General features: G+C 35.8%; 2 protein-coding genes and 1 pseudogene across 2 annotated transcripts; all 3 read right to left on the bottom strand.

Annotated features, from left to right (window-relative positions):
• Positions 1 to 27,077: 27,077 nt before the first annotated feature.
• Positions 27,078 to 39,473, bottom strand: LOC149249825 (non-specific lipid-transfer protein 4-like). The gene is made up of 2 exons (XM_089456329.1): positions 39,100 to 39,473; positions 27,078 to 27,215 (listed from the first exon to the last, which is right to left on the bottom strand). The coding sequence occupies exons 1-2, from the start codon at positions 39,471 to 39,473 to the stop codon at positions 27,206 to 27,208; spliced, it is 384 nt and encodes a 127-aa protein (XP_089312455.1). The 3' UTR covers positions 27,078 to 27,205.
• LOC149249826 (non-specific lipid-transfer protein 4 pseudogene) lies at positions 36,615 to 37,016 on the bottom strand (annotated as a pseudogene).
• Positions 39,474 to 50,113: 10,640 nt separating the features above from the next.
• On the bottom strand, positions 50,114 to 60,967 carry LOC149249824 (mitochondrial outer membrane protein porin of 36 kDa-like). The gene is made up of 3 exons (XM_089453489.1): positions 60,848 to 60,967; positions 50,570 to 50,756; positions 50,114 to 50,418 (listed from the first exon to the last, which is right to left on the bottom strand). The coding sequence occupies exons 1-3, from the start codon at positions 60,965 to 60,967 to the stop codon at positions 50,114 to 50,116; spliced, it is 612 nt and encodes a 203-aa protein (XP_089309615.1).
• Positions 60,968 to 72,089: the final 11,122 nt, after the last annotated feature.

Genomic DNA, 72,089 nt, shown 5'->3' with positions numbered 1-72,089 from the left:
ATTGGCTAGATATGAACCTCATAAGAATGACAGCACAAGTAAAAGGTTCACAAGTTTGGAACAAGGCCCTAGTCCAAAAACATAGTTTCTAGGAGATCAGAAGTGGAAATTTGGCCTGGTTCTGGGAGGACAATTGGCAACAGGAGGGTAATCTCAATAGTGAGGATTTAGCTAGTATACAAACAGATACCATCAACAAAGGATTAAGGAGGGTAAGTGAATTTTCGGATCAATCAAGGAACAATGGAAAATGGAGAATATGGAAACTTCCCATTTACAATGAGATGAGTAGGATGAATACTCAAGCTATAGCCCTCAAAGGTCTTTTGGAAAAAAGGCAAATCTTAATCTAAACCTCGGATGATCAACTAAGATGGGGAAAGAACAAGACAGGTCTCTTCACCCTTAAAGAGGTCAAAAGAATAGCCAAAGGGCTTAACTTTCCAAGCACTGACAAGACTTGGAAAGAACTCTAGGATAACCCTCATTGGATGAAGGTCAAACTGTTCAAGTGGTTGGTTCATCAGGGCAAGATCCTGACATGGGATAATCTAAGAAAAAGAGGCTTTGTTAACCCCTCAAGATGTCACCTGTGTGGAAAATAGGAAGAAACCACAAATCATCTCCTCAACAGATGCTCCTTCACTGCCACACTATGGAACTGGGTTGGAGATGTCTTCGAGCAGATAGATAGGCACGAAGATGACATCATAGCTACGCTGAAAAACTAGAAGAATTTTTTTCAAATAATGATACAATAAACTCAACCTAGGTGTTGACTCCAGGGTTCTTAATCTGGAATGTATGGAAGGAGCGCAAAAATAGGATTTTCCAAGACAAAATGGGCCCGGTGAGTAGCATGCTAAAGCTAATCCTTAAGCAACTCAAGGATACTGTCCACATCCTGGGGGGTGTTTCGACAGGAAAACCCATAGGACACAGAGAATCCAGAATCCTCGAAAAGCTGGAGCTTCAAGTTCATATCCCTTAGTGTCCTCTACATCTCAACAAGAATACCTCAGAAGGTAAGGCTTTCTGGCAACGCCCTTCTCTAGCTTTTTTAAAATTTAACATAGATGGAGCCTCAAAAGGAAATCCTGGAGAAGAAGGTTATGGAGGGGTCATGAGAGATGAGGAGGGAAACATACAGGTCATTTTATACAGTTATCTAGGGAGGGAAACCAACAATATGGTTGAGCTCATGGCGATGGAGCTATGCTTGGAAATATTGTGGAGGCACAACATACATAATGTCAACATTGAGGTTGAATCAGAATTAGTAATTAATTCGATCAAGCGGATAAGCGTAGGAGCAACACCGAAAATAATCTTAGGTCACTGGTGGCTTCTGAAAGTCTACCAAAGAATTCAATCACATCTAAGAACTCTTAGGTTTGTGCATGTTCGCAGGGAAGCCAACAAAGTGGCAAATTGGCTTGCCAATGAGGGGGTTAGAAGCAAGCTTACCGACATGTGTTGCTGGTGGGAGGAGGTAATGGGTGACAGAATGAGAGATGAATGCTCAGTGTGGGCCCTCAGCAATAGACAAAATTATCAGAATAGACAACGAGACAATATTTCACTCCATGTCAATGAAGCATAAGTATTTCTTAAAGGATGAGCACTGTAAGTTCTCACAAGAATCCTAGACAGAGACGGTCATTGGGCCAGGGGATTTCTACTCAAAAGGAAAAAGCTATGAGGAAATGGGCTATCATGAAGAAGGATGATGGATGCCTTCACAAATCCTAGGACTTTCCATGCACGAGGTGACCCTTCTGGGTAGGTCGTCCACACGCAATACATTGGAGGACAGTGGTTTAGGAAATCGGAATCAAAAACTGCTAGAGAGAAACCACTTGCATCGGGCGCCCTTTGCCTCAGAAACGGTTTTCCTGGATGGTAAGTGATGCCACTTAGCAAGCGACGCGTGGCGAGGGAAGAACAGAGAATATGGCCATCATCGTGTGGTATTCCTTAGGCTTATAGGAGGTGCAATATTGATTGTGGCTATCGAATCAAGAGGGGGGAATCAACAGCCAAGGTTTGTCGTGCAAGTTTGTGGGTCCGGAAGGTCAAAATTACTATGTTTTACCACCTTCATTGGGCGCCCTCAAACCAAAAGATGGTATTCATGGAAAGCCAACAATGCCACTCAATGAGCAACACGTGGCGGGGGATGGGAAAGGTAAAACACCCTCATCGCGTGGTATTTATCGTGCTTTTAAGCCGCGTGATATGGATACTATCCATCGAATCAGAAGGAGAAGATCGAAGGGCAGCAATGGTTGAACAGTTTAGGGGTTTTCAGTGGGCTACTGCTCCATGCGATTTGGTTTTAGATCGCTGGATAAGAAGGAGACAGATCATCGGTGACTACCTTGTAAGGGGACTTCGAGGTCCACATGCATTCTTAAGGTTCTATGGTTGTCTTGGCCTTGGTTTTAGTTTGCCTTTGGGTGGGTTTTTTTCAGGCACATTGCATATTTTTCCCTCTCCCTTTGTGGGGTTTTGCACCTCTACACACTTGTTGTAACCTTTGCGATTTATTTTCTTATCTAAGTCAATAGAAGGACCGTCTCTTGCTTAAGCAAAAAAAAAAAAAGAGACTCCCCACACTCCTTCTTGACATGCATATATGTTGATGACAAATTCCTTCTCTTGGTTTGCAATTTTAACATCGGAGTTGTGGTTAATAAATGATTTAGTAACTCAAAATTACATTGACAATCAGCGGTCCACTTAAAGTGTTTTCAATTTTTCTGCAAAGAAGTTATAGGATAAGTTATTCTAGAGAATCCCTCAATTAAATTATGGTGATATCGTACTAGACCCATGAAAGATCGGATGTCAGCAACATTAGTAGGGACAGGCCATTCCATAATGGATTTAATTTTCGCTCGATCAATAGCTATGCCTTCTGTAGAAATTGTATGTCCTAAATATTGTATCTGATCCTTATAATAGTTACACTTACTATATTTGGCATAAAATTGGTGTTCTCATAATGTTTGAAAAGATGTTTTCAAATTCTTCTTATGTTCCTCCAAATTCCTTGAGTATATAAGGATGTCATCAACAAAAATCAGGACAAATTTATCAAGATAGGGGCGAAACACACTATTCATAAGAATCATAAATGTTGTTGGGGTGTTAATAAGGCCGAACAGAATAACCACATACTCATAACAAGCGTAACAAGTTGTGAAGGTTTTTTTAGGAATACCATCCTCCCTTACCCTTATTAGATGATACCTAGATCAAAAATCTATGTTAGAAGACATTGTAGCCCCTTTGACTTGGTCGAACAAATCATCGATTATTGTAAAAGGATATTTGTTCTCAATAGTCATCTTACTAATTTGTTTGTAGTCAATGCATAGTCTCATAGTACCATTTTATTTCCTAACAAACAAGACTGGGGCTCCCCAAGGGGTAACACTTGGGAAAATATAGTCTTTGTCAATTAATTCTTGTAGATACATCTTTATCTCAATTAATTCATAAATACTCATTCGATAAGATTTTTTTTACGTAGATAAATTCCCCATAATTAATTCTATGGTAAAATCTATACCTCGTTTGGGTGGTAGACATGGAATTGCGTCCAACAACAAATAAAAATAGTCTCGAATAACTAGCAGACTTCCTAAGGAGATTGAATTATATTTTGAATTAGTAAAACCCAATTGAACTATACAGATTTGAAATCCCTTCCTAAGGTGGGAAGTGGTAATTGGTCACAATTTAATAGGTCTTTTTATCCCTTGAATTTCTATCGTGACACCCTCCTTTGTAAGATAACTAATAGTTTTATCCTTTTAGTTCACTAATCACCAATTTATTTCCAACTAGTCCATCCCGATTAGAACATTGAAAGATCCTAAATATAACACATTTAGATTCACATTAATTAAATAACCTACTATCTCAATAGGGCAGTCATCTATTTTGATTGTCACCCTTATTTTTGCACGAGTGGCGAGCTATACCAACCAAGGATTTTTATATTTACAAGTTTGTAGGAGACACATTTCCATGATTTTAGGACTGATATAACTTGAACTGGCTCCTAGGTCTATCCAAATTGACACAACATGGTTATGCATCTTACCTTCAAATTAGATCATAGTAGGTTAGTATTCGTCTTGATGATCATCCAATGCAACATTAATCTTAGGTATACTTCTCGTCACCTAACCAATAATAGAAGCCTCTTGTATATTGGCAGTCTACTCTACTCTGGTGTGATGAGAGAAATTTTGTAATAATGAGGCTCCCTACAGCCCCAAAACTATAGTGGAGGTATCTATGATTCGCTGACCTCATGTTTATTAGACACTTCCATTACTTGATATTGATTTTGTACTTTGAATTTCTATTGATTCTTTCTAGGAGGTTTGTTGTGATAGTTATTGTGTAAATTTATGGCATTTCCACTTTTGTATATTTAATGTTCTAGAAGTTTTTATGTCCTTTTTACTAGCCCAACTCTTGTTGTCTTCCTCCTTCTGTTTCATCTATTGATAACAGATTTGTGACTTCCTTATGGCCTCGTCCATAGTTTTAGTATTTTCAAAATCCAAATAATCTTTCATAAGTGTTGGTAGACTACTCATGAAACATTGTACCTTGGCCTTCTCCTATCGTATATAAGGTCATACCTCAACAAGGATGTGAATTTGGTCAAAAACGCATCCATATAAAGTTGTCCCAATCGGAGGTCATGAAAATCCTTCGCCTTATCATCATAAAATCACTCAGTCAAGTACTTTTCTTTAAATTTCTTCTGAAAGTCCCCCAATCCACCCCTTGCTCATCAATTGGATGAACAACCTCAAATTATTCTCACCACAATGTGGGCTTCCCCTGAAGCTGATAAATTTATAACCTCACCTTCTAGTTATCATCATATTCATAGATCTAGAAGTATTTGTGCATGTTAATCAACCATTCTTTAACAACTTCTTCGTCAAAATTAGGGGGTTTAATCTTCTCGAACTCCCCTTTCAATTCAATTTTCAATTTATTTATTTTCCTAGGGGTGGAGACATTGTCTGACTCCTTTGCATTTTCACCTATGTTCCCTTATGGTCTTGTAGTTTGACTCCCCACTAGAATACTTTCACCTCTCTACCTTTCTTCCTCATCTTTGTATTCATTTCCAGGGTTGGGTATGGAATTGATATGGCTATGGCAGTCATAAATACATTTCAATATTCTCTCTTGGTATTGCATTAGTTTCTCATTGTCTGCTTGTAGACTAGCCATCTTAGTCCTTAACTGCTTAACAGTTTCCATAGCATGGCAGTGGGGTTTTGTTGTCCTCCCTCTAGTTGAACCCACATCTGTGGATGAGCTCCTGGAATGGGTTCGAGACTAGATTCTATAATGGACTTAACAGTTGTGTACCTCCAGCTCCCCTCCTCATTGTGCTTTCTCAATGATCAAAACACACACACACACAAATATATATGTGTGTGTGTGTGTGTGTGTGTGTGTTTGTTAACCAATTGACCAAATAGGCCACAATGTTGCAACGTGGGCACTCTAATACCACTTGTATCACCCATCCAACAAAAAAATAGTAATTAAACAATTAATTGTAAATTACATTCGCTAATATCATGCATTAAAAATATATATATATTTTTAGAATCTCGAGGAGAAATACTAGTTTATTGGATTACACAACACAATACTTGTTAAATTAATCAGTGTGGTCTCTATACCAAGTGTAAATGTATTATTGCATTAAATAATTTCCTCCTTAGTCTGTAATATTCATTTTTTAGCATTGGACTATAAAAATTATATACTAACGCTATGATCAAACTATTATTAGGGTCCCAACATTCATTTAACTTATTATATAAATTTAGAGGTTAGGATTTGTATCCCCCACTCTGGAGAACCATCTAGAGATTGACAATATCACCATCCATCAGAATTGTGATTAATTCTAACAGGATGAGGCTATCCTAATCTTCATCATCCAAGCATTAGGGTTTCAATTGAACAACGTATATTTTGACAAGACATTTTATGGTAACCAATCCTACCTCTAGTCCCCTAGTAGCATTATTACTTTGTCCTTCCATTGAAGCCACTCTGTCAATACACGCCATGGTTTCTGCTCAAGAACTGTCTCATTTTTACTCATAAGATAGGTTTCCAAGACTAATCCATGTTCTTTTCATAAATATCTTATTTTCAAGAGTCTCACTCAGATTTTGTTGTTGTTTCCAGTGGTGCCCAATTAACATCGCTAATTTATCAGTTTTTCTCAAAGGATCTTTATTGGCAGGTACCCTCTACGTTGCCTCATAGGTAATTTTGGCCTTCCTCATTATTTTTCTTTTCTTTCTCTACTCAGTCCACCCGTTGAGGAAAACCATTGCAATTTCCTTTGTGTTTAACTCATTTGTTTTGGTTTTAGGGTTCCTCCTACATAGTGTCATTCCTTCGATGTACCCCTCAGGTATTTGATCCAATGAATTTCAAGTTTTCCTCATTTATTTCTATTTACCCTTGTTTCCTGATATTAATTTATTTGAATCTTTATGAAACTTTTTTTTCAATTTAGGAGACTGTATGAAAATTCTAACACCTCTGTCATTTTACCCTACATGTGAGAGATTTAGTCTCGGCATCTTGTTCTGATTACAATGATTTGTTTTCTAGCTACATAGCAACCAATTTTTTAATTTCTTCATGTTGTATGTTTTTGGGTTCTTAGTTCTCAAGCGTTAAGGATATGAGCGAGGGTCTTGACCTTAATACATTGTTTTTTTTTCTCTCATGATATAGGATTCAGGTCCTCAATAACTGTTGGAAGTATTGGGTCTTTTATTCCCTTGAAGGGTTATGTAATTCTCTTAAGGGCTTGTGTAGACGAGTTTTACATTATTTCTTTCCATTATTGTGTCATTGAAGCAAAGAGACATTTCTCTTGATTGTTTGTAAGTTTTGGGAATTCCCCATTTGGGGTTTCAGTATATAATTTGGAAACTATTATTGACAATGTTGTTGTTGTTTAACAATTCAGTTTATTCCTTAATTGTCAATTTATGGAATTTATTTGTTTTTTCGAGCAATGGTAGTTTCATTTGGTTCTTTTTGTTGGAAAGAATGATAATACTAAGATGGGTGTGAATCAGTATTAAGACTAATTTTAACTTTAGGCATGTTTATATTTCTTCATTTAAACTTGGCATCCATTATATAATCATCAACAACATATCAAGTGGGAACAATATGAAATCAACATACAACCACATGCCATGAGCAGCATACACATGAGACAAAAGGTTTTATGTGGAAACCCCTTTGGGAAAAAACCACCAAATCTTGTTGCTATTGTTGATGTAAAATATAACACCTACTCTATTACATTAATTTGTTTATGAGTCACACGATGGCCCAACTCCCTTTGATTTGTTTCTAGCACCCACTAGCAGGAAGCACCAACTCCCTCTGTTTGCAGACACCTATCTAGCTTACCAAAAGCACCATGTGAAGCACCAACTTCATGTTGTTTCAATCACCAACTTGCAAGAGGCAACAAACCCCAAGGCTTCTCAAGCACCCACTAGAAATGCAAACACAAACTTCCTATATGTAGGCTCCAACCCAAACTCAATAAGGAATTAGATTTTCTTTGTTTATGGTAGCCAGTATACCTATTTTCATCTCTATTCTCTGTCCTCTGCTCACTCTGAACACTCTGCAGCATCCTACGGATCTAATCAACAACTTCACTAACACACTTCCAACACAACACTTGTTGTTCTATTGTCATAGTATAGAAGCCCAATGTTCTCAACAAAGCCTATCGAAGCATTGTTTCCTCTTCTCTTCAACATCATGCACTTAATCTCAAGGCCTCTTTTGTTCACAGGCTTTTCTTGGCCTCTCACACAACACAATCTCTCTCTCTCGTAGCCTCTCACAAAAGCACAACCTCTCTCTCTTGGGGTCTCTTTATTCTACTTAACCACTCTCAGGCTTTCTTTGTAGACTAAGCTCATCAACTATTCCTGAGGAGTGCACTCACACTCACATATCTCTCCATATATCTCATTGGCCACTATGTTTCATACCCCCATGTGACTACTTCCTATCACTATCGTCTTCATTATCCTTTGTATTACAATACTTGAGCTCCTAAATGTCATAACTTTCATTATAATGACCTTACAAAATCATGAGATTTTGGTTTTACCTTTATCCCCGTTTTCTCAGCTCCTTCTTGTTTTACACCATGGAACCAAGAGTTCTGACCAACAGCTTGGCGTTAAGGTTCTAAGGCCTTCATATCTTATCGCGAGCCTCTATTTATTTTTTGAATTCTCTTGCCAGCGGTTCTTTTTGGTTTCTACATCCAGATTCCAACATACATCAGAGCCCCTTTCATCAGAACTTTTTCATAAAGTATTTGCATAGGCGTTATGAAACTCCGAGCTCCAAAATTCTTCATAGCACTTAGGTGTTAACCCTGCTTTGCACCCTTGGTCCTTTAGGTTTCCCATGACCAAGTGGCACTGTATCAGAGCTCCATGTATTGGGACTTCCTTCATAATTCAATTTAGGAGTACTTCTAAAATTCCAACCTTTGAAATTCTTACTTTACAAAATGGCTAATTAGATATTAAAAGAATGACTACATTTTGCATATAAATGACCAATTTTCAGTCGGTGACCAAAAGTAGCTAATTTATAGTATCTTATAGTGCGACCAACGTTTATTCGTTTTTAGCTTAGTCATTAATTGGTTGCCTCAACTTTATCGTCTAGTAGTATATTTAGTCATTAATTTGGTCATTAATTTTATCATTAATTGCCAAAATTAATGACCAAATACACAAAAAAATAATCTACTATATGATCACCCAAGAAAACAAATTAATGGCCAAAAAAATATGACCAAAATGTTAGTCGCATTATAAGATACTATAAATTAGCTACTAATAGTCATATATATGCAAATTTTAGTAGTCATTTGAAACCAATTTAATGACCTAATAAATATTGCTAAATTTTGGTCGTGTTATAAGATACTGTAAATTAGCTACTAATAGTTATATGTATGTGAATTTTAGTCATCGTTTGAAAACAATTAATGACCAAAGAAATATGCCTAAATTTTGGTCATGTTATAACATACTGAAAATTAGCTACTACTAGTTGTATATATGCAAATTTTAGTCATCATTTGTAATCACAAATATATCATTACAATAGTTAATTATATTTTTTTGGTAACTTTATATTCTTTATATAAATTACTAATTTAGTTGTTTATATTCATTTCATTTACTTTCATTAATAATCATTATAAACAACCAATTTAGTCATTATATATTCAATATTAATCAATATAAGGTACTAATTCAGTGGTTTTATATTCATTTTATGTGCTCATTATTAATCAACATAAATGAATTAGTATGATTTTGTGGCTATATTAAAAAAATATCATCTAATATTCATGCCATACATAATATGAAAAAACACAACAGAAATGTTCATGCTAAAGTTTAATTTTTTTTTAATTAAAATGGCCACAACCAATTAAAAAATCTCAAATAGTAAAAGAGGTGAAAAGAAAGTGACTAAGCATGATCTTAAGTTTTCAAAATCTAAAACTTTACAATTTGAAAGCATCACAATGATGCACCTAGCTTGTCACTCAATTTCCTACTTAACCCAACAAAGGGATGGGATATATAGAACTTAAAAATGTCAAACATTTGTGTACCAAATCTAATAGTAAAACATAACTCTCTTGACATTTTCTTTCAGATTCCGTAAGGGCCGAAAACTTGTTCCTGTAGGTACATGAGTGCTCTGAGAACCTAAACTAGTTGTAGTCATGTGACTACTAGGAACACCACTAGATAAGGAACCACTGTTTGATGTTTCTGGATCCATATAAAACTGAGCCTGAAATGTAGCCAGATAGGCATAATATGCTTGGGGTACCTATACATAATATAAAATAAAAATATATGTCAAGGGCAGTCCCCAAACAGATGAACCAGTTATATTTTTTATGATTTAGCATTCGAGACCTACCTATAGAAATTAAGCATGTAAATCTCACATATCTACTGCAAAAAAATCGATACAATTCAGTAGGAACCCAATAAAATATACAAGGCATTAATTTTTTTCTAAACTTGTTCTAATTTAAGAAAAAAAACCAACTCCCAATTTTCAACTAGATGAGTACAAACATGATTTTTCGAAACTACAAAACAATAATCACTCAAGAACTAACATTATTTCAAACATTAATTAAGATTTACCTTAAAACCAACTACAACGACATATCTATTTATATTTTCCATCTATAACTTCCAACTCTTAACCTACTCCTTAAAGATGAATTTTGCAACCTATAACTATAAAATTTTCAATATAAAACTCAAAAACCAATAAGAAAAGTAAAAGTCTAAACTAATAAGAAACAGATAAAAAAAAATAATAATATTTTGAAAATAGGTTATCTAATCTACACAATGCATTAGGGGTAAAGAGGATGAGGTAGAGATCTATGTGTAACATAGTTTGTTGGCTAAGGACTACAATCTATCGGCTACAAATTTGTTTTCATCCCAAAGAACATAATAATGAGGAGATTTACTAGTTCCCTATAAACATCATAAACATAGATCAGTTAATATTTCAGTCAACATGTTCATTTCTGCTAAGTTGGACAACATAATAACATCTTACACTTGAAAGATATCAACCTATTATCCAACCAAATGGAAAATGTAATATCAATGGTACCTGAGTACCAACATCATTGTAAATGTAAAAGTCAAATTTTGTTGGATGGAAAATAAAAGGAAACTTACAATAGAATTATGATAAATAGAGGACTATCATACATAGTATGTGACAACTAGTAGTTGTGTATTCAATAACAATTATCTTCTTATCTGGAAATATGTTTCTACTCTTGTATGTAGCATTTCGATCTGGATGGTTGTTCGCAAAGAGTTTAGTATGGTGACGTTTTTGAACCACTACAAAAGTAACTGGAGGGCGATAATTTGGTGGAAGAGATGCACATACCTAAAATTACCACCACAAATATTCAACTCACTGCATGGATATCATCATTCCAAGATGGATAAGATGGTGATGAAAAGAGATCTGGTACAAGCCCAAAATCCCCTTTCTTAATTAAAACTCAGCCCTTGGACCTGTGGTTATGGCCACAAAGTCCTATCGGAAGCTCCTTCTAAGGCTATAAGCCTCTTATAAACCATTGACTTACTAGGAATCAAAGCCACCTTTTATCGGCGCTCTATAATCAACCATCAGACAGACTTTATATATATATATACCTTAAGTTCCGTAGTCATATATAACATAACAAATGGGAAATACCTTAAAGCCCCCTTTCCGAACCACAACCACATTAACACAAGGAACCCATATAATTCCCGCTCAAATCAAATGCTGGACTTCAAAAATTATGCACTACCTTTATAGTTTCGGCGGGTCCGGATTTCGGCAACCACAACAGTCCGTTAACTCCTGACCTCCGACGAGGTGCAGACCCAACGCAACCTTCAGCTAATATAGATAATATTTCGGCTCCGGATTTCGGAGCTCGCCGCTTAACCGTGCCGAGGTTCCTTTCGGACCCGAAAGGATTATATGCTATACCATATATGTTTCGGCGGGTCCGATATCGGCGCTATAACAATAGTCCCCTCCTTTCTTCCAATCCGACGGACCCGACGGCCCTTTTCGAATCCTTCTATAATGATTTCGGGTCCAGATCTTTTGGCAATTTCGCTGGTCGCTACCTCCGCTGCTCCGAGGTGCTATAAGGGTTCTGCGGACCTGACGGGCTTTACACTTGGCTTTATGATCTTTTCGGCTCCGAGTTGTCGAAGCTTACAGTTTGGCAGTCTTAAGCCTTTCCTCTGATGCGATGCTGGCTTCAGACCCGATATGGTTTTATAGCTTGCACTTTATAATAGATCGGTTCCGGAATCTCGGAGCTTACGCTTCCACCGCTAATAAGCCTTCCGATGCGATATTATATTGGTTCGGACTCGATAAGGGTTAGAACCTATATAGATAATAGTTCACGTCCACCTCTGTCCTGCTTAAGGAAAATATAACAACTTCTCCGTGTAAACAGAGTTATACACAAAACATTACAAAAGGACTTAGAGAGTCCACGGAAACAACAGTTAAATGGAAACAAACTCCCTCTGTTTTAACATAGTTAGAAACACTGCATATATTAATATAAAAGCGTGAATTTACATTGAGAGACTTCGGTCTCGTATACATGCACACAAATACACAGGCACGCAGGCCTAACAGTCAATGTTGCACTCTCTCACAGGCCCGATTATCAATTCTGGTGCCTCTCCTATCATAAGCCAAATTCTCCACTCTAGTGGCTCTCCTCTCACAAGCCAAATTCTCTCCTTTGGTGGCTTTCTCCCTCTAGTGGCTCCTCTTTGCCCGTAGGCTTACATTCATATATATATATAATAAACATTGGTATTAAAAGCCTAAAGCTTTTACATGCATGCATATATGGAAAAAACCTCTTGAGGCTTTATTCTATCTTTTCTCTGTTTTAAAACAGAAAAGCCTCCTTATCCACATCTATTTCTTTTATGCCTAAAAGCTCTCCCTTACTTCTAAAATCATGGAACTACTCATGCTCTTATTTATTTATTTGAGAGCATCTAATTTAAATCACATTTAGAAGTCTAAATATTAAACTAACTTGAAACTTAGGAAAATAATTCTAAGAATGCATGACCCCCTATGTCTACTATTTACAATAGTTTCCCTTGGGTTGAATGCTCCTGCATCAGACTCCCAAGGTAGAAAAATTTCATGATCTCCTGATCATGTGTCTTGTGGTCTTGGTCTTCCTGGATCCCATATCTTGTTCTGCAACTGTCCAAATGCTTTATTCCTTTGTTGCCGCTGCATTTCTGCTGTCCTTTGCTCCATTTTCTTCTCTCTGTCAATCAGGTTCAACTTCTGATTGATCTTGCTTGCTGCTATTTCTATTTTCCTCCATTTGGATTGCTGCATCATCAGCTGCCTCATCAGTTCAATTTCTTTGTCTAACAGACTTTCTCCAGCATCTTCCATAATACCTGTTGTTACCGCTGCTTTCACAGATGTTGCTATCGTTGCTTTCACAAATGTTGCTGCCATTGATGTTGTTGTCACTGCCGCTACAGATGTTGCTTTAGCTGCCACCATAGATGTTGCTACCTCCCAAACTTCCTGTCCCTCTGCAACATTCTTTTGCTCATCATATTTCAGCCACTTCTTCTTAAGCACTTCATCAACCATTGTTGCTTCATCCTGTACTCCTGTAGCAGCTTTAAAATTTTGTACACCAGTCTTCTCTTGGTAATTTAAGCAAGCCAACTCTTTATTGTCACTCATGGAAATAATCCTCTGGTTATGGGACATAACTGTCTCATCTTCTAACCGCAACAATTCTCCTTCTCTTGAGACAATTCCAAGTAATGGACTGTTTTCTACATCACCTGCATTCACAAAACACTTGTTAAAATTAAAAACATAAGGCTGATGTGCCTTATCTCCTTTTGGCAATAATTCAATTTGATGCTCTGTTTTCTCCTTCTCCTTTGTCAGCATATCAGCATGCTGATTCCAATCCTTCTTGAGATTACCAGTTAGTCTCTCCTCAACATCTTCTTCTTCGAGAATACCTCTGTGTCCTGGAACCTCTTTTATTTCACTCATCTTTGTTTTTATACTTTGAATACTTATCCTCTGTGCTTCTAGTCTCTGCTCCAGAACCTGTAACTCATGCCACAAACCTGTCATCTCCTTTGAGAAACTTTCTATGCAATCTTCAATACTTTCACCAGCCAAGCTTTCTGTTGTCACCATCTCATCATCTGTTATCAGAATATAATTCTGGTTCTCAACTCCTGCAATAAATTCAGTTATCTGTCCATCACTTAATAAAATCAATGGATCATTATCATCACTGCTATCTTCTGAGTACTTATCTCCTGAAAGACTTCTTTTCACACTTGCGACAACTTCACAAGATTGCGCATCTTCCTCAGTCCCTGCAACCACATCACAATTATTATCTACAAAAATACAAGAGTTCGCATTATCCCGCTGGTCTGGATCTGCCCAATAGTTCAAGAAATCATCAATGATCTTCTCTTCTGTTTCACCAATGGAAACCTCCACTTTCAACTCTTCTTGGACAAACTCTAAAGCTTGTTCATCTCCCTGTTCTATACCTGCAAACATGCGCAACTCATTAATTTTTAAATCACGAGACTTTTCAGTCTTGACTGCTTCCTTCATTACTTCCTTCTGAACAGATCTGCGTGTGGAATCTTCAAATTCTATCTCTGGCACAAGAACTCTAAGTTCCTCCTTCAACAAGGCAATCTCAATTTTCCTCAACCTCCTCTGCAATTGTCGCCAAATCACTCTCTTTCCTTTCAGTGGAAAGATCCATTTTCTATTTTGATTTTTCTACTCTTGCAGCCATTCTTCCAATACTTGCAATTGTACCTTCATTACTGTAATCTCTCTTTCTCGAACTTCTGCAATCATCCCATTTCTGTGCCATTCCTCCAGACCTCTTCTCTGATTCTCCATGATCACCTTCTCGATCTGTATATATGGCCTATCTACCTCATGCTCTTCCAGAAAAGAATTTTTATTCTGTTGCTCTCCTTCCTTTTTCATGGCAATATCAGCCAATTGTCTTTCACCTGCAACTATCTACAAATTGTCAGATTTAAAACCATATGACCCTTTGGTCTTACTTGAAGTTTCAGTCTTCAAGTCTTCATCTTCAATATCTCCCAGAAATTCTCCTTGTTCTGGTTCACAAATGTATTCTTCCATTTCAACTTCCTTTGGACTTATCTTTTTGCCATTTACCTTGGCATCCTCTTTCTTATGTCTTCTACTGTGGCTTTTTCCTGAACCTCTGCTATGACTATCAGTAGTCGTCTTCTCCGCCATGAGTTTCTCACCCATGAGTTGCATCAAGCCTCTACAACAACAAAATCTCTTGCTGCCACTTACCTCACCAATCCTTCCCTCCAGATTTGGTCTTTTGGTAATCACTGTTCCTCTGCTGGAACCTTTCGAGCATTCTCCACTACTCTTTCAGGCTTCTCTCATCTGCAACTTTGTTCAACCTTTGTTAATTCTCCTTTGCAACAAGCCTCTGCAACAGCTTTCCTTTTGGCTGCAATCTTACCTCACTAAGCTCTCCTTACTTAGTCTTTTGGTAAACGCGCTAGGCTATTGCAATCCTCTCACTTTCTTCTGGAACCTTCTGACCTTCGTCTGCTGCTACCTACTCAAAATATAAGACCAGACATACTTTATCAAGAACTGTACCTCCTTCCACAGAATCTTTTTCTCGCTCTGATACCAACTGATGAAAAGAGATCTGGTACAAGCCCAAAATCTCCTTTCTTAATTAAAAGTCAGCCCTTGGACCCGTGGTTATGGCCACAAAGTCCTATCGGAAGCTCCTTCTAAGGCTATAAGCCTCTTATAAACCACGGACTTACTAGGAATCAAAGCCACCTTTTATCGGCGCTCTATAATCAACCATCGAACAAAATTTATATATATACCTTAAGTTCCGCGGTCATATATAACATAACAAATGGGAAATACCTTAAAGCTCCCTTTCCGAACCACAACCACATTAACACACGGAACCCATATAATTCCCGCTCAAATCAAATGCCGGACTTCAAAAATTATGCACTGCCTTTATAATTTCGGCGGGTCCGGATTTTGGCAACCACAACAGTCCGTTAACTCCTGACCTCCGACGAGGTGCGGACCCGACGCAACCTTCAGCTAATATAGATAATATTTCGGCTCCGGATTTCGGAGCTCGCCGCTTAACCGTGTCGAGGTTCCTTTCGGACCCGAAAGGATTATATGCTATACCATATATGTTTCGGCGGGTCCGGATATCGGTGCTATAACAATAGTCCCCTCCTTTCTTCCGATCCGACGGACCCGATGGCCCTTTCCGAATCCTTCTATAATGATTTCGGGTCCGGATCTTTTGGCGATTTCGCTGGTCGCTACCTCCGCTGCTCCGAGGTGCTATAAGGGTTCTGCGGACCCGACGGGCTTTACACTTGGCTTTATAATCTTTTCGGCTCCGGGCTGTCGGAGCTTACACTTTGGCAGTCTCAAGCCTTTCCTCCGATGCGATGCTGGCTTCGGACCCGATATGGTTTTATAGCTTGCACTTTATAATAGATCGGTTCTGGAATCTCGGAGCTTACGCTTCCACCGCTAATAAGCCTTCTGATGCGATATTAGATTGGTTCGGACCCGATAAGGGTTAGAACCGATATAGATAACAGTTCACGTCCACCTCTGTCCCGCTTAAGGAAAATATAACAACTTCTCTGTGTAAACAGAGTTATACACAGAACATTATAAAAGGACTTAGAGAGTCCACGGAAACAACAGTTAAATGGAAACAAACTCCCTCTGTTTTAACATAGTCAGAAACACTGCATATATTAATATAAAAGCGTGAATTTACATTGAGAGACTTCGGTCTCATATACATCCACACAAATACATAGGCACGCAGGCCTAACAATCAATGCTGCACTCTCTCACAGACCCGATTATCAATTCTGGTGCCTCTCCTATCATAAGCCAAATTCTCCACTCTAGTGGCTCTCCTCTCGCAAGCCAAATTCTCTCCTTTCGTGGCTCTCTCCCTCTAGTGGCTCCTCTTTGCCCATAGGCTTACATTCATATATATATATAATAAACATTGGTATCAAAAGCCTAAAGATTTTACATGCATGCATATATGGAAAAAACCTCTTGAGGCTTTATTCTATCTTTTCTTTGTTTTAAAACAGAAAAGCCTCCTTATCCACATCTATTTCTTTTATGCCTAAAAGCTCTCCCTTACTTCTAAAATCATGGAACTACTCATGCTCTTATTTACTTGTTTGAGAGCATCTAATTTAAATCACATTTAGAAGTCTAAATATTAAACTAACTTGAAACTTAGGAAAATAATTCTAAGAATGCATGACCCCCTATGTCTACTATTTACAATATTTTCCCTTGGGTTGAATGCTCCTGCATCAGATGGATAGAAGGATAATCCCACAATTTGAAAAAATTGGATTTTGAACCACGAATTTTGAATGTAACATTTCAAGGGTTCTCCTATAGTTATGGATAAATAATGAATTTGTACAAAATAAGGCATAACAGGGATTTTAAGATGATATTCCTCAAACGAGAAACAATGAAATTTGATAATTTGCAAAAAGTAAAATTAAAACCATAATTCTTATTATGCATATCCCCAACCTTATGAAGGCACTTATTTCTCTATAGGCACTGAAGCAAGTGAATACTCTTATTGATCATACAGTGAAAAAGTATGGTGCTTCCATTAATTACATATGGATTTTGGGGCCTATTTTCCTACCATTTTTTCACAAATTATAGTGCATGGTTCTTTGTTCATTATTTTGGATTGTGCATGACTATGTAATCATCTAGACCTTGTGTAAACAAATATGTCATTGTAATAGGAAATTTTGGTGGTTTGGAAAGACACTACTAGTTCTGACAATAACAACTTAACGACTAACAATTAACTCTGCTCATGGAAGTTGATAAATTTATAATCTCCCAACTTTTCCTCTTTTGTCTCATACCTTTATCTCTACAACCTTTATCCTTTTTAATTTCATCTCTACATAAGCAAACCAAATTCCAAGCCATTATACCTTGTTTCGGTATGAGTTATAGAATAGTTTTGTCATAGGTTCCACAATTATGCCCTCACCAATAGGGAGCATTATATAGTTCTTATATTTCCCAAACATAAATTATTTAATCCTCTTGCAAGAATTCAAGAAAATAATAACGGATACATATCTGAAATGCCATCAAGAATTACATGTATTTTAGAAGGGTGGACTCATAAAAGTATCCATACTTGATGGAAAAAAATGCATGACCGGAAAAACTTGGTGGAAGGGAAATTGATACCTCAACCTAGTTAGTTTTGTCTATAAAAAACATCTTCTAAATATCCACATAAATCAAATTTCAACTTCCAAAGAAATTCAAATATTCAAAAAAGATGTCATACCTTGGTTATTTGGAAACTTTTTATTCAACTCTATTGTCATCCTAGTCACGAGAAACTGCTCAATAGATCCTAGAAACCATTCTATACTTCCCATCTGTAAAAATCCATTCCCATTCAGACCACCTCCATTACAGGTATTGAATTGTGCATCCAGTGGCATTGGTGGGCTAGAGGAGAACACTTTAATACTAAGCACTACAGAATCTTTATTAAAACTCATGTCACTCATAGATGAGACATCCAATGAGGATAATTGGATGAACATAGACACTTCCATGACCCTTTCAACCTGACTGATGTAAACAATTGGGTGTGTTTTCAATTGGTTTCTTCCAATGTAGGTCATAAAAATAATTGGATCATAGAAACATGTATATACAAAGAAGAAGAACGTAAGCTATCTTTAAAATCTTACTTTCCAAATTTGTCAAGGGAAAAATGTGTGATCTTGTGTATATGTTGAGTAGAGAACCCAATATAGACAACATAATGTTGATTTCTTGTTTGAATTTGTGGTTATTGAATATCTGGTGAGTATGAGTGCACTCTTTCAATAAGATTCTCAACACATTAGTTTCTATACCATTAAAATTTGTGAAAAATAAACTGAATAGAACAGCGAAACAATTATGAAAAACTAGTTCCATGCCAAGTCTTGGTTGCATGCATAAAATTTTTTACAAAATTAATTTGTTCAATTATGGAAAAATGGAACATAATTAAGTATGGTTAAGTACTTATTAAGCTCAAGTCTTGGTGCCTCTACTTTGTAAATAAATAGAGATATGAGGTTACCTAGTTCTCTTTCCATCACTATGAGGTGGTTTTGTTTTTCAAGAAAATGGTTGAATAACAAGATATACTCTTTTACTTTGAACCATATATAGTAATTCCTGGAAATTTCATGATTTTACCTCTCAAGACTTTGCCACACTATAAAATTCAGTAACGATTTTGATGTCAATTTTAATAACAAAAATAGAGCATTTATATTTTTTAGTAGACTAGCAATTTTATCGATCATTCCTTAAATGCTTTGATCTACCTTTATACTCATATTATTCATCCACATTAAATACCTTTTCACCAAGTTAATAAATAACAAACATATCAGTTCCTCATCTTAAATCATGTTGGTTAAATTCTGCACATTCATTACCTATTCTCCTAACCTTCCAATTTGTGTTTGTGTTTGTGCCAATAGTGCACTTTTTGAAGGTTAGGTTCTTGTGATGCCCAACCTCGTATGAGGTTACGGGAAAATGAATTTCATATATGAATAATGAAAAGGAAGTAGAGCTAGAATAGTAAATTACTATTAGCTAGACCAAAATAAATAGGAGAGAGTTCAAGTTGTAGATAATTAATTGCACATGATAATAGTTTCTTTATACAAAACTTGCAAAGAATATTATGTATGAGTGCAAGTGTGTAAGCCTAAAAATTACAAAAGTTATTTTCTATAATAAAATGAGATGCTTGACAATTATTAGACATACTGCTTGATTATGATCGGAAACTCCAATATAATCTAGGCATAGGGGGATTACACTTCCCAAATGGAAATTAGATGTATCAGTTCCTCAGTCCATAATATCCATCTAGAAAAATACAATAAGATCGCAACACTTTCACAAGTCCATACAAAATCATTACAATACTATAATATCTTCAACTATTTTTTTTAGCAATTTTACCTTTATAAACAGGCCTATAGTTTGGTGTTGTGCCATGAATATTTATGTTAAAAAATTAGAATATCCCAATTTACTAAAAATATAATAATGGATATTTTTTCCATGAAAAATCTAAAACATCCATCAAAGCATAGATGTCAAAATGGAAACAAATAAACTCAGATCCCATTTTACATCTCAAACACCCTACAAATGTAGTTACCATCATGATCAACAATTATTTCCATACGAAGGGAATCATAATTTGACAAATTTGCATTTGCAAGTGAAACTACTAGAATTATGCATGTTTAATGCTTGATGTATGAAAAAAACATTTCTCTAATCTGGGCTTCAATATCATAAGGTTGATCACACACTGGAACTTTTGTCATACCATTAAATTCCACAACAGTTTTACTAAGAAGATTTGGAGAAGGATGTGTCATGCGACTCCACGAATCTAAAGGAGGTGTCATGCAACTCCACGGATCTGATGGAAATCTAGTTATAAAAATCAAGCTTCAATTTTTCCCAAGCTTTAATTTTTTGTCATATTACTTCAGCCCGACAATGATCATCCACTAGTAGAAAATGATCAATTAGTGACTAGGTGACTAAAAACGTTACTCACCACAATGTTTCCAAGTGAAATACTACAAAAAATGAGCAACCTTAAGTGACCGAACTAAAAGCTACTAACATAAATCACTAATTTAGTCAAAGGTTAAAATATGTGACTAGCTAATAAGTAATACGACTAAAAATGACTAACATGAATGACTAATTTAGTTGAAGAACAAAAATACAACTAATTAACAAGTACTACAATAATATGAATCAACTTTTTATATTATTCATCTTAATTGTGTCAAGCAATCTAAACTTACAAGTGATAACGGATTGAAAGGTTGTTAAAGATTGGGTAAAAGGCTATCCTTCCTTAAACACTTCTTCATCCTCACATGGTGTATAGGTGAGCCAACTTTGCACTATGTATCTATAATAATTTGTAATTTTAGAAATATATTTTTTAATAAAAAAAAAATTATGTATTTTTTAAAAATCTATTCATTAAATATAATTGGATCTAGTTCTAATTTGAAATTAATATAAAGGGAAAATTTAATTTTTAAGGCTATAATATCAAATAAAAACTACTTTAATTTCATATTAACTAACCTGCATCCATCTTAACCCCAGATCTTTCAAGTGTTGAGAGGGGTCCAATCTCTCAAGGTGCAAACTTTTTTTTCTAGTGCAAAACTTGAGGAAATGTTGTCACCTTGAGATATTGGAACCCTCTCGGCACTTGATAGTTATAGGGTTAATATGGATCTAGGTTGGTTATATACAAGGAAAATTTTAAGGATGGAAAATTTTCTTGAAGTTTAAAACATTGGCGAATCTCACTAATCCCTAATATGCAAATTATAAATGTTTATTGATATATTTGTAAAATTATTCAAATTTATAATTATTTTATATATAGTCTCTATATAATGTTGGCGATTTTTAAGGTAAAATAATTTTATATTCTAAAATTTGGGCGAATCGTCTTTTATAAAATTGGAAATTGGCGAATCTTTTTTGTGGAAAAATCATGGAAAATTAGCCCACTGGGCGAACATTAGCCCCTAAAATTTTCCATGGTTATATAATACTATATAATATCTATATTTTTATTTGTGTCTCTTTGTTATTCCCTCTCTCTATCTCACCCCACAAACATACAGACACACTCTGTCCCTCTCTTCGCCTTCTTTGTCTATCTCTCTCCTCCCCTTCTCTCCCTCTCTATCTATATCCTTCTCTCTATTCCCTCCCACTCTCCTCTCTTCCTCACTCTCTTTCCATGACTCCCTTTTCACCCCCTCTCTCTCTCCACCTTTCTCCCTCTATGTTTTTCTTGTTCCCTCCCTCTCGTATCCCCTCCAATTCCATCTCTCTCTCCCCATCTCTATCTTCCTTCCTCTCTATCCCTTATCTCCTACCTCCCTCTATCTGTCCCCCCAAATCACTCTCCCTCTCTCTCTCTCTTCCGTCCAACTCTATCACTATCTCCCCCCTCCCTGTCCTTCTCCATCTCTATGTATCCATCTCTCTCCCTTCCCCTTCTCTCCCTATCTCTATCCTCTCCTCTTCTTTCTCTTCCCTCCTCTCCTCTCTCCCTCACTCTCTCACCATCTCTCCCTTCTCACTCCTCTCTCTCTCCACCTCTATCTCTCTATGTTTTTGTTCTTTCCTCCTTATCTCTCCCACTCCAACTCCATCTCTCTCTCTCTCTCTCTCTCTCTCTCTCTCTCTCTCTCTCTCTCTCTCTCTCAATCTTCCTTCCTTCCTTCCTCTCCCTCCCCCCCCCCGGACATCACTGTCTCTCCCTCCCCCCCATTCACTCTCTCTTTCTCTCTCTCTATCCTCCAACATTTTCACCGTCTCGCTCCCTCTCTCCACCCCCTCTCCAACTCTCTCTTAAATTTGATCACATTGTATTGTGCTTAAGAAATTATCTAAATTAGAAAAACTTAATTGGTTGTAAAATATTAAACCTATATTTTGGATCAATCATGTAAAAAAAAATAAAATAATGAAAAACTTAAAAAAAATCATGCACTATATTTAATCTATTATAATTAGTCAATTTTCTTGCTCTCATCCCTTGGATCCTTAGCTATGATGGATCGATGCGAGTTCTATATATATATATATATATATATATATATATATATATATATATATATATATATATATATATATATATATATATATATATATATATATATATATATATATATATATATAAAAAGAACTGGAAGAGATCCATCTTAGCTTAATTTTATTAAAACCTTATTTTAATTTATATGGGAATATTTTTAGTAGTCATGAGGATAGAGGGTTTAGATATATCTCAAATTGTAACATTTTCCCTTTTAGATTCAATTAAAAAATAGTTGTAAAATTAAATTAAAATAAATATATATATATATATATATATATAAAGAACTGGCATAGATCCATCTTAGCTTAATTTTATTAAAACCTTATTTTATTTTATATGGGAATATTTTTAGTAGTCGTGAGGATAGAGGGTTTAGATATATCTCAAATTGTAACATTTTCCCTTTTAGGTTCAATTAAAAAATGGTTGTAAAATTAAATTAAAATAAAATATTTTTACTATGAAATAAGTTATGGTTTTTTGGCATGTGGTATTGATAAGCCATGATATTGGCCTATGGTATTGTAACAAAGAATATTTACAAGTTAATATCCATGGTAAAGTGAGGGTGAATATCCATGGTTAACAATCTTGTCATATTATTATAAAATTGTTATAAACTAGCATTTGCACCACATGTTGCAAAGGAAACGTCGTAAGGCAATGATATAAGAAACAATAGCATAGAAGAAAGAAGTCCAAATTTTATGCAATTTTGTTTCTTTACTGGTGTTTATTTTTTATCATCAACAAATGCCTAGATCAGCTATCCAGATTACCAAGAACCTTCACATTTGAGGGCGTTGCCACAATGCCACAAAGCTCATTCCGATGGTCACTGGGAAGGGAATTGTTGTGAGAGATGCAAATTGTTTCCATTGTTTCTCGAATGGACTCTGTTCTTGCACTGATTATTGTAACGCTAATTGCAAATTGTCTCATACAAAATAGTTTGATTGCAAGCATAAGCAATTACTTGCCTTTTGTGACAAGCATATGTTTGATAGAGAAAAATGGACAAATGAAAAAGTAGAGGGGATTAGTAAAATATTTGATGTGTATCAGTTTTTGTTCGATGTAATCTAGGGTGCATACATAGAAAAAACATGCCTAGATAGTTAGTGGCATTTTCATAAGATAGATTAAATTTCTACCTGATACATTTCTTCATATCGGCCATAATTTTACAAAAAATGTCGAATAGGGGTTATATTGAGTATAGTATTGCTAGCAATTTGCATAATGTAGTGTTGTTGGGTGGTATGCCAATGGTGACACATCATGTGATCATATTTCATTGATATAGATGGTATTTCAAGCATGGTTATTTAAGGTTACATGTAGAAGATTTGAAGAGAAGCTATGCATGGCAGATTCTGCCTGCCCTAACATAATTCACCCAAAAGATACAAAATTAATCTGACAAACTGATTTATCTTGGATAATGTGACTGTTATATGAGAAGGCGTGCATTGGGCTTAAGATTGTAAAATATCTCATAACCTTTTCGAATATACTACAAAACAAGGCCAAGGAACACTAACGTAGGGAATAATAAACATGCATAGAAGCTAGTACATTCATAACATAGTAAGAATAGGATTCCCTACAGGGTCCTCTAGGTCAAAACCATTTCTAATTACATGGCCATGCACCTCGTTTCCCTATTGTGGAGCTTCTGGGCTAGCAAACGCACCAAGTACACTGGCAAAGGTAACATGATCTGCCTCTATAGTTGTCCATTGCATCCGGCCATAAAGCCTTAATGCCTCCTGACAATACCCATTTTTAATATATCCAACAATCATAATATTCCATGACACCACATCCCGTTCATGCATTTTGTCAAACACTGTCCATGCATCTGCTACATATCAATATTGACTTGTTCGACTTACTCAGAACTAGTAGTTGAAGCTCATCATATAGTGCAATAACTCCAGCCCCTACTACTCCTAACATGCCCTCCTGGTGCACAATCTGTTGAAAAGCATGGACGATGTTGCTATAACTTGTTTCTAGAAAAACAGCTTGACAGAAAATTTTATGTAATCCATCATAGTTGCTAGAAGTAACATCACAAGCTCAGAACATGAGCAAGAATGTAGATTTTATGTCATGTTTCTTACTTGTAAACATCTAAATCAAACTCCATTGCTCTTCCCCTGTGATTTTATGATATTGCATCTAATATTGAGCTGCAAAATCCTAGGAGGCCAAAATCATTAGAAATTGTATAGTAGGTGGTAGCTTGATAATATTGATTTTCACATGTCTCACCATGAGCCAGAGACGAAACTGGTATACTTGAGGAATAAACATCAGTGTCTGATCAATCCAATTTCTATGAAAACTCAAGTCGTTTTTCCAACAACATGAACAATCTAATTAGAATTAAACATGGTACATGGAATTAAATCATCAAACTAAAATTCATATCTATAATTATGGCTACATTTGTGCAATTAACCTTTCATGTATACCTGCAAACGAAATGCTATAAATTTATTGCGAGCATTTGTAGGGGATTTTACCTCATAGATCAATAATATATGAAACCAAATGTGAATCTTCAATTCACATGATATGGCGTTGCAAAACAAAAGTGCACAACTTATTACGAATTCTAAGAATGATGTTAAAATTTAAACAAGGCAGGGTGCAACCATTTGGTTTCCATCTCTGTTACAAGTATTCCATGTCAGAGAAACTATCCATTGAATATATGACATGCCTTATCTCTCTATAGAGGCTCTTTTGGGCTATGATCCATTTTCCTTTGAAAATATTACATTTTCCTGCATCTTTCTTTGGATCGATCTGAATTGTCTCTAAAACCTTGCATTCATTCTTTTTAATATCTTGAATTTAAGAGATTTTCTCTATGCTACTTCTTGTGTTTACACTGTCGTTTTCAAAGAAATAGTGACTAGTATGGGACCATTTTTATTGTACAGGAAAGAACAACATGAAATTGGGTTTAGGAGCTTCAAGGCCATCAAACATTGAACTGAATGACTGTCAGGGATCAGACGTACCCGCAACTCTTTAAATCAAGGAAGACTATCAAATTGAGAGAGAAGACATTAGAACAAAAGGGAAGGAAGACAAATTATTTTTCATATTGACAATCATCACAAATAGATAGTACATACTACATACTAAAAATAGTTTTCTTGAACAACTAAAATTCAAAATCTTGCCACTATAAGAATAATGGCAAGACTGAAATATTTTCCTATTGTGATTTTCACAAACTAAAATGTAGAACTTTGGTCATTTGATGCATGCACATCATTCATTTTTGCACCTGTCTTCTGAAGCAAATTGGATATGCTTCGTCTCAACATCTTATAAGCCACTGTGTTTCCCTGCTGCAGAGCTTCTGGGCCAGCACACACACCAAGTACACTGGCAAAGCTAACATGATCCGCCTCTATAGCTATCCATTACATCTGGCCATAAAGCCTTAATACCTCCTCACAATACCCATTTTTTGTATATCCAACAATCATAGTATTCTATCACACCACATCCCGTTCAGGCATTTTTTCAAACACTGTCCATGCATCTGCTACATATCAATATTGACTTGTTCGAGTTACTCAGAACTAGTAGCTGACGCTGATCATATAGTGCAAGAACTCAAGCCCCTGCTACTCCTAACATAAACAGTGTTGCATTTTTTAAAAAAGAATTTGCATCTACTTGCAATGAGTCTGGAAAGAACTAGAATGATATTTGGACTTATATAATTGTCTAATATAATGTGCAATGACTATTAAAACATGATTCCATGATCTGTTTTTCTATATTCTCTAAAGCTTGGAAGAGCTCACCCTTCCTTGGCCATGTGGGGGCATTTGGTTAGATAAAAACTTGATAATAATACTACTCACTCTCATATTGGACTATATGAATTTTATAAGACCTTAAATGGACAAGAACAATCCAAAGCCATGAGGCCTCTTTTGAGTGGGCAAAGCCATTAGCAAGTGCTTCTTATACAGGGGTTCTTGCAAAAATAATCATGGGCCGCTAATGAATTATTTTCTTTGCTTTAAATTTGCATTACCCTAAAATTTGGGTTCTATTAAGCTATTGAGTGACTCCAACCTCGTCATCAATGTCTTAAACTATAATTGCTCAGTTAACCCAAATTCCATTCACCCATATCTTCTAAGAACTGAGCCAGAGTGCGGAAAAACTCTTGAAAACAGATCTCTATATCCCTGAAAATAGGATTTATCTACAAGGACTTTCCAGATGGGTAGGCTTTCGCCCATTTCTGTTTCGAATGTGAAAGGAATAAATAAATGAAACATATAGCATCAAAATATAAATAAATGATACAAAGTAAAGAAAATGATACAAAGTAGAATTAAAAAGAAGAAGAAAAAAAACACATTATGAACCATTATTTCCATATCAACGCAATGGTATAAGTCCGTATACATTTTATTTAAATCTCATCATATTTGATGACATTATTCCTGTCATGATCACAACAAAAGTGATCACCATACATAGAGAAGATAATAACACTACACTAATTAACTCCACATTCTACGTAGTACTAGATATGCATATTTGCATCCGGCAGTGCAACAATAACCGAGAAGCCTTTCAACTGATCCTGCAACTAGTGAAAACAAAAGCAAAACAAAATTAGAATCATAATGGAAAAATCATTGTTAGAGAGATAAATGGTACATGGAAGTTAAAATCATAACAAGGGAGGGAAGGGAAGGTACGTGTTGCAGTTGGTCTACAGAGAAATTTTGAAGGGAAGATTAACACCACAGGAGCTTAGGAGACCAGAGATAGCAGTTGATTTAACATTTGGGAATTGGAAATATGCACTCTTCAGGCAACTGCACACTTCCCTCCTTGCAGGGGTGTTGGTGGCCAGACCTTCCAACTTCTTCACTCCTCCACAGCAACCAAGGGCTGGTTTCCCCTGACCAGACGTCAGATATCCAACACACTGACTCAAATACGAAGTGACTATTCCACAACGTATGCCGGTAGATTCTGCCTGCACCACCATCATCTCCATAGATACCAGAAAAATGGCAACTACTCTAACCAACACGACAGTCTTGTTCTTGCTGCTGATACCCGCCATGATAATACTTTCACCTCTCTTCTCTTGCGACTGATGGACTCTCACACTATCTCAGCATATGCTTCACCTTGGGACAGTCTAATCATCTGTGCGTAAGTCTCTCAAACATGATATGGATGAGTATAAATACACAAATTGGTTGGGCGGGGCATTTAATTGTCGAACCAGAACCTCTGTTAATGACAATCTATGTATTGAATTTTTTCCATGACTCAAAATAATGGCCGGCAAGAAATGAATTTGGGTTTAAATGTTAATGGTGTAGGTAAGCTATTTTGTTCAAATGTCGATACTCAATCATGTACCTTATAAAGTCGAGTCCCTCTACAACATTAAAGTCGGATTCACATGAAAAATTGAAGTGGGAATTAAATGGGGAGATCCATTTCCACATAGTAGAGAAAACTATTCATTAATCAACGTTACAAAGAATTTGATCATGGTAATTAGGTTCATCGGATGAAAAACACATTTAGGAAAAGTAAGATGCAATGGGCATTTTGCAAGAAAAATTGTTCTGATAAAGGTTTGGTGGGTTCTAACCACGGCCAATAGGTCCCCGCAATATAAATGCTAGGTTGTTGAGACATATTGGAGGTTGAGACATTCTTTTTGAGACAAAGTACATCAAGACTATAAATGCAATTCTGTATTCGCAGACAAAAATATCTATACTCATAATTAAAATTAGGACACGAGCACATTACAAGAGAAGTTTACCAGATCATGGAGAGCTGCTTAGGGCCTGAAAAACCCTACAAGTGAGTATATAAATGATTTAGATATATATAGAGAGAGATACTACTGTGATCATGAATGATATGTACTGTAGCTGCATGTGCATGAAGATCAGTTGGGTGCTGAAGATCAGGTCATGTATAATTTGTTACCACATTTGCATCTCCAGGCCTCAGGGTAGTATTTAACTGTTACAGGAGTTCCTGGGGGTACAGGCACATGAACAGGCTTGCATGGTGTGCATTTTCCACATTTAGAGGTGCAACGAGGTGGGGAGGAGCCTGGCCCACTCAGATACCTCCTTCCTCCAATTCTGTAATCCAAGGCTCCATTTTCATGGCGTTGTTGCTGCAAATCTAATGTTGTTTCCTGTAACCCATGAAAAATGAAAAATTATGTTATTGGATCAAATCATAAATAAATAGTAATGTAGTGGTAGATAGAAGAGTTGAAGAGAATACGAAGTTAGGTTATACCTTAATATCTTTTGAAAAGTTCACCAGTCCTTTTTGTTTCAGATTGCAAGGGTTACAGGAGTTCCTAGAGGTACATGCACGTGAACGGCTTGCATGGTGTGCATTTTCCACATTTAGAGGTGCAATGAGGTGGGGAGGATCCTGGCCTAGTCAGATACCTCCTTCCTCCAATTTTGTAATCCCATTATCCTAAAATTTGGGTTTTATTCAGCTATTCAGTGACTCCAACCTCATCATCAATGTCTTAAACTGGAATTGCTCAGTTAACCAAAATTCCATTCACCCGTCTCTTCTAAGAACTGAGCCAGAGTGTGGACAAACTCTTGAAAATAGATCTCTATATCCCTAAAAATAAGATTTATCTACAAGGACTTTCCAGATGGGTAGGCTTTCGCCATTTCTATTTCAAATGTGAAAGGAATAAATAAATGAAACATATAGCATCAAAATATAAATAAATGACACAAAGTAAAGAAAATGATAAAGTAGAATTAAAAGGAAGAAGAAAAAAAACATATTATGAACCATTATTTCCATATGAACACAACTTTATAAGTCCATATACATTTTATTTAAATCTCATCATATTTGATGACATTATTCATGTCATGATCACAACAAAAGTAATCACCATACATAGAGAAGATAATAACACTACACTAATTAACTCCACATTCTACGTAGTACTAGATATGCATATGTGCATCTGGTAGTGCAACAATAATCGAGAAGCCTTTCAACTGATCCTGTAGCCAGTTAAAGCAATGTTGGAAATAATACTGAGAGGGGGGGTGAATTAGTATTATCAAGTCAATAAAACTTTTTCATTTCCATACTCTGATTCATATATGCTGCTTCAGTTAAGAATACCCACGTATATTCAGTGAACTTATGATTTAGTTAATTGATCTTCAATGAGTGCATTAGAACAGTATCATCCATATTAACAGCAAACAGGTGCAGTAAAATAGAATAGATCATCACACATAAGCCACACACATGAACACCATGATATAAGGTGGAAACCCAATGTGGGAGAAAACCACCTGCTGCAAGTCATCTCAATCTTCTTCTTAATAAGAAAATCCTTTTACAATATTTCTGTATTGGTGCAGTCTTATACCAGTACGCATACTTCTACCTGCAGAGAGCTACAACCCTCTCTCGTTCTCCAGTCTCTCCTGGAAGGGAGCTACAACCCCCATAGTTCATGTACTAGCCGATCCATTTACTAGTACGCAGGCTGCTACCTACTACAGTGCTCCAAAGTTTTCAATTGCTACTGGAAGGGAGCTACCACCCCCTTTGCTCTTGTACTAGCTAAGATACTAGTACGTAGGCACCGGCCTATAACCTTCTCTCCTCTAGGTACCACGTTTCATACATTTTCAGACTGGATACTCCTGAAGCACAACACATAATCTGAAGGCCACGTTTCATCAAATTTTCATACTGGACCAATAAATATCATTGAAGCACAAAACAATCAATACTAGCATCATCAATTTCTGAATCACTGAAACACTGAAACCCTGTCAACAACACAGTCACCAGAACACAGAGCAGACAACAGAACTTTGCAATAACAATCAGACCCAACTACAACTTTAAGTATCAAACTTCAAAGTGTATACGCTACTACGATGAATCAAACCCGCGTACATATGCGCTTTTTCCAAGTCCAACCCGCGTACAGATCTAAAAATATTTCTTATAACTTTGCAGCTCTACAAGACATCAGTCATACTCATAACATTTATGCATTAGTATGCAGATCTAGAATAAGCATAATCAACCATAGAAAGATAGTTCATTTCTAACCATTTGATCCCGATCTACCGCTAGATCTTGTTCTCCTTCAACCGATGAGATTCCTCCATAGCTCAGTTCAAGCAATGCATCATCAACCCATAACCTCCATACTGGATCTCATCCCTCATCAGATATTCAAGCCTTTTCTTGATACACATGCCTAATGATATTCTTCTCCTTTTATAGTCTTAGGCCTTGCTCAATACCATGGTCCAAAACCATAACAAACCAATACCATGGACCCAATACTTGGGATCAACACATCTGACGAGATACTATGGTCGAAAACCATAGGTTCAAATACCGAGGACTAACTACCACGGACCAAAAGTAAGTTCTCCAACATATACACGCTTTTCCTTGCATGAAAGTGCGTGTATACGCATATGTTCCTTTGAAACGTCTAACCCGCGTGTATACATGGCTTGGTCACGATGAACCTACGTATATATATTTTCTCTTCATTCTTGTAGTCTAATCATCAAATCCTTGCTGCTGACCTGTTGCACTATGATCTATCATCTGTGTGATTTGCCATCAAGGACAACACTTGTCTCATAATGCCAACAATCACCCCCTTTTTACTTGATGGCAAAGCTAACTTGTCACACTTAGAACTATCATCTGATTCCTTTGAGCTTGTCCTGCATCTCATGCATTCAATCACTTCTGATATCTCTTCTGAATATTCATCTAGTTATAACTGAGTGATATGTTCTTCTATGAGTGGGTTGCTATCAAGTACAACACATGCATCATAATTCCAACAATCTCCCCCTTTGGACTTGATGGCAACAACATCAAATCACTCTCCCCCTTTGACATCAAGGGCAAAGGGTGGACCAAGATATTCACTTTCTGTGACAAACATCCTGCTGACCATACTCCCCCTGAGTACCTGCTAAAATCCCCGAATGGTCTCCCCCTTTATATATGCCAAGGAGTACCAATCTTACCATGCTCCCTCTGAGTACATGCTAAAGCTCTGCTCTTGCTGAGTTGTGCTGTTCATGCTCCCCCTGACTGTAAGCAAGGTCTGCAAAAAGATGTTCTACAAGAAAGAACATGACTCTATACATCATAAGTGACCTTCCTAGCACCAAAGACTCATACATCCATCTCCCAACCAAGTGGGGATATATCAAAATTTTACACATGATAAAGTAAGAACATTACATCATCCATCCCAGGCATAGTGGGGAAACCAATGTAGGCCGTTACATGACCTTGATAATAAAAGAAATACATGACATAGAGACCAAATATCAAGCGCAAGACTTATGAAAATCACCAATAACTAATATCAGCAGCATCTGTCAATCATCAACAATCATGTTCTCCTTCTGCAACCAATCAACTTGTGCCACATGGTCTCTTTTAGACCCAAATCAGACAAACTTCAACCAGAGCCTGTCCCTACTGATATCCATCAAACCTCCATATACGCAACTCTCTCTACACAAACCGTGTATGTACGCGGATCCTCCTTAGGCAACTCGCGTACACCCATTTTTCAGATCAGCAACCTATAAACGTCCTGTAAAGTATAAGTCATCAACCTATAACAAGGTATGTATGCATCAATTCATCCCTTTAAACAGAATTCTGCATATGTCATACAGAGTCATTCACATTATATCATGTGTGAAACCACCATAGCCATTTTATCAACATCAAGATCTACATGATCTAGGTATCATTACTTGGGAACATCTACATCAATCAACATATGTAAGTATCATATAGATAATAACTCATCATCATATCTCAAAACAAAGAAACTTTGAGTAGTCATCCATGTATCATCACTACGTATCTTGAGCTCAAACTCATTTGTCAAAACTTCTTTATATCATCAACTATGAGCACCAAGAACTATAGGAACCTTGCATCATGATCTTTATGCATATGACGACAGCAGCATATGAGAGACTCATCATCAAGTAATGAAATTATGTATTCAAGCTTTTTACTTCTCCTTATCCTGATGGATCATCAAAGAATCAACCATAAATCTGATCTGAACATCTACTATGTAACCCCAAGAATCATATGAGATGGACAACTCATAACTACGTCATAGCAAGATATATATATATAAGCATCATCACCAAGGACTATTAACCATAATGCCAACAATGCATTATTAAAATCATATGCTCCCCCTCAACCTGTGCCATCTGTTTACTGTTAGATCTGATCATGCATAAATTAGCAATAAGCATCAAGACATCATCATCATCAAGTTAGGATCAAAACACCTCTAAACATCTTACAATAATCAAAACTATTTCGACACATACTCATCAAACTGTAACTATTAATCCAATAGAGCAAATAATGGATTGAATCATATCAGATCCTTTTTCTGAGCCTGTCCCCACTGCTTTTCCTCAGACTGACATATACGTGACTTTGCAGTGTCTAACTCGCGTATATACGCGACTTCCCTTTAAGAAACTTGCGTATGAGATTCAGGACACTGAAGTTTTACACTTTCAGCTCCCCCTGAGTCTGATATGTCTATGTTGTGCTGTGTCTCAGTACATTATGCTGTGCCACATCTTTCTGACTGTACTTCCTTCTTCTTCCATATCTTCAAGTGTGATGATGTTTTCTCCTTTTGTTGTGATGTCCATCCTTTGATCCTACATTCCTTTGCTATATGTCCAAGCTTGTTACATGCATAACATCTTACCTGTTTCATATTCCTCCTGTAGCAATCAGCAGCTTTGTGACCAAGCGTATTGCAAGCAAAGCAATATCCATTAAAGTACCTTGAATGTGATGATCTTTCTGTATGATGGTATTGAACCCTTCTTCTTCTACATCTGGCTGCAACATGTCCAAGATTATGACATACATAACATTCAACATTATTCATAGGAGGAGTAAAAGATTTTCTTTGAAGAATCTCTTTCCTTGGTTGATGATGAGATTGACCTTTCATCTCCTTATTGAGCATTTCAATAGAGTCCCTTGTCTCACCTTGTGAACTAGATTCACCTTCAATAGATTCATGAAAACCAAGACCAATCTTGATAGCAGGAGACCTTTGACTACTAAGAATATCATCCAAGGCTTTAGTACTATCTTGAAATCGCAATAGCTTATCATTTTCTTCTAATTTACCTTTTAAGATATTTACCTCAATCTGAAGTTTTTCTTCCTTTTCCAGACATTTCTTCTTCAAGATTTCTTCAGACTTTCTTCCTTCTTCCATTTGTTGCCTTAGTTTGAGAATCTCCTTTTCTTGTTCTTCATTTAGATCCTGCTGCATTTGATGAATTCTGAAGGCACATTCCAGCTGAGATTTTAAGCTGATAACTTCGTTTACCTGTTTTTCAATAGCTTGGAGTAGATCTTTATTCTACTTCTTTGATTCTTCAAGATCTTCCTTTAGCGAGCGGATCGTGGCTTCAAGACTTTCATAGTAACTGGATCTATCTCTGAGTTTCTTGATGGTTGTGTTTCTTTCATTGACTTCCTCTCTTAGTGATGTTACTTCATCCAACAACTTTTGATATTTGTCCTTGAATAACTTCCTTACCTCGTTTCCTTCCTCTAGTTGAGCCTTTAGTTTGGTAGCTTCTTCTTTGAAGTCACATTCCCTTTTGTTCAATAGATCTTGTTGATCTCTGATTTTATCTGAAAGCCTTTTAAATTTTGCCTCTATTTGATATCTTTCTTGTTCACCCATAAGAGCAAATTCAGTTGTTTCGCTATCACTTTCATCTTTTCCAAATGGATAGATAGCTGGAACATCAGAGGATAGCAAATTCATACCTGATAGTTTATCTTCATTCTGAAATGATTCTGAATCTGAAGAGCTTCTTACACCTAATCCCCAATCGATTCTCGCACTGTCATAGTTCTTCTGAGATGTCTTCCTTTGCTTATGTGCTTTCTTCTTAAGCTTCTTTCCCATTGTTCCACGGGTCTCCTTCAAGCGATCAAGCTTCTACCAAAGGACCTGCTCTGATACCAATTGTTGGAAATAACACTGAGAGGGGGGGTGAATCAGTATTATAAAGTCAATAAAACTTTTTCATTTCCATACTCTGATTCATATATGCTGCTTCAGTTAAGAATACCCACGTATATTCAGTGAACTTATGATTTAGTTAATTGATCTTCAATGAGTGCATTAGAACATTATCAACCATATTAACAGTAAACAGGTGCAGTAAAATAGAATAGATCATCACACATAAGCCACACACATGAACACCATGATATAAGGTGGAAACCCAATGTGGGAGAAAACCACCTGCTGCAAGTCATCTCAATCTTCTTCTTAATAAGAAAATCCTTTTACAATATTTCTATACTGGTGCAGTCTTATACCAGTATGCAGGCTTCTACCTGCAGAGAGCTACAACCCTCTCTCGTTCTCCAGTCTCTCCTGGAAGGGAGCTACAACCCCCATAGTTCATGTACTAGCCGATCCATTTACTAGTATGCAAGTTGCTACCTGCTACAATGCTCCAAAGTTTTCAACTGCTACTAGAAGGGAGCTACCACCCCCTTTGCTCTTGTACTAGCTAAGATACTAGTACGTAGGCACCGGCCTACAATCTTCTCTCCTCCGGGTACCACGTTTCATACATTTTCAGACTAGATACTCCTGAAGCACAACACATAATCTGAAGGCCACGTTTCATCAAATTTTCATACTGGACCCATAAATATCATTGAAGCACAAAACAATCAATACTAGCATCATCAATTTTTGAATCACTGAAACACTGAAACCCTGTCAACAACACAGTCACCAGAACATAGAGCAGACAATAGAACTCTGCAATAACAATCAGACCCAACTGCAACTTTAAATATCAAACTTCAAAGTGTATACGCTACTACGATGAATCAAACCCGCGTACATACGCGCTTTTTCCAAGTCCAAACCGCGTACAGATCTAAAAATATTTATTATAACTTTGCAGTTGTACCAGACATCAATCATACTCATAACATTTATGCATCAGTATGCAGATCTAGAATAAGCATAATAAACCATAGAAAGATAGTTCATTTCTAACCATTTGATCCCGATCTACCCCTAGATCTTGTTCTCCTTAAACCGATGAGATTCCTCCATAGCTCAGTTCAAGCAATGCATCATCAACCCATAACCTGTATACTGGATCTCATCCTTCATCAGATATTCAAGTCTTTACTTGATACACATGCCTAATGATCTTCTTCTCCTTTTATAGTCGTAGGCCTTGCTCAATACCATGGTCCAAAACCATAAAAAACCAATACCATGGACCCAATACTTGGGATCAACACATCTGACGAGATACTATGGTCCAAAACCATAGGTTCAAATACCGAGGACTAACTACCACGGACCAAAAGTAAGTTCTCCAACATATACGTTCTTTTCCTTGCATGAAAGTGCGTGTATACGCATACGCGCCTTTGAAACGTCTAACCCACGTGTATATGCGGCTTGGTCACGATGAACCTGCGTATATATATTTTCTCTTCATTCTTGTAGTCTAATCATCAAATCCTTGTTGCTGACCTGCTGCACTATGATCTGTCATCTGTGTGATTTGCCATCAAGGACAACACTTGTCTCATAATGCCAACAATCTCCCCCTTTGGACTTGATGGCAAAGCTAACTTGTCACACTTAGAACTATCATCTGATTCCTTTGAGCTTGTCCTGCATCTCATGCATTCAATCACATCTGATATCTCTTCTGAAGATTCATCTAGTTATAACTGAGTGAGATGTTCTTCTATGAGTGGGTTGCAATCAAGTACAACACATGCATCATAATGCCAACAAACAAAAGCAAAACAAAATTAGAATCAGAATGGAAAAATCACAGTCGAAGAGATAAACGGTACATGGAAATTAAAATCATAACAAAGGAGGAAAGGGAAGGTACATGTTGCAGTTGGTCTGCAGAGACATTTTGAAGGGAAGATTAACACCGCAGGAGCCCGGGAGACCAGAGACAGCAGTTGATTTAACATTTGGGAATTGGGAATACGCACTCTTTAGGCAACTGTACATTGCCCTCCTTGCAAGGGTGGTGGTGGCCAGACCTGCCAACTTCTTCACTCCTCTGTAGCAACTAGGGGTTGGTTTCCCCTGGCCGGACGTCAGATATCCAACACACTGACTTAGATCCGAAGTGACTATTCCACAACTTATGCCGGCAGATTTGGCCTGCATCACCATCATCTCCATAGATACCAAAAAAATGGCAGTTGCTCCGACCAACACGACAACCTTGTTCTTGCTGCTGATACCCCCCATGATAAAACTTTCACTTCTTTTCTCTTGCAACTGATGAACTCTCACACTATCTCAGCTTCTACTTCACCTTGGGATAGTCTAATAATCTGTGCGTAAGTCTCTCAAACATGATATGGATGAGTATAAATACAGAAATTAGTTGGGTTGGGCATTTAATTGCCGAACCAGAACCTCTGTCAATGACAATCTATGTATTGAAGTTTTTCCATGACTTGAAATAATGGTCAGCAGGAAATGGATTTGGGTTTAAATGCTAATGGTGTAGGTATGCTATTTTGTTCAAATGTTGATACTCAATCATGTACCTTATAAGGTCAGGTCCCTTTGCAAAATTAAAGTCGAGTTCACATGAAAAATTGAAGTGGGAATTAAATGGGGAGATCCATTGCCATAGAACAGAGAAAACTATTCATTAATCAATGTTACAAAGCATTTGATCATGGTAATTAGGTTCTGTGGATGAAAAACACATTTGGGAATAGTAAGATGCAATGGATATTTTGCAAGAAAAATTGTTTTGATAAAGGTTTGGTGGGTTTTGACCAGGGCCATTAGGTTCCCGCAGTATAAATGCTAGGTTATTGAGACATTCTTTTTGAGATAAAGTACATCAAGACTATAAATGCAATTCTGTATTCGTAGACAAAAATATCTATACTCATAATTAAAATTAAGACACGAGCACATTACAAGAGAAGCTGTTAGTACCATATCATGGAGAGATGCTTAGGGCCTAAAAAACCCTACAAGTGAGTATATAAATGATTTAGATATATATAGAGAGAGATATTGTTGTGATCATCAATGATATGTACTACAGCTGCATGTGCATGAAGATCAGTTGGGTGTTGAAGATCAGGGCACCTATAATTTGTTACCACATTTGCATCTCCAGGCCTCAGGGTAGTATTCAACTGTTACAGGAGTTCCTGGGGGTACAGGTACATGAACAGGCTTGCATGGTGTGCATTTTCCACATTTAGAGGTGCAACGAGGTGGGGAGGAGCCTGGCCCACTGAGATACCTTCTTCCTCCAATTCTGTAATCCAAGGCTCCATTTTCATGGCATTGCTACCGCAAATCTAATGTTGTTTCCTGTAACCCTTGAAAAATGAAAAATTATGTTATTGGATCAAATCATATATAAACAGTAATGTAGTGGTAGATAGAAGAGTTGAAGAGAATACGAAGTTAGGTTATACATTAATATCTTTTGAAAAGTTGACCAATACTTTTTGTTTCAGAACGCAAGGGTTACATGAGTTCCTGGGGGTACAGGCACATGAACAGGCTTGCATGGTGTGCATTTTCCACATTTACAGGTGCACATTTACAAGTGCAACGAGGTGGGGAGGAGGCTAGCCCACTCAGATACCTCCTTCCTCCAATTCTGTAATCCCATTATCCTAAAATTTGGGTTCTATTCAGTTATTCAGTGACTCCAACCTCATCATCAATGTCTTAAATTGGAATTGCTCAGTTAACCCAAATTCCATGCACCCGTCTCTTCTAAGAACTGAGCCAGAGTGTGGACAAACTCTTGAAAATAGATCTCTATGTCCCTGAAAATAGGATTTATCTACAAGGACTTTCCAGATGGGTAGGCTTTCGCTCATTTCTATTTCGAATGTGAAAGGAATAAATAAATGAAACATATAGCATCAAAATATAAATAAATGATACAAAGTAAAGAAAATGATACAAAGTAGAATTAAAAAGAAGAAGAAGAAAAACACATTATGAGCCATTATTTCCATATGAACGCACGGTACAAGTCCGTATACATTTTATTTAAATCTCATCATATTTGATGACATTATTCCTGTCATGATCACAACAAAAGTAATCACCATACATAGAGAAGATAATAACACTACACTAATTAACTCCACATTCTACGTATTACTAGATATGGATATTTGCATCCAGCAGTGCAACAATAACCGAGAAGCCTTTCAACTAATCTTGCAACCAGTGAAAACAAAAGCAAAACAAAATTAGAATCAGAATGGAAAAATCACAGTCAGAGAGATAAATAGTACATGGAAATTAAAATTATAACAAGGGAGGGAAGGGAAGGTACGTGTTGCAGTTGGTCTGCAGAGAAATTTTGAAGGGAAGATTAACACTGCAGGAGCCCGGGAGACCAGAGACAGCAGTTGACTTAACATTTTGGAATTGGGAATATGCACTCTTCAAGCAACTGCACATTGCCCTACTTGCGGGGGTGGTGGTGGCTAGACCTGCCAACTTCTTCACTCCTCCGCAGCAACCAGGGGTTGGTTTCCCCTGGCCGGACGTCAGATATCCAACACACTGACTCAGATCCGAAGTGACTGTTCCACAACTTATGCCGATAGATTCTACCTGCATCACCATCATCTCCATAGATACCAGAAAAATGGCAACTGCTCTGACCAACATGACAGCCTTGTTCTTGCTACTTATACCCGCCATGATAAAACTTTCACCTCTCTTCTCTTGCGACTGATGAACTCTCACAATATCTCAGCTTTTACTTCACCTTGGGACAGTCTAATCATCCATGCCTAAGTCTCTCAAACATGATATGGACGAGTATAAATACACAAATTAGTTGTGTGGGGCATTTAATTGCCGAACCAGAACCTCTGTCAATGACAATCTATGTATTGATGTTTTTCCATGGCTCGAAATAATGGTCGACATGAAATGAATTTTGGTTTAAATGCTAATGGTGTAGGTATGCTATTTTGTTCAAATGTCGATACTCAATCATGTACCTTATAAAGTCGGGTCCCTCTGCAACATTAAAGTCGGGTTGACATGAAAAATTGAAGTGGGAATTAAATGGGGAGATCCATTACCACAGAGTGGAGAAAACTATTCATTAATCAGCGTTACAAAGCATTTGATCATTGTAATTAGGTTCTGTGGATGAAAAACACATTTGGGAACAGTAAGATGCAATGGGCATTTTGCATGAAAAATTGTTCTGATAAAGGTCTGGTGGGTTCTGACCAGGGCCAACAGGTCCCCGCAATATAAATGCTAGGTTTTTGAGACATATTGCAGGTTGAGACATTCTTTTTGAGATAAAGTACATCAAGTCTATAAATGAAATTCTATATTCACAAACAAAAAGATCTATACTCATAATTAAAATTAAGACATGAGCACGTTACAAGACAAGCTGTTAGTACCAGATCATGGAGAGTTGCTTAGGGCCTGAAAAACCCTACAAGTGAGTATATAAACGATTTAGATATATAGAGAGAGATATTTTTGTGGTCATGAATGATATACTATAGCTGCATGTGCATGAATATCAGTTGGGTGCTGAATGAGATTGAGGGCTATGTATGCATTTGCATGAATATCATTGGGTGCTAAAGATGAGGGCATGTATAATTTGTTAACACATTTGCATCTCCTGGGGGTACATTCAATTTACAGGAGTTCCTGGGGGTACAAGCACATTTACAGGCTTGCATGGTGTGGGTGGAACATTTAGACAACAGGTACCTCCTTCCTCAAATTCTGAATCCAAGGCTCCATTTTCATGGCGGCTACTGCAATCTAATGTTACTGCAAATGTAATGTTGTTGCATGAAAAATGAAAAATTATGTTATTGGATAAAATCATAAATAAATAGTAATGTAGTGGTAGATAGAAGAGTTGAAGAGAATACAAAGTTAGGTTATACCTTAATATCTAATGAAAAGTTCACCAGTTCTTTTTGTTTCAGACTGCAAGGGTTACAGGAGTTCCTGAGGATACAGGCACATGATCACGCTTGCATGGTGTGCATTTTCCACATTTAGAGGTGCAATGAGGTGGGGAGGAGCCTGGCCCACTCAGATACCTCCTTCCTCCAATTCTGTAATCCAATGCTCCATTTTCATGGCGTTGTTGCTGCAAATCTAATGCTATTTCCTGTAACTCATGAAAAATGAAAAATTATGTTATTGGATCAAATCATAAATAAGCAGTACTGTAGTGGTAGATAGAAGAGTTGAAGAGAATACGAAGTTAGGTTATACCTTAATATCTTTTGAAAAGTTCACCAGTCCTTATTGTTTGAGACTGCAAGGGTTTGTGATTGACAACTCTGTTAATGACCATGATATCAATGTTAGAAAAATCATGATTAGTCATCTATAGTCTCTGACATTAATGATCTCTGGCTCAATCATGATTATTAAGTCAGCAGAAAAGACTTTCAAAACAAGAAAAAGGCAACTAGCAGACTACCATTGATGCATTGTTAGAAATTTAAAGTGCTTTACAGATTCATGGATAATCATAAATTCATCTTAACCTAGATTTAAAATGAAATGATGAAAGTTTTGTTTATGGATTATCATAAATTCATCTTAACCCAGATTGAAAATGAATTAATGAAAGTTTTGGGTACAAAAATAAATGTTTCTAACTATCAACACTTTTCACATGAAAAATTGAAGTGGGAATTAAATGGGGAGATCCATTGCCACAGAGTAGAGAAAACTATTCATTAATTAGTGTTACAAAGAATTTGATCATGGTAATTAGGTTATGTGGATGAAAAACACATTCGGGAACAGTAACATGCAATTGGCATTTTGGAAGAAAAATTGTTCTAATAAAGGTCTGGTGGGTTCTGACCAGGGCCAACAGGTCCTGGCAATGTAAATGCTAGGTTGTTGAGACATATTGCAGGTTGAGACATGGCAAGTTGTTGAGATATATTGCAGGTTGAGACATTCTTTTTTAGATAAACTACATCAAGACTGTAAATGCAATTCTGTTTTGAGAATTCCTAGTCTCATAAATATTACATGGCCACCATGGTTTTCAGTGGACGTAAAGAAAAATATGATATTCTATTATTATGAATAGGTCAGAGAGGGACAATATATGTAAATGGGAAAAGGAAAAATGCAAGCGCCATGCCTGCAAAATACAGTCTACTGGACATTCAAAGCATACTCTGGATCGATTGATTATCTTGTTATGTAAAGACAAGTGAATTGGTGAAAAAACTGACCAATGTAGGATGATACACCAGCGATGGCACAAGCTAGCAAAAGCAATGCAGAGAAGACTAGTATAGCGAAGCAGTAGAGAACTTCGAAACGGCTCAGGAACTGCTACTACTGCCTTGAATTAAATCTCAGCTGCTTGTTCCTCATGATGATGATCCTTTGGCGCAGGATTAAATCCATCCACCACCACTTGATTGTTATAAATACACAGCTCAACTAATCTGAAAAAACAAAAAGCCCTAATCCCTAAGCCTACTGCAAATCTCTGTGAGGGTGAAGATTAATGTGACCCCAAGGGCCCATTACCATCTCTGTTCTCCTCCTTCGCGAGAGAGATTAAGGGCCTGCAGTCTACAACGAATTTACAATGATTTTGTAACTACCATCTCATGATCGGACGATTGTGCCGTTTTGAATCGTCTAACACATAATCATGGGGTTCACAATGATGACAGGTGGGCCAGAGGGGAATTGATTTCAAAGGGAAACGCCTTACGGCATAAATATTTGATTGTGAAATCATTTATGCTTTTCGGGCATGTGGTATTGTTATAAAAAATTTTGATTGTGAAATAATTTATGTGTTTTGGGCATGTGGTATTGATAATCTATGGTATTGACCCATGGTCTTGTAACAAAGGCTATTTTTGACAAGTTATTAATATCTATCGTAATGTGGGGGTGAATATCCACAGTTGTAAAATATTTTAGTTGTAAATATTTTAGCTGTGAAATAAGTTATGGTTTTTGGACTTGTAGTATTGATAAGCCATGGAATTGGCCCATGGTATTGGTTGTAAAATATTAAACCTATATTTTGGATCAATCATGCCAAAGAAAATAAAATAATGAAAAACTTTAAAAAAGGCATGCACTATATTTAATCTATTATTATCAGTCAATTTTCTTGCTCTCATCGCTTGGATCCTTAGCTAAGATGGATCTATGTCGATTATGTATATATATATATATATATATATATATATATATATATATATATATAAAGAACGGGAATAATAAAATATTTTACTATGAAATAAGTTATGGTTTTTTGACATGTGGCATTGATAAGCCATGGTATTGGCCCATGGTATTGTAACAAAGCGGATTTACAGGTTAATATCCATGGTAAAATGAGGGTGAATATTCATGGTTAACAATCTTGTCATATTGTCATAAAATATTTGATTGTGAAATAATTTATGTTTTTTGGGCATGTGTTATTGATAATCCATGGTATTGACCCATGGTATTGTAACAAAGCCTATTTTTTACAAGTTAATGATATCTACCGTAATGTGGAGGTGAATATCCACAATTAAGAATCTTGTCATATTCATGTAAAATATTTTGGTTGTGAAATAAGTTATGTTTTCAGACTTGTAGTATTGATAAGCCATGGTATTGGCTCATGGTATTGTAACAAAGCCTATTCACAAGTTAATAACAAAATCAAAATATAACAAATTAAATTTTATTATTTTTATTAATTTAGGTCATATTTAAATGTTTACACTCATCTCAATATCTTTTGTAACTTCTTCTTCTTCTTTTTAATTTAGCATCTTATGAAAATATAACAAATTCTTATTAAAAATAAATCATTTAACCCAATTGCAATTTATATATTTTATTTTTTATTATAAATATTTCTTTTATTTTTTCTATTATAAATATTTCTTTTCTTCTTCATTTCCAGTTTAACGCAAATAAAATGATGATGATGATAGTGGTTAACCTCCACTGAGACCAAATTGGTCTATCGGACCTATAATTTTATTAGTTTTTAATTGTCTAGCTCTTCGTCTTTCTTTGCGAGATTGATGTTGTAGCTTTCTTTTTTTTTTCTACGGTCTTCCAACTTCCTTTATCTTGCATCTCCTTCATCTCTTATGGTTCTTGGGACATTGGTGTCTTAGCTTCGCGATCTATTGTGTTCGTCCTCTTGAAGATAAACGAAGAAGAAGTTTGGTCTAGGATATCTGCTTTGCTGTTAAATGAAAATTTATTTTGTGCGGTATTCGAATCCTCATAACTGTTAATGCTTGAGGCGTTGTCGACTTCATTTTTTTGTTGCTGAGTGGGGCTTTCTCCCTACTTGTCTTGAGAGTTGTTTCTTTCTTGCCCGATTTCTTGTGATTCAGATTTTTCTCTCGAGTATTCTTCTTTGATAACAGTGTAGTGTTCTTTTTGTGCTCCTTCCCACCATGTAGATATGTGGTGGTTTTTTCTAGAAGAATTTTTCTGGGAGGCTTTTGGGCAATTTTTGGCTAGATGGCCCATCTCAAAGCAGGATCGACATCTGAAGAGCACGCTTTCATAATCAAGTTTCTAGTTCCACACATAGTCTTTACTTGTTAGGTTTATCTCAGCTGGGAATCCCACGCTGAAGTCCATTTCCACACAGATGCATGCATAGGTGGTTCTGGCATATTCCTCTGTTTCTGGGCACCTACAGTAAAATTTCCCAATTTCATTTCCAATGGCTTTTAGCGAGGAGAGATTCCAGAGATGCAAGGGTAGGCTCGGCAATCTCACCCACAATTATGCTGAGGTTATGACTGCTGTTGAGGGATCGAATGATGGGTCACATTGTAGCACTGTATTTTCTTTGTCTTGTCTATATCTACGTGGAAATTCTAGAAGAAGGAATACCATCAACGTGAGTGTGGATATTTTGGTAATTTGTACATGGGTATGGATTTAGACTCTATTCTTCCTTTTTACTAAAGAGGATTTTTGTTTGTATGGGTAAATAATTTCGAGGGTTTATATCATCAAAGCATAAATTTTATCTAGGGTTGAGGTTTAATGATTATGATAAGGGAAAAATGTGGATATTTTGGTAATTTGTACATGGCTATGAATTTGGACTCTTTTCTTCCTTTTTACTAAAGAGGATTTTTGTTCTTATGGGTAAATAATTTCGAGGGTTTATATGATCAAAGCGTAAATTTTATTTAGAGTTGAGGGTTTAATGATTATGATATTTTGGTAATTTGTACATGGTATGAATTTGGACTCCATTCTTCCTTTTTACTAAAGAGGAATTTTTTTCTTATGGGTAAATAATTTTGATGGTTTAAATGATCAAATCATAAATTTTATCTAGAGTTGAGAGTTTAACGATTATGATAATGCAGATCTTGAATGCAACCAAAAATTCATCAAAAGACAATACACAAGTAAGCATTTTGCATGTCCTTATTGTACAAAGGGTTTAATGATTATGATAGACAATGCACAAGTAAGTATTTTGCATGTCCTTATTGTACAAAGGGTTTAATGATTATGATAATGTAGATCTTGATTGCAGCAAACAATTCATCAAAAGACAATGGACAAGTAAGAATTTTTGATGTCCTTATTGTACAGATCAGTACGCTCCTCACTAACATTTCTAGGCTCAGAATGCATGATATTTAATTTTTTCTTTTCACCTTTTTTTTAGTGGTTGATTGTTTGTGTAGTGGACTCTACCATGCCCAAATTAAAAGGGCTCAAGTGATGCAAGAAAAATTTCTAGTAGGATGCAATTGCTAGAACTTCCTCAAACTTTGTTACATGAAATTAAAATTTCCTGTAATCATGAATATAAAATCTTTTATGTTTCATCCTTAGATTCTAATCTCAATGCCAACAGTTTTAAACCATGTTACTATATTTTAAGTACAATATACTTAGATCCATTAAACCTTACAACTCTCCAAATCTCAGGTTAATTTCCGCTAAAAAGAAAGAACCTAAACAAATTTTGCAATTTAGGTTCAATTCTTACATATAATGATTAAAAACGGAAGAAATCAATGGTCTGATAACTTTTACCCACCCATTAATTTTGAGGACCTTTGGTATTATTCTGAACCTAAAAAAAGAAAGTAGAAGAAGAAGAGGAGCTTGGATGAGGTGGACCCTCACCTACTTGATTCTTTTTAAAAGCTAGGCATGCCCTTGACTAGAAGAAGAGATTGACCAACTTTGTTGTAGGTATTGTTTTCGACAGTGTTTTCATTGCTACCATGCATATGTAGACTCTATAGATAGTTAAGGTAATCTTTTGATCGTTATAAGAGGTAATTCAGGAGTGTCTTTTTCTAGTTAGGAAGTAGCTTGGCAGGGATGTTGCTCCTAATGATAACTATTATGCTGCATTGTATTTTTATTTTTTTAGTGATAGCTCCTTGTATTAAATCTCCAAGCACACTTTGTCACCCACAGAAATATTCACTTATTTTGGGATGAATGGGATGGAGACCATGCATTTTGAGAGGACTCTTATTTTTGTAGATGAGAGAAGTTCTGTGAGCTGAAAGGAGTTCTGTGACATATATTGAAGGATGAACTATACCACTTTATGACACTGATCATCTCCATGCCATAGTATTATATATATATTGCACCGAGGGAGAAATGATAAAGTATTCCACTTTAAATAACTGGTATGTTGAGGACAAGGAATGAAAATGTGGGATTTATAATTTTATTATGAAAAGAGGTTTTTGCGATGGAGAAAAATCAAGGATTTCATGGACCTAAGTAGAGACTGGTTCAATAATCACCTGGAAATACTTAAGCATTGTTTTGAAAGGCAATGATGAAATTGGAGAGTTTTATTCTGTTGCCTTGAAAAATACCTATCAATAGGGGGGGACAAAGATTATCCATATAGGGAAGAATTGCAGGAGTAGGATTGTTTCTAAAATTATATCTATAGGCAAGTCAAGGGACTACTATAGAGGATTATTCCAAGTGCAACCAAATTATCATAATGCAAGGAACCTTTCATAGTGTGATTTGATGCCCATCGGTGACCAGGAAGCTGAAAATACTTATCGTTACATTCAGGTACAATTGATTTGCATTCTAAAGTCTCTAATTTCATTTATTGATAGTCCTTCTTGTGTCCTTTCCTCTCTTAATTTCATTGTGGTAGGATTGGAATGGGTTAAAAAAGCAAGCATATCATTGAGTCAAATAGACACCGACATGTCATTGCATTTCATTGTGCATACTCTTTGTTTCTTATACAATTAGAATTGAGCAATATGATGTGTGCACACACACAAAATCCTAGCATGCATGATGAATACCCCTCCAATTTTGTTCTCTATGGTGACATTTTATTTTCTTTGTTTATACAAGTCATCTAGCCACATAGTGGCAACTATCGAATGTTAAGGTCTATGTCATATAAATATTTTATAGTCTACTTTATTTTACATTCAGGTATTCATCGTCTTTCATGTCTTATACTCTGCATTTTATCTTGTTTCATTTTCAGGAGAGGAACTCAATATTGATGGTAATAAGCAACAATTGAAGAAAGAGGAGAATAATAACACTAGAGTGAAAAATGCAAAATCAGAGAGAGAAGAGAATCTGTCTAGTGATACCCTTAGAGCCAATATCTTGCATAAGACACACTCATAGAGATTGACGATCAAGCCTTCAGAGTTGGTGAATTCACTTGCAATGCTTTGGCAACACAGTGATAATGTTTTGAAATGATGAAACAATATTTGATGCGTAAATTGTAGTCCAACCCATATTAAGTTGGAAACTCATATTGTAATACTTGATATTTTATATAATAAAATTTATAAGGTTGAAATTATTTTTGTTTGCCCTTTATATTATTTAGTCTTGTAATTAACATATGTAACTTTGTGTTATCATATTAGATAAACATGCACATTGTATGATATTTTCTTAAAATTTAGTCATTAAATCATACTAATTAATCTATGGTGATTAATAATAAACACATAAAATCAATACAAAACTACTAAATTCGTAGTTTATATTAATTAATGATGAACATGAATAAATGAAATGACTAGAAACTACTAAATCAGTCCTTTATATAATGAATATGAAAATAACAAAAAAAGATAAATGACTACTGAAAATGATAATTTTATTATTATTAAATGATGACTAAATATTTCATATATACTACTGTTAGAAGCTAATTTACAGCATCTTATAACATGGCTAAAATTTAGTCATATTTCTTTGGTCATTAGTTGGTTTTAAACGATGACTAAAATTTGCATATATATGACTATTAGTAGCTAATTTACAGTATCTTATAACACGATCAACATTTTGGTCATATTTATTTGGTTATTAATTAGTTTTCTCGAGGATTCATATAGTAAATATATTTTGTTATCTAGTTGGTCATTAATTGTGACAATTAATGAATAAACCAATGAAAATTTTATGACCAAATTTATGACTAAATATACTACTAGATGGTAAAATTGAGGAAACCAATTAATTTCTAAGATAAAAATGACTAAAAGTTGGTCGTGTTATAAGATACTGTAAATTAGCTACTATTGGCCACTAACTGAAAAATGGTCGTTTATATGAAAATTTTAGTTGTTTTTTTAGTAACTAATTAGTCATTTTGCACTAGTGATCCTTGGCTTCATGTAACTTAGCCATAGATGAAATGAGATTCGAGTCAAGCCTGTGCATGCATTCAAGCAAAACTTTTATTCAAACATTCCCTCTAGTTCTAGTACATCACCTTTTTCTCTTACATCTGCATACATTTCAACTTCATTTGAATTAATCTTGCTGTTAACTACCACCCATGCTCTTGCCCATAATTCCCTATTTTTGGTATGTAAACAAACACAAGTACTTGTATGTGTAGAGATTCTCCACAATGGTAGATCCAACTTGAAGAATTCCTTCAAAAATATCACCTTGACCAATAGAGAACTCTCTATGGTTCGCCAAGATAATCAAAGGAAGCTTGTCTTTGTTAAAATCTAGTAAGGTTTGTGTTTCTTTACATGCTAAATCTAGAAATCGAACCTGACCTACTTGAGGTACTACTTTCTCAGTAGAATCAAGTTGACAAGGGTCTACAAGAATCACCCACATCAATGTTTGGGTCTCAACAACAATAACACCCACACATATACCCCCAAGCTTCGCTCGCTCAATAACCACTATATTTTACCACACTTCTAATGTCTCTTTGAACCACTATTTGTCAAATATTCCACCAAACCACCTACCATTATCTTCTACAACATGAATAGTTGTGCAAGGATCACATGAATTCTCTATATTGTATTCAACTAGTCTATCTAGAGATTTACAGGCTTCAAAATAGGAAGAGGTCCTCCTATATATGGAGGAATATAGCTAATCCAATTCAAGATGGAAAAGACACCTTATAAATCATTAGATATAGTTAAATGAACAACACCATTTGTTGCCATGATTTTTGGGCCTCCTAATTGTATATGGGAGCTATGCACTTCAAGATTAGATCAGTCGAAGGGAAAATTTTGGCAGGACAACACACCCTCAAATTATTAATTCAATCAAAATGGGAAGGTCTAAGCCCTCATCCAAATGCTCAAACAATATGAAATGAAAGGTCTAAAGAAACCCACCCATATCAAATATCGAAGAGCTTAGTTAATAAATAAAAAGGGCTTCACAATGTTTCAATCAGATTGAAGCTCCATCCAACCATGTTTGGAAACACCCATTTTCAAGAGCATATTCCTTAAGAAAAATTCAACATCTAACTTCACAAAACTACATTGCTAATTGAGTCAAGGCATTGAGTTTCTTTGTGCCTCAACAGAAAACACAGGCACTAAACTGATGTCCATGGAAAATTTGGGTAGGCCAGCACACCCTCAAATTATTAATTCAATCAAAATGGGAAGTTTTAAGCCCTCATCCATATGCTTAAACAATATGAAATGAAGGGCCGCAACAAAACCCCACCCATATCAATTACTGAGGAGCTCAATTAATAATCTTACAATTACCTAAAACCAAAAATGTTTCACAACTTTCCAACCAAATTGAAATCCAACCATGTTTAGCAACACCCATTTTCAAGAGAATATGCATTAAAAAATTTACAACATCGGACTTCACAAAACTACATTTCTAATTAAGTTAAGGTGTTGAGTTGCTTTGCGCCTCAATAAAAAACACAAGCACTGAAATAATTATTCTGAAAGGAAAAGCTCAAAAATTCCAATAAAAAATTGGCACAGAGATTCACTTAAATTTGTACCAAGTAGTGCATATACATGACATATCCTTCAAGGCTTAAAAACTAGAGATAACCCCACCTTCGCATGGTTGTGAAGGGCTTTGGTGTCCACCTCACCAGAAAGAGTAACAAAAATTTTAGGCCTCCACTCATGCTGAAGTAGTGCAACTTCCCTTCGATAATAATTGAGGCACCCCTTAACTGTTGTTAGTGGGTCCAAAGCATGTTGAGTGCCTATGGTGAACATATTCTTGTTCCTTGAAAAGATATGTGATATCTCTACTCCAACAACAATCTTTGTTAGAGGACTCACAATGTGCAAGTACGATGCCTTCAAGGTATCACCCTTACTAGCTCTGCAAAGCATGGGTCACTTTTAGTATGACACCATAAAACTTTCTACGAAATGCTTCATAAATGTTTTTGCAATTTCCCTATATTGAACCAAAAAACCCACTAAAATTCACTATTTAAGTTTAAAAGAATGGCAAGGACCAAGTCTTACAAAGATTTGAAATATTTAAACCTGCATCATATTTCAAAGAGTTTCTTGATCCAATATAAAATGAAACTTCACCCCCTATAGAAAGATTATTGTTTCCAATTACTCTTGAGAAATGTGTTATTAGAGATGGCGTTAGTCTAATGCTTGTATTGACCCCTTCATAATCATGCAAATATTGAAGCTCAACCTGTCAAATTTACAATATATAATGTAAGAAAAGTTAAAGTGTAATATGTGTCACAAATATTTACAAAAGAACTTTTATCACTATAAATCATGAAGAATGTGGATATAAGTGACCATTTTTTATTCGAAAACCATTTTTCGATAAATTGGAATGAGATAGTGTGCAAAAACTGTAATAAATTGTGTTACGAGGCAACAAGTGAATTCCAAAAATTGAAATGAAACACACTATAGATGTTTATAGTATTAATTTCTTAGGCATCAATTTTTAATTTCATAACAATATAAAATAATAATGAAATGGCTAAAGCACATATATCTAATACTCAACAGATATATTTTTAAGTTTTACAAAGGTGTCCCCACATAATTTATGTCTTAGTTTGACACTTGAGTAGTTCCAAATATTGTTCTTTAGGAAATGATCAAATCCCTCAAAAAAAGTTCATGTTGGTTGGATTTATGAATATAGTTTTAATCCTCTAATTCTACAATCATTTCAGAATTCCAAACTAATTTTGGGCAAGTTTTCCTTCAGATGTCAAATAGAATAAATTGATGTTGATGATAAACAACAGAGAGAAAGTGAGAGGATGGAAGACCTTAACCAAGAATCATAACACATATCAAGGGTCAAGTTTTCAACAATAAATATGTACTTAATTTTTTTTGCAAACCTACAAAATATTTTGCACCATGCTCTTTTAGAAGTTCAATCATAACATGTTGATTAGCACCCTCTGCATCTGCAAATGGCTACAAAAGAAATTGTATCACTTAAGTCCTCAATTTAAACAAAGGCACATAGTGGATTTACTACCACTTAGATTCCAAAATTGAAAAAAAAAAAAAAATACTCCAAATAACATAAATATTTATAACAACAAAAGGTTTTGAAGGTGAAAATTGCACTCCTTGTTCTTGATTTATAAAAACAGATTTCAATTGGAAATAAACAGTGATACCAGAGTTGAGAACTACATCAAGGCTCAAGTGGAATTGACTAATGATAAAGAAGAGACATTCAATTCCAAGATGATAATTTGAAATACTTTTATCTAGGAGTCAATGGAGGTAGCCATCAAAACTCTTATCTCATCTCTCTCAAAGGATGTGTGATTTTGAATCAATACCAAGAGGAAATTCTCCTATGGAAGAAAGGAGAATATTAATTCATGTGAAATGATTCATCCCTTCCTATTTTCATTTTATTAGTCTTGCAAAATGAATCTCATTCTGAGAGCCTTTTTTCACAAAGCGTGCTTTTGACTGCCTTGTAAAGCATATTCCAAGCAGATTGTGGTATTATATCAAATTCCTGGTGAATGCATTCTTTCACCTCTATGGGAAATTATATTGGAATTATTGACACAAAAATAATGAACCCTATATAAAAGGAAATAAAAATAGGTTAGGGAAAACAAGATGAAGGAAAATCCTATAATGAATAGTTATGGCTTTGAGCTCAGGAATGATATTCAAACCCAAAAGCCACAAACAGATACAAATATTGAAATTGTGGAATCCAAGAAAGAGCTATATTATGATACTGTTGGAGGAGATTTGCACACATTTGTGTCAAACCCTCTCCACTAGGAAGTTCTGTACCTAGAGATAGAACCAAGATATAAACTACATTTTTTCTCCAACAATCTTCTCATTAAGGCAATGGTTGGAGCAACAGTAGGAGGAGTTGCATCCATCACTAGCAACTTCAAGACACACTTGCACACATAAAACAACCAAAATATCTTTACTCTTCCTCAAGAAATTAACCTCCTCCTAATCTATAGTTAAACATAAAAAAGTTACAAATTGAAATCAATAAAATGGAAAAGAAGAAAAAGGAGAAAATGAATCGCAAAAAGGTCCAAGATGTTTTTTAATCAAAATAAATGATGGCCTAAGACACAAAGCTAAACATTGTATAACATAAATAGCTACCAAAAAAGGAACCAATCTTCAGGAAAAACGGAGAGCAACGTATTCCACTATTGAGCTTCATTTATACTCCCTCAGGGAATGTTGTCGACGTGTAAAACATCATTGTAAACACTGCCTTAGCTCGAAGGCAGACAACTCCCTCCTTAAGGGGACTGACTTGAAAAATGTAAATAGTGATTACTTGGTCTCACTTTAAATACTTTTCATTTTTTTTTCAAGTTGTGCATATGCATCTTGCTTACCTGCTTGACTCAACACCTTCTTCAACTTTTTCATAGTTTCAACATGTAATTTCACTCCTCTGGAAATTGCCTCCATAGAATACTTTACTGCTTCTAATGCTCTTCCTAGGTCACAAAACCAATCAATTAATATAACAACACAATCTGATTTTGGGAAAATGGCCTTCTATATAATTTGTTTCCACATCATTATAGCCATCTCTAGATCATCTACTTCAAGATAAATTTTTATTGCCATAACATAATTATCATAGAGAGGACAAAATTCATTCTTAGTCATTTCTCAAAAAATGCTTGATGCCTCCTCCACCTTGCGGGCAGTGATAAAGACCTTCAAAAATGGTATTGTAAGTCTTAAAATCAGGAAAGACTTCATTAAAACCCATCTCATCACGAGTACAAAAGACTAATTAGCTACTAAAACAAAGACTAAAATTTGCATATAAATGACCATTTTTCAGTCGGTGACGAGTAGTAGCTAATTTACAGTATCTTATAATGCAACCAACTTTTAGTCGTTTGTAAATTAGTCATTAATTGGTTGTCACGATTTTATCATTTAGTAGTATATTTAGTCATTAATTTCCATAATTAATGACCAAAGAAATATCACCAAAATATTGGTCGTGTTATAAGATACTGTAAATTAGCTACTAATAGTCATATATATGCAAATTTTAGTCATTGTTTGAAACCAATTAATGACGAAAGAAATATGACTATTTTTTCATTGTGTTATAAGATACTATAAATTAGCTACTAATAGTCATATATATGCAAAATTTGGTCGTCATTTGTAATCACAAATTTATCATTTACAATATTCATTTATCTTTTTTTGTAGTTTAATATTCATTTTATAAACAACCAATTTAGTAGTTTATATTCATTTCATTTACTTTCATTAATAATTATTATAAAGGACTAATTTAGTCGTATATTCATTTTATTTGTGTTCGTCATTAATCAATATGAGCTATTAATTTAGTAGTTTTACATTGATTTTATGTGTTCATTATTAGTCAACATAAATTAATTCGTATGATTTTGTGACTAAATTAAAAAAATTTCATGCAATCCACATGTTCATCTAATGTGAAAAAACAAAGTTACATATGTTTATTACAATACTAAATAATATAAAATACAACTATAAATAATTTCAGCCACGTAAATTGTATTATATGAAAATTCAAGTATTACAATACGAGTTTTCAAATTAATATTTGTTGGAATACAATTAACACATGAAATAGTGTTTCATCACTTCACAACATTATCATTATTTTTCCAAGGCATTGTAGGTTAATTCACCAACTCTAAAGACTTGACCATCAATCTTTATGTGTGTGTCTCATGCGAGATATTGGATTTAAGGGCATCACTAGACTGGTTCTATTCTCTCTCTTTCTATTTTTTTCACTACAATGTTATTGTTCTCTTTATTCAATTCCTACTTCTTGCCATCAGTATTGAGTTCATCTTCTAAAAATGAAAGAAGATACAATGCAGAGTATAATACATCAAAGACGATGAACATTAGAATATAAACTAAAGTAGACTATAAAGGATTTATACGACATATACCTCAACATCAGCAATGTTAATGCCATTTTTGCCCTAGAAAGGTAAGAAACTCAAACAAGTTTTCTTCAGTTGGGCAATAGTTTTTAGTTAGGTGATAGTGGGATGGCCTGTATAAACAAAGTACATAAAATGTGACCATAGAAAATAACACCTTAGGAACTTAGTATTTACCCTTCAAGAAATTCTTAGGCACAATCATACCAACCAAGTTACATGCTAAGAATGTCAGACAATAGATAACTTGTGGAAAAAAAATTGACGAGTGTAAAAGATCTCCTTATCTCCTTATTTCTTGTCCTAAAAGAATCATGTTCCTTAACTTTGGAGATGCTTTGGCCCACGGTAAATGTTCATGGCTATTATGACTTATGTTTTTAGGATCATGAGATTGATGCAACATCATATTGGATTGTGGAGACAAAATGATTCAACTTTCCAAGATAAGTACCTCACTTGGTTGAATGAAGGTGCTAGCTCTAAGTAGTGTCAAAACCTTAGGGAAGCAGAATACTAAGGCCCAAGAAAATATATCACCATGATCCACTAAAATAAAAAATTTCAATCCCACAATGGCCTCTGGTAGTACATTTCATTGGATGGATATCACACTCTGAGAGATTATTGTCTAATACAATGAGAAGTGTACATATATTTTCACAATTCCCCTCACAGTAAGACCTTATAGTTGTGTCCTATAATATTAATCATATTATACTATTTAATTATAAAATTATGACTATCAGATAATTATTAGTTTGAATAATTAGTCTGAAATTGTGTTTTGAGTATATATATATATATATATATATATATATATATATATATATATATATATATATATACATGAAAATATTCGAAAAAAGGTACTTTTTGTGACTAGTAAATATCGCTTGAATCTAAATACACAAGAAATTATGGTGCCTCAATGTTTCTTTGGTAGTTATCCTCTCATTTTACCAATTGCTCCCATGTCCTCTCTTGCTTTTCGTGAAGTCCTCTTTGATGATTTCCAATGCCAATGCACTGGACATTTATCCTGGATCTTTTTCTAAGCCAAAGGGAAGATCCACAAGTAACAACCAATAAGTAGCCTCAAATATATTATTGGGGGCATAAATGTAGTAAATATATGACAATCCAAGAAATATTGCACGTTAACCATCTTCCCTTTAATATTGATTAATAATTTTTTTGCATGATCATGTAATACTAGAGTGTCAAGTAGGGACATTTAAAGTTAATCATCCATCAATATCACCTTTGAGAGTGATTAATAGTTAATACTTCCTATTACACACGTAGTACATTCCAACTTCAAGGATAGCAATATAAACATGACAAAAATGACATTAAAATGAATGTTAGGAAGTCAAATGCGACTAATCTTGAGTCAAGAAAATACCAAGACCTTCACATTAGCAAGGCATTCTTAGGAACTAAAACAAAAAATCCTTCCATTGCATTATTTTCACCTTTTCTTTAATTTCCTTAATTGAGAACACAACTTTCAGAAGAAAAAAAAAAGCATTAAAATGGTTTGAAAATCCTAACAAATGCTGGACTGATTTTCATATCACTTAAACAGAAAGGAAATCATTCGATATGCTTTTAACTTGAGGAAGAGATCAAATAATATGAAGGTTTCTCGTCCTTTGTTCCTAATCAAATTTTAATCTGTGGGTTCCAATCAAGTTATCACTTTCCCTCCAAGATAGTTAAGAGATCACTTTCGACAAGGGCTTCTAGAAGCACTAGCATAGTAGAAAGGGAATTAACTAGGAGAAAAATGAAGCAATTTAGTGGGTGCTCCAAAATATTTGAAGGAAATTGAAAAATATTTTACACTCCCTCCATTTATTTTAAAACAAAATCCTTCCAGTTGCATCTCATTTATTTTCCAGCTTTCTATAATCTGTAATTATTTGAGCAATAATAGAGCACTCATGAATATTCTCATGAAAGAGGACTCTTCATAATCCTAATACGATGGGCTCTAACAAATTAACAATTTTATGTAGTGAATAAATCTTACATGGTAGATTCCAGTGATGGAAATGTCAACTTTATTCTTAATCTCATTACAACAAAAACAAATCCAATCCTAACTAGTTGGGATCTAGCAAATCAAGGATTTCATGTAGTAAAGAAAACTTACAAGGTAGATCCCAATTCTTTGCAATTAAAATTTTATTCTTGATCTTATTACAACATAGATAAATTCAATAGTACATACATATTTCCTTATCTGAGACAAACTTTCAACACATTCTGAGATTTCATAGAAAATATAATGATATGGTTTACATGTAGGACATGAGAAAGCTATCTACATCTACCACCTGACATTGGAAAATAGTGTTATTGAGACACCATTTCATGTTATTAGAATCATGTAGATAAATAGTGCTATACAGAGACCTTGAAACACCTATTCAACACTACTTTCAAACTTCAAACTCATTAATTTATTTACTTCAGTAACAAATTCTAGTGAGATCTCGTCAAATACATCCCGACAAAAGCCATTTATGATAGTTTTAATTGCCTTCTCTTGATTTATTGCCCTTTGGAAATAGAATAAATGAGCTTCCCCAATTTTTGAGGTACTTGCTTCATGTTCAACATGGGTTGTTGCGTTATTCACCTGGAAAATGTTGCAAACATCAGATGCATAATGGAAGCAAGCATGCAATTCAAGATTGATCCTAAAGTCTCTTGCCTAAATTATAAAACACCATCTAGTTAAAACATAATATATGGTAGTAATAGAAACTTACCCAAGATCCCATTTAAGAATTTAAAATGTTGCAAATATGATATATATTAAACAATATTGACTATTTAATTGCATAATCACACTAAACTAGACAAACCTTTAAAATGTTGAAAAGTGTGAAAAAAATATAGTTGGAATATTATAGTTACATTAGGGTAGATATAGTTACCTGAAATGTAACTTCTATATAACATTCAAAATAGCCTTTTTCAATCATCTAAGAGACTAACCCTTTTTTTATCTTGGATTAATAACTTAATACTACACCAAAAATAGCAATAGTTCTGAATTGGTTCTATTCACCAATGGAGGGGAAATTTTAAGCTAGTTTGAAAATGCTTACTCATTCCCCTACCATATTTATGATATTTTATTTGTATGCAGATCTAAGCTACATGTAAAGTAACTTCTAGATATTTGACAATTTTAAATGTAAAAAATTACCCTACATATTTGACCATTTTAAATGTAAAAAACTACACGCACTAAAGTTATACGATTAACATATGCACAATAAGATACAATATGCATCAACTGTAAGTAATAGGAAGTTTACATGTTATATTAAAAAAAAAAATCTATAAGATACAATATGCATCAGTTGTTAGTAATATGAAGTTTACATGTTATATTAAGACAAACTTTTTCTCATCTAAGCTAAGTGTAATGTAACTTCTACATATTTTACAATTTCAAATGTAAAATTTTACCCAGAATTAAGTTATACAATTAACATATGCACAATAAGTTACAATAGCATAATCTATAAGTAATATGAAGTTTACATGTTATATTAAGACAAATGTTTTCTCATATAAGCTATGTGTAAAGTAACTTCTACATATTTGACAATTTTAAATGTAAAAATTTACCCAGACTGAAGTTATAAAATTAACCTATGTAGATAAACTTGAAACCTTAACCAAAGCACTTACCAGAAATCCACATATTTTCACTTGTTTAATCCACCACCATTCAAATCAAGCCGAGTGCCCACTCCTTCTGGTTTATTCGACCTAATTTTATAAAGGCATAGAGTTAATCATAGATCTGTGACTACAAAAGTGTGATCTATCAAAATGGGAATATTCATGCTAATTGAGATCCATCTCTCCACACATAAATTGTTCAAGCCCACTACAACAAGAAAATTGTAGAACTGTGATGGATCTGGGGTTTTGAGTGAGAGATCGAGCGTAGGGAGGAAACCTCTAGGAAAGGAATCTTCCAAAGTCTGATCTAGGCTGCCTTTATCCGACCCCTGTAGATCTATCTCCAGATATCCACATAGTGTAGACTTTAGTGGCCTTTTTCCAATTACCCCATTATTGGAAACCCCACCCCTGATCTATCTCTAGATATCCACATAGTCTAGACTTTAGTGGCCTTCCACCAATTACCCCATTATCGGAAAGTTGTTTGTAGATCCCAAAATTTGTGAACATTTGAACCTTGCCGAGATACTTCCTAACCAGATCAAGATAGTCATAACTTGTGAACATTTTATTTGAACCCAACGCTAAACTTGAAATGAAAAAGAAAAGAAATATTTATTCTGGCATTTCCACGCAGATATCAACAAGGCAAAGCAAAATGCAATGCTAAAATGTGATGTTGTAACTTGTGAACATTTTATTTGAACCGAACGCTAAACTTGAAATGAAAAGGAAAATAAATATTTATAATGGAAAAAATAAAAGAAATATTTATAATAGAAAAATAAAAGATATAAATTGTAATTGGATTAAATAATTTATTTTTAATAAGAAAAAATTATTTTCATGCTAGAGGCTAAATTAAAAAGAAGAAGAAGTTAAAAGTGATATTGGGGATGACTGTAAACATTTAAATATTGGTTCTATTAATAATAAAAAGTTAAATTAATAAATATAATAAAATTCAATTTGTTATATTTTGATTTTTTTATTAACTTGTGAATAAGCTTTATTACAATACCCTGGGCCAATACCATGGCTTATCAATACAACAAGCCCAAAAACCATAATTTATTTCAAAAAGAAAATATTTTATAACAATATGACAAGATTCTTAATCATGGATATTCACCCCCTGATCTGAAAATGGGGCACTTAGGCTTCTTGTCTAACTTACAAGAACCTCTCCCATTTCCAAAGCTTGAATTTTCCCAAGTCTATTTGATTAACCAATGCAAAATTAAGAAATTCTTTAAAGTATAGGCATATGCTTCTTTTTACTATTGGCTTTTATGTGCTTTAAAATCTGTTGTGTATGCTAATATTTAAATGTGCTTGAAAATATACATAAATGCATATAACAGTGAATAATGTAGCAAAGAAGCAAACACATAAGACAACAATGTAACATGGAGTTCACCTTGACATCTTGGGCTATGTCTCCGTAAGCTCTAATCAACTCGATTAGGCTCTTTGGGGTTATGGTTGAATTCTTTTACAAGACCTTGACTCAACTCCATCTGGTTTACAAATGAACCAATGGGCTCAAAATACCATCTTAACCCTAGCTGTCCTTTAGCTGCAAACAGATCTAGGCTTCTCTGGACTAATTCTTTTAGTCAGTGCTCTGAGCTCCTTTGAGCTTCTGGCTTCTCTGACTCCCTCAGAATTGTTTACTATCTCTAGACTCCTTCTTCTATCTTCAACTCAAAAAACACCAGCAACAGCAGGATCATACAGTCTCTTTACTGTTTGATACTTCACTGAAGTATTTATGCGTTGCCTCCAACCTCTAGTGGCTTCGCTCTATTAAGCACTCTGGCTCTGCCTTTCCAACCTCTGTTGGCTATCTCCTATCAAGTGCTTTGGCACACCGAGCTTCCCAATGGGTTCCTCAACACTCCAACTCTACTCATGCATTCACTTCACGCTGTGGACTGCCCTCTTGGCGAATTCTCAACGTCCAAGCCTCTCTGCGCTTCTGGAGCTTCCTTTGTCTCTGCGCTACCTGCTTATGCCTCTTAGTCATGCTCTCAGACTCAACCAACTCTGTTTCTATCATGGAATAGCTTCTTAAGCCCATCGGTGCTTATTTGTTTGTTTCAGCTCTCCGGCTCTCTGGTTCCCTGTCGTTGTCTGTTCACCTTCCTTTTGGAGCGTTTAACAGTCATTAATAATCTTTCAAGGTATGGTGGCCATTTGTTTTGTACGAAAGAGAAATCGACGCTTTAAATTCTTCTTAAACAGTCATTCTCTATTTACACAGAGAACGCTATAAAAACACAGGAAATTCTGCATAAAACACAATTCCAAACTTGAAATTCCCATAACTATGCTTTATTTTCCTATCAAGTTCACCCGTAGGTCACTATCGTAAGTCTCAATGGCCCTAAGGCCTGCTGCTTTGTATTTTTAGAATTGCATTAAAACACTGCAAATCTTGCTTATGTCGTGATTTTCCTTTGTATTGAAAATACATAAAAAAAATGTTGAAAATCCTCCTTACCGGACTTGAGATTATATTTATTTATATTTCAGAAGCCCTTCAGGTCTAGTTCTAATCACAATTGCAAGTTGCATGGTCCGGGATCCTTCCTTTTGGGATCACAAACAGTGATCCGTCGATATCGGTGACCGCAGTCGCAAGTCGCATCAGCCCGAGGTCCTTCCCTTTTGGGATCGCTGATAGCAATCCGCTGATATCAGCGATCACAGTCGCAAGTCGCATCGGTCGGGGGCCTTTCCTTTGGATTTAAGCGATGAAATATTTTGGCGATCACATGCCGCGATGCCTTAGGACCTGAGGTCCCTCCTTTATATAGCCATCCATCGATGTGATATCAATGCTTCATTGTTGCGGTTCGATCCTGTCCATTGATCTTTTAGATCCAATGGCCCTTGAGAATTAATGCCTCATTTCCTCTAAGACAAATGTGCCTATACTAAAATCAAAATTTTCAATATAGTTCAAAATTTAATTAAATTGCCTCATTTTCTAAGGACATTGGGCAATTTTCATTTTACAATAACTCCATCGGAGCCCGTTTTGGTCCATTCAAGTTACATTGGATTTAGAATGAAGAGATCTCTGCAATGAGACTATTTCTAAGAGCAGCTTGTGATTTTGATTTTCCTCTGATTTACAAAGGATTTGTGTCATTTTCCACCTTTTACCTCTTATATGAAGTCTTTTAGACTTAGAGTTTATTCAGGATCCATTTTTGGATCACGCCTTCCCACTAAAAGAACTTTAGGTCTCCAAAAGACTAATATATTGATCTGAACAGTAAATGAGAGTGACTCACCCTCTTCTTTCAACCTCCCTACACTTGCCTTTACATAATGCCTCTGAACAAAAGTTTCTAACCACTTCCCTTCTTGGATGGGTTGGTCTTCTTGAGAAGAACTGTCTTCCTCCTTGCCCTCCTGTAGAATTTCCACTGAAATGGTCATAGAAGGCATTTTTTGCTTCTTTTCCTTGATCATTGATCCAAGGTGGCTCAAACAAATGTGAAGTACATCTGCTCCACAAAACTTTAATTTGTACCTGTTTGACACGCTGCCAACAACAACTGTTAACAACAACAGGCATACAAACAACAACTAGATGGACTAAACTCATGCTTCAACAAAAGAAACAGATTTTCACATCTTGTGAACACCTCCATGTCTTACATCTGCATACAAATGATGGACTAGATAACAAGCCCACAAAACATGATTTTAAAGCAAATGACCGTTCAAGTCAAGCATGTAGAAAAAAGACCATTTAGATTCTTTTCAAAAGATGAAACAATTTCATCACTCTCTCCATTTGGAGACCAAGGTAACTTCTTTTAAGTCAACATGGCATCACATGCATGTCAAAGCAATGAAGCTTTCAAGTTAATCACACACATATGTTCTGAAAACAAGGAAAACATCAACATCCTTGTGTTCATGCACATCATCTCATGCATGCATTTCATCCTTCAACTTTCGCTTAAGCACATTGTACTTTTGAGGCTGAAATAAAAAATAATGTTGCAACAAAAAAGTGAGCTTCCCACTCAACTTCTCCATTCACCTTCTTGGTAAAATCCTGCAACTTGCATTCCATTAACAAAGCAATGCAAATAGATGCATCAATAGACATGCAATCTTATTTGGATAAGAACTCTAACCATTTCTTACCAATCCATTTCAAATGTCCTTTTATCTACACATTAGCATCAACATGTGGATCATCTTGAGACACATCATTCATGGAATCTTCCTTTCCATTTCTGCCATTTTCTCTTTCCACCTTCTTCTTCAGCTTTTGTTGAAGCATTGCTGGATTCAGAGTCCAGCACCTTTCAGCAAGATGCCCTTGCTTATGGAAATAAGTGCACTACATGTGCATCCTCTCGACAACATGATTTGCCTTGTCCAATGGACCTTTGGCTTCTTGCTTTCTTTCCTTCAAAAGTTTCCTGTATGTGGCCATTCTCTTCCAACATCTAGAAACATGATGGTTATCCAAACCACAAAAGGAACATGCAATTCTTTTCCCATATCTATGTGGAAATTTATCATGCTTTGCATAATTAAAACGAAAATGTTCAAAACTAGAATTATACCTGCCTCTTTCGCCTTTATTGCCTTCATGAGGAGGTGAAGCAAATGAAGAAGTGGCTCCCTTTGGAATCCCATCAATCTCTTCAAGGCTATTAGAGTTTCCACAACTCTCTGGTTCAAGGGTGTGCTTCTGAACACCTACACCCTACAAATGATGTTTCAAGCCATTGCATTCCTCTTGAACACAATCTTCACACTCTTGAGATGGAGGACCTGCAATGAAACTCCTTCTTGGAATGGTTTCAATGGCCTTCATGGCAGCTTTGGAATTCTCCATAAGACTGTCCATAGCCAAGACCCAAATACTTTGGCCTTTACTTAATCATTATTGGTTCAATAATACCTTGTGCATGCTTTTCGAAGCCTTTCCTTCATAGCCCATCTTGGACATTAGCTTGGAACCTATGCCTCTAGTATGTTTTTCAAAATAACCAATACAAGCATTCTCGGAAGAATTTGAAGACAAACTGGAATGGCTTACCTCTTCTTCAAGCTGATACTTGACTAAGGCTTCTTGGGCAACAAAGAGCTATGACTCCAACTCATGCATCCTTTTCAGGTTCATATTTACAATATGAAGTTGCCTCTCCATTTCCTGCAATTTGTCAGCAAGCAACTGCTTCTCTTCCTTCATGGAATTCAGCTGATTTCTAAGCATGTTGCTCTTCCTTCCATCTTCATACATTTCTCTCACCATATCTATCATGGTGTACAATCCTTGCTTTATGTCTTCATCAAAGAGTCTTGTGATGGAGAAGGAATTTGAGGATACAGTTGTAGAAGTTGTCATTATGCCAATGAACAAAAAAACTTCAACAAGATAAATAAAGAGCTTATTTAAGCAACCTCTTGCAACAAACCTCTTGTGCTTTGGATTGCCTTGAGATAATTTGGGATAGAAGAATGCCTTCAGTCCTTCTCCTTCTTGTCCTTCTTGGACTGAGCTATCAATAGCTTCCCTTTTACCTCTGCAAACTCAAAAAATAGTCAATCTACAAAACAAGCATACAATGCATACAATCAACCTCTTGTTGTTCAAACACCTTTCAAACCAGAAATCTTTGCTTTGTCAATCAAGCATTCTAATATAACCTTCATAAAGGTGTGGTTAATCAATCTTAAGCTCTGATACCACCTAATCTGAAAATGGGGCACTTAGGCTTCTTGTCTAGCTTACAAGAACGTCTCCCAATTCCAAAGCTTGAATTTTCCCAAGTCTTTTTGATTAACCAATGCGGAATTAATAAATGCTTTAAAGTATAGGCATATGCTTGTTTTTACTATTGGATGTTATGTGCTTTCAAATATATTGTGTCTGCTGATATTTAAATGTGCTTGAACATATACATAAATGCATATAACAGTGAATAATGCAGCAGAGAAGCAAACACATAAGACAACAATGTAACATGGAGTTCACCTTGATATCTTGGGCTACGTCTCCTTAAGCTCTAATCAACTCAATTAGGCTCTTTGGGATTATGGCTGAATTCTCTTACAAGTCCTTGACTCAAGTCCATATGGTTTACAAATGAACCAATGGGCTCAGAATACCATCTTACCCCTAGTTGTCCTTTAGCTGCAAATAGATCTAGGCTTCTCTGGACTAATTCTTTCAGTCAGTGTTCTAAGCTCCTTTGAGCTTCTGGCTTCTCTGACTCCCTCAGAATTGTTTACTGTCTTTGGACTCCTTCTTCTGTATTCAACTAAAACAACACCAGCAACAACTCAATCATTCAGTATCTTTGTTGTTTGATACTTCACTGAAGTATTTATGTGCTGCCTCCAACCTCTGGTGGCTTCGCTCTATTAAGCACTCTAGCTCTGCCTTTCCAACCTTTGTTGGCTATCTCTTATCAAGTGCTCTGGCACACTGACCTTCCCAATGGGTTCCTCAATGCTCCAACTCTTCCCTTGCATTCACTTCATGCTGTGGACTACCCTCTTGGCAAATTCTCAGTGTCCAAGCCTCTCTGCGCTTTTGGAGCATCCTCTGTCTCCGTGTTTCCTGCTTATGCCTCTTAATCGTGCTCTCAGACTCCAACTTTTTTTCGGTCATAGAACTGCTTCTTAAGCCCATCAGTGCTTGTCTATTCGTTTTAGCTCTCAGGCTCTCTGGCTCCCAGTCGCTGTCCCTTCACCTTCCTTTTGGAGCGTTTAGTAGTCATTGATAATGTCCCAAGGTATGGTGGTCATTTGTTTTGCACGGAAGTGCAATCGACGCTTTAAATTCTTCTGAAATAGTATTTGTCTGTTTACACAGAGAACGCTGTAAAAACACGAGAAAATCTGCATAAAACACAATTTTGGACTTGAAATTCCCATAACTGTGCTTTATTTTCCTATCGGGTCAGCCCGTAGGTCACTATCGTAAGTCATAATCGCTCTAAGGCATGCCCCTTTGTATTTTAGAATTGCATTAAAATGCTACAAGTCCGCTTATGTTGCAATTTCCCTTTGTATTGAAAATACATAAAAAAAATTGTAAATCATGTTTACCAGAATTGAGATTATATTTATTTATATTTCGGAACCCTTTCGGGTCTGGTTCCGATTGCAGTCGCAAGTCGCATGGCCCGGGGTCCTTCCCTTTTGGGATCGCCGATAGCAATTTGCCGATATCGGCAATCGCAGTCACAAATCGCATTGGCCCAGGGTCCTTCCCTTTTGGGATTGCCAACAGCGATCTGCCAATATTGTTGATCACAGTCACAAGTTGCATCAGCCTGGGGTCCTTCCCTTTTGTATCATCGACAGCGATCCATCAATGTCGAAGATCATAGTCACAAGTCACATAAGCTTGGGGCCTTTCATTTGGATTTAAGCGATGCGATATTTTGGCGATCACATGCTGCGATGCCTTAAGACCTGAGGTCCCCCCTTTATATAGCCATCTGCCGATGCGATATCAATGCTTCATTGCTGCGGTTCGCTCCTATCCATTGATCTTTTAGATCCAACGAACCTTGAGCGTTAGTGCCTCATTTCCTCTTAGACCAATCAGAGTGGGCCACATGGCCCAATCCCAGCCTGCCATGTGTCAGTTGTGGATTGGCCCATGAGCCTATACTAAAATCAAAATTTTAAATATAGTTCAAAATTTAATGAAATTGCCTCCTTTTCTAAGGACATTAGGCAATTTTCATTTTACAATAACTCCTTCATCTGGAGTTCATTTTGGTCCATTCAAATTGCGTTGGAATTAGAATGAAGATGTCACTGCAATGAGACTATTTCTTAGAGTAGCCTGTGATTACGATTTTCCTCTGATTTACAAAGGATTTGTTCCATTGGCACCTTTTACCTCTTATATGAAGTCTTTTAGACTTAGAGGTTTATCCAAGGTCCATTTTTGGATCACCCCCACATTACCGTAGATATTATTAACTTGTAAAAAATAGGCTTTGTTTCAATACCTTGGGTCAATACCATGCATTATCAATACCACATGCCAAAAAAACATAAATTATTTCACGATCAAAATATTTTATAACAATATGACAAGATTCTTAACCGTGGATATTCACCCTCACTTTGCCATTGATATTATGAGCTTGTGAATAGGCTTTGTTACAATGTCATAGCTTATGAATGCCACATGCCCAAAAAACATAACACCACATGCCCAAAAATCATAACGTTTTTTACAATCAAAATGTTTTATAAAAATATGACAAGATTGTTAACCATGGATATTAACCTATAAATAGGCTTTGTTACATTAAAATGGACCAATACCACATGCCAAAAATCCATAACTTATTTCATAGTAAAAATATTTTATTTTAATTTACTTTTATAACATTTTTTTAATTGAATCTAAAAAGGAAAATGTTACAATTTGAGATATATCTAAACCCCATATCCTCACTACTACTAAACATATTCCCATAGAATTTAAAGTAATGCTTTAATAAAATTAATCTAATATGGATCTATGTTGGTTAAAGAACCATATAGATCCATCTTACATAAATATATATAAAGAAGTAGCATAGATCCATCTTATCTAAGAATCCAATGGATTAGAGTAAGCAAAGTGACTATCAATAATAGATTAAAAATAGTGCATGATTTTTTTAAGTTTTTCATTATTTTATTTTCTTTGACATGATTGATCCAAAATATAGGTTTAATATTTTACAACCAATTAATTTTTCTTAATCAACATAATTTCTTAAACACAATATAATGTGATCAAATTTAAGAGAGAACGAGGGGTTTGGGGGAAGGGGGAAAGGGAGAGAGGGAGGCAGATAGTGAAAAATTTGGAGGGAAGAGAGAGATAGAGAGAGAGAGAGAGGTGGGAGAGAGGGAGAAAGAGGAAGGAAGAGAGAAAAGGATAGAGGAGAGACACAAAGAGAGAGAGAGAGAGAGATAGAGAGAGAGAGAGAGAGAGAGAGAGAGACGGATTTGGATGGGCGGGAGAGAGGGGGGGAAGAACAAAGAAATAGAGAGATAAAGGAGGATATAGAGAGAGAGGAAGTGAGAAGGGAGAGATGGAGAGAGAGTGAGGAAGAGAGGAGAGGGGGGAAGAGAGAGAAGAGGAGAGGAGAGAGATAGTGAGAGAAGGGGAAATGAGAGAGATAGAGGCATAGAGATGGAGAGTAGAGAGAGTAGAGAGAGAAGGAGAGGGGGAGGGAGATACTAATAGAGTTGGCAAAAAGAGATAGGGAAAGAGAGAGGGAGATTTATTGGGGGGAGAGATAGAGGGAGGTGGGAGAGAAGGGAGAGAGAGTAAGGAAGAGGGATATGAGGAGAGAGAGATGGAATTGAAGGGGAAAAGAGAGGGAGGGAACAAGAAAAACATAGAGGTAGAAAGGTGGAGAGAGAGGGGGTAAAAAGGAAGCCATGGAGAGAGAGTGAGGGAGAGCGGAGAGTGGGATGCAATAGAGAGAAGAGAGAGATAGAGAAGGATAGAATGGGAAGAGAGAGAGAGAGAAGGGGAAGAGAGGGAGAGGGAGAGTGTGTATGTTTGGGGGGTGAGATAGAGAGAGGCAATAACAAAGAGACACAAATACAAATATAGATATTATATAGTATTATATAATCAAACTATATCCATATTAACCCCAGATCTATCAAGTGCCGAGAGGGATCCAATTCCTTGAGTTGCAAACATTTCCTCAAGTTTTGGACTAAAAAAGAAGTTTGCGGCTTGAGAGATTGGATCCCTCTCAAGGCTTGATAGATCTAGGGTTAAGATGGATCTAGGCTGGTTAATATTAAATTAAAGTAGTCATTATTTGATAGTATAGCCTCAAAAATTTAAATTGGTCTTCAAATTAATTTCAATTGGAAGTAGATCCAAATAGATTCAATGAATGGATTTTTAAAAAATACATAAAACAATTTTTTCTTATTAAAAATATATATTAATGGATTGGAGATTTCTATGGTGTGATTGTTGGTTTTGAGAGCTCGGATAACCCACATTTGGCATTTTTCTTGCGTACGTTTTGAGTCTAGAACAAGACTCATCATCAGGAATTGGATCTACAAAGAAGAGAAACTAAAGCTATTAATATGGAATGGATTGGGAGCCAACTAGCAAGTCAGATTCTCTTCTTTGTATCTTAATCCTTATTTTGTCAAGATCACAGATATCTTTCCAGGTTTCCCCTCCGTATAGCGTAGCAATAATGGATTTGAGATTTCTATGGTGTGATTGTTGGTTTTGAGAGCTCGGATAATCCACAGTCGACATTTTTCTTGTCTACTTTTCGAGTCTAGAACAAGACTCATCATCAAGACTTGGATCTACAAAGAAGAGAAATTAAAGGTATTAATATGGAATGGATTGGGAGCCGACTAGAAAGTTTGATTCTCTTCTTTGTATCTTAATCCTTATTTTTTCAAGGTCACAGATCTCTTTCCAGGTTTCCCCTTCATACATGGTAACAATAATGGATTGGAGATTGTCGTGGTGTGATTGTGGGTTTTGAGAGCTCGGATAATCCAGAGTCAGCATCTTTCTTGTCTACGTTTCAAGTTTAGAACAAGACTCAGTATCGGGACCTGGACCTACAAAGAAGAGAAACTAAAGCTATTAATATGTAATGGATTGGGAGCCAAACAGCAAAACGGATTCTCTACTCTGTATCTTATTCCTTATTTTCTCAAGGTCAAGGATTTCTTTGCAGGTTTCCCCTCTGTACTGGGTAACAATAATGGATTAGATATTTTTGTGGTGTGATTGTTGGTTCTCAGAGCTCAGATAATCCACATTCGGCATTTTTCTTGTCCATGTTTCAAGTCTAGAACACTCACCATCAGGCCTCAGATCCACAAAGAAGAGACATTAAAGCTGTTAATATGGAATGGATTGGGAGCCAACTAGAAAGTCAGATTCTCTTCTTTATATATTAATCCTTATTTTCTCGAGATCATCGTTATCTTTCCAGGTTTCCCCTCTGTATAGGGTAGCAATAATGGACTGGAGATTTTTGTGGTGTCATTGTTGATTTTGAGAGGTCGGATAATCCACAATTGGCATTTTTCTTGTCTAAGTTTCGAGTCTAGAACAAGATTCATCATCAAGACTTGGATCTACAAAGAATACAAATTAAAGTTATTAATATGGAATGGATTGGGAGCCGACTAGCAAGTTGGATTCTATTCTTTGTATCTTAATCCTTATTCTCTCTAGGTCAAGGATCTCTTTCCAGGTTTCCCCTTCGTACAGGGTAAGAATAACGGATTGGAGATTTTTATGGTGTGATTGTTGGTTTTTAGAGCTCGGATAATCCACAATCGGCATTTTTCTTGTCTACATTTTGAGTCTAGAACAAGACTCATCATCAGGACTTGGATCTACAAAGAAGAGAAATTAAAGCTATTAATATGGAATGGATTAGGAGCCGACTACTAAGTCGGATTCTGTTCTTTGTATCTTAGTCCTTATTTCCTCTAGGTCACGGATCTCATTCTAGGTTTCCCCTCCATACAGGGTAACAATAATGGATTGGAGATTTTGTGTTGTGTGATTGTTGGTTTTGAGAGCTTGGATAATCCACAGTCCGAATTTTCTTTTCTATGTTTCGAGTCTAGAACAAGACTCATCATCAGGACATGGATCTACAAAGAAGAGAAATTAAAGGTATTAATATGGAATGGATTGGGAGTCGGCTATCAAGTTGGATTCTCTTCTTTGTATCTTAATCCTTATTTTCTCGAGGTCACAACACTCTTTCCAGGTTTCCCCTCTGTACAGGGTAACAATAATGGATTGGACATTTTTGTGGGGTGATTGTTGGTTTTGAGAGCTCATATAATCCAAAATCGGCATTTTTCATGTCTACGTTTCGAGTCTAGAACAAGACTCATCATCAGGACTTGGATCTACAGAGAAGAGAAATTAAAGCTATTAATATGGAATGGGATGGGAGCCAACTAGCACGTCGAATTCTCTTCTTTGTATATTAATCCTTATTTTCTTGAGGTCACCACTAGGTTTCCCCTCCGTACAGGGTAACAATAATGGATTGGAGATTCCTGTGATGTGATTGTTGGCTTTGAGAGCTTGGATAATCCACAATTGACATTTTTCTTGTCTACGTTTCGAGTCTAGAACAAGATTCAACATCAGGACTTGGATCTACAAAGAAGACAAATTAAAGTTATTAATATGGAATGGATTGGGAGCCAACTAGCAAGTCAGATTCTCTTCTTTGTATCTTAATCCTTATTCTCTCTAGGTCAAGGATCTCTTTCCAGGTTTCCGCTCTATACAGGGTAACAATAATGGATTAGAGATTTATGTGGTGTGATTGTTGGTTTTAAGAGCTTGGATAATCCACAGTCAACATTTGTCTTGTCTACGTTTTGCGTGTAGCACAAGACTCATCATCAGGACTTGGATATACAAAGAAGAGAAATTCAAGCTATTAATATGCAATGGATTGGGAGCCGACTAGCAAGTCGGATTCTCTTCTTTGTATATTAATCCTTATTTTCTCGAGGTCACAGATCTCTTTCCAGGTTTCCCCTCTGTACAGGGTAACAATAATGGATTGGAGATTTATGTGGTGTGATTGTTGGTTTTCAGAGCTCGAATAATCCATAGACGATATTTTTCTTATCTACGTTTTGAGTCTAGAACAAGACTCATCATCAGGACTTGGATCTACAAAGAAGAGAAATTAGAGCTATTAATATGGAATGGATTGTGAGCTAACTAGCAAGTCAAATTCTCTTCTTTGTATCTTAATCATTATTTTCTCGAGGTCACATATCTCTTTCCAGTTTTCCCTCCGTGTAGGGTAACAATAATGGATTGGATATTTCTTTGGCATGACTGCTGGTTTTGTGAGCTTGAATAATCCACAGTCGGAATTTTTCTTGTCTACTTTCAAGTCTAGAACAAGACGCATCATGAGGACTTTGATCTACAAAGAAGATAAATTAAAGTTATTATTGTGGAATGGATTGGGAGCCGACTAGCAAGTCAAATTCTCTTCTTTGTATCTTAATCCTTATTTTCTCAAGGTCAAGGAACTCTTTCCAGGTTTCCCCTTCGTATAGGGTAACAATAATGGATTTGAGATTCCTGTGGTGTGATTGTTGGTTTTAAGAGCTCGAATAATCCACAGTCAGTATCTTTCTTGTCTACATTTCGAGTCTAGAACAAGACTCATCATTAGGAGTTGGATCTACAAAGAAGAGAAATTAAAGCTATTAATATGGGATGGATTGGGAGCCGACTAGCAAGTTATATTCTCTTCATTGTATCTTAATCCTTATTTTCTCGAGGTCACAGTTCCCTTTCTAGGCTTCCCCTTCGTACAGGGTAACAATAATGGATTGGAGATTTCTGTGGTGTGATTGTTGTTTTTGAGAGCTCGAATAATCGACGGTTGGCATTTTTCTTGTCTACATTTCGAATCTAGAACAAGACTCATCATCAGGACTTGGATCTACAAAGAAGAGAAATTAAATCTATTAATACGGAATGGATTGGGAGCTCATTAGTAAGTCAGATTCTCTTCTTTGTATGTTAACCCTTATTTTCTCGAGGTCACGTATCTCTTTCCAGGTTTCCCCTCCATACAGAGTAACAATAATGGATTGGAGATTCGAGAAAATAAGGATTAAGATACAAGCAAGAGAATCATACTTGTTAGTTAGCTCCCAATCCATTCAATATTAATAGTTTTAATTTCTCTTCTTTTTAGATCAAAGTCCTGATGATGAGTCTTGTTCTAGACTTGAAATATAGACAATAAAGATGTCAACTGTGGATTATCCGATCT

The sequence above is a fragment of the Pinus tabuliformis genome, chromosome 7, assembly GCF_031772625.1.
Source record: "Pinus tabuliformis cultivar Carrire ecotype Pingquan chromosome 7, CPIR1, whole genome shotgun sequence".
NCBI lineage: Eukaryota > Viridiplantae > Streptophyta > Pinopsida > Pinales > Pinaceae > Pinus > Pinus tabuliformis.
The sequence above is the reverse complement of the archived record's forward strand: the minus strand, read 5'-3'. Positions and strand labels throughout refer to the sequence as shown.

Bases quoted from the DNA above. Each gene is read 5' to 3' on its own strand.
- LOC149249824 (XM_089453489.1), bottom strand. From the start codon at position 60,967: ATGCGACTTGCGACTGTGATCGCTGATATCAGCGGATTGCTATCAGCG. The intron at 50,757-60,847 runs GTGATCCCAAAA...TAAATTTGACAG, and splicing joins ATATCGACGGATCACTGTTT to GTTGAGCTTCAATATTTGCA. The intron at 50,419-50,569 runs GTAAGACTTGGT...TGCTTTGCAGAG, and splicing joins TTTAAATATTTCAAATCTTT to CTAGTAAGGGTGATACCTTG.
- LOC149249825 (XM_089456329.1), bottom strand. From the start codon at position 39,473: ATGGCGGGTATAAGTAGCAAGAACAAGGCTGTCATGTTGGTCAGAGCA.